Source organism: Gymnoscopelus braueri (assembly GCF_963280865.1).
Source record: "Gymnoscopelus braueri genome assembly, chromosome: 14".
In the NCBI taxonomy this organism is placed as follows: domain Eukaryota; kingdom Metazoa; phylum Chordata; class Actinopteri; order Myctophiformes; family Myctophidae; genus Gymnoscopelus; species Gymnoscopelus braueri.
This window is the reverse complement of record NC_137619.1, coordinates 50,320,688-50,392,776: the sequence shown is the minus strand read 5'-3', so window position 1 is coordinate 50,392,776 and position 72,089 is coordinate 50,320,688. Positions and strand designations below refer to the sequence as shown.

The window sequence follows — 72,089 nt, the reverse complement described above, 5'->3', positions numbered from 1 at the left end:
AGTCATATCCTGCATCTTAATTTTTTGTTTTTTCTCTCCTGATGGTGAGTTGAGGAATCTGGACGCAGGATTTGACAGTCTTTTGGGTTGATTCTGTAGCGAACAGACCTGTGGGTTGTTGTGTATGGTCTGTGTGTTGGTGCCTGCCTGGCGTGGAGTTTTTTTTGTGACTTTTTTCCCCTCTTTTTTGGGGGAGTCTGGGGATGGAGGTACCAGTGGTTACAGCAATCCATATATATATTTTTTTGCTTTGTCACTCGTGTGAAAACAAAGTACTTTTATTTTCATGGCTTTGTCACTCTTGTGAAAAGTTATTTCATTTCTTTTTTTTGCTTTGTCACTCATGTGAAGAGTAGGCTACTTTTATTTTCATGGCTTTGTCACTTTCGTGAAAAGTTATTTCATTTTTTTCATTGCTTTGTGAGACGGAATTCATTTTTGCTTGGACACTCTGTATGTTTTTAGAACTCAGTTACTTGTGTAAGGAGTTGATGGAACAGGCTTACTCACTGGGTGTGTTGGGCTGTTCTGTATAGGATTGTGTTTTCTGTCTGTTTGTCTGTTTGTGTTTGTCTGTTTCTGTGATTGTTACCGGCTTGTGATGTGTTCTGTGTTTGTCTGTGTTAATTAAGGTAGTATATTATAAGGTAGTATAATAATAATAATAATAGTTGGTAAAGTTGCATATGGAGGGGGGTTTTAGTATAGTCTATCTTTTTTCCAAGGACAAAGGCTCTCCCCTGAGTGACACCTAGGGGGTGGTGTATTTGTACTTACAGGGGGGGGGGTGTTCTGGACATTGTTTACAGTGTTTTCTCTCCTATATTCTTTATTTCAAAACATATTTGTTTCATGTTTCGAAGGGGGGATGGTAATGTAAACTATGTTATAGCAACAACATATCAAGTGTGTTTAAACAATTATTTAACTCATTTACACGTTGACAAAGAGACAGCCGTATAGTCTAAAAATCAGCAAAGATACTCTGTTTGGACTTTCCAGTTCTGGTTGTGTCACTGTCAGAGATAAATTAGTGATTTAATTCAGGTTAATTTCTATTGGCCCTTCTTTTCGGGCTACAAACTAAATTTGGAACGTAGTATGATATATATATATATATATATATATATATATATATATATATATAAATGTGTTCTCGCTCTTTGGAAATTACTAAGAGTGGTTTAAAAAAATTAAGTAATTAAGGAAATGTAATTTATCCTTTTAATAATTAGGTTGTTCGATGATATTTTGGAAATCTTCTAGACAGCTAAAGTATTCTTTGAATTGATGTTAGGCTCACGTTTGTAAGAGCTGGATTTTTTTTAATGACCTGCCGTCACTGAGTATCTGCTTTTTAAAAATTATTATTTTGTTGTTTGTATTATAAGCACTTTCATTTGTGTGCTTGAAGTTTAAATTCAAGGTTCCTTTCTTTTAGACTAGAAATATAGTTTGTTTGAGCCATATTCTATGACAAAACAAACAGTCACTGGTGATTGTGTGTGTGTGCGTGTGTGTGAGAGAGACTCTGGGTGAATATGTTAATTAGGGGGTGAGAAGGGTCAAGAAATTCCACAGAAAAGGGCGTTGGGAGTTGTCAAAGCCACAAGGAAGACAGCTGCATCCTTCTACTTTCACTTCTGTCAAATGGCCTGATATGAACCCCCCCCCCCCCCCCCCCCCCCCACACACACACACACACACACACACACACACACACACACACACACACACACACACACACACACACACACACACACACACACACACACACACACACACACACACACACCAATGGTCACACTGGTGTGTGGCCACAACCCTACGCCCTGGCTGGCTGACAGACAGGCAGGCAGGCAGGCAGACAGACAGACAGACAGACAGACAGACAGACAGACAGACAGACTGGCCCACCAGTGGTGGAAAAAGTACTCAATTTGTTTACTTAAGTAAAAGTATCAATACTGCATGTAGAAACACTCTGTTACAAGAAAAAGTCAGGTATTCAAAATTGACTTGAGTTAAATAAAGTACAAAAGTAAATACACTTAAAGTACCAAAAGTAAAAGTAATTGTTTTTCACAAGTTATCATACAACTTGTCTAGAATGTCTAAAATGTATTCAAACATTTGAAAATAGCAGATCTGCATCGCGACACGTTGTGAGATCTGCCATTTTCAAATAGCCAAAGTTAAAATAGGGCAGAAGTGGTTAATGACACAGGCAGGCAGGCAGGCAGGCAGGCAGGCAGGCAGGCAGGCAGACAGACAGACAGACAGGCTGGCCCTTTTCAAAAGTCAAAGTCAAAAGCCAACCAACCCCCCAACACACACAAATACACTGCTGTATCAGAACACTGATGTGTTTTGTTTGTTTTTGTTTTTTTCTACTGCCATTTTTATAAGCACAGAATCGTAAATCATATTTTGGGGTGAGCGTTCGTCCCAACAGCCAATTAAAGTGACTACTGGCCAATCACAGCGCGTATTTTCCAGGACTAGGACAGGTCACGTGACAGCACATGCCTTAATGTTGAATCACCAAAAGAAAAGGCTGATAAGACCCAAATAGACCCAACTAGAGGGCCCAACTGGCCCAAATGTTTGGGATGTTTTGTGCTGATTTGGAGATCATTCTATGGGCTGATAACGTGAAGATCGGCCGACAGAACGCACTCCACTCACTCCTGTTTCAACTTCTCTGTCTGTGACAGAGACTGAGACTGGAGGTGACACTCACGGCTAGTCTCAGTGCCACAGTGACATGAGCATTAATGTGCATTGGGTCCAGTAAGGGTCTAGAGCAGGGGTTTTCAACAGGTGGTCCGTGGACCACTTGTGGTCCCTGAAGGTATTGCATGTGGTCCCTGACCATGTTGCAATATGTTTTTGTCTTCTTGTTCCATGGAACAGTGCATACTATCGACCTGGTGGTCAAGAAATTCCAAAGAAAAGGGAGTTAGAATCTCAAAAAGGGGAAGTGGACTGGATTGCCTGATGGAGTCATCATTATTAGGAAATGTGGCCATATAATTGCATGTGTCTGATTAGTCCATGGACCACTGGTTGAGAAACAGTGGGATGTATCATGGGATGCATGCATACAGTAGCAAGTGTTAGCAAAGCACTTAGCTCATATCCTCACCCAACACAGTGGTCCCCAGGTCGATTCTTAGTCAGGGTGGTGGTCCCTGGTTCACAATCAGTTGAAAACCCCCATGGTCTAGAGCATACCTGCCAACACTCCTGATTTTAGCAGGAGACTCCTGGATTTTTACCCAGACAGACAGACAGACAGACAGACAGACAGACAGACAGACAGAAATCATATAATGTTTTATAGCCCGCTAGCCAGTCAGCCAGCCAGCAAGCGATATGCAAGAGAAAAAAATCTCTGAGTTTAAAGTTGCAAATTTTCAAGATAATTTTCCTATGCTAATAAAACCTGATAAAAGTATCAAATTCCCTGTTAAAATGCACCAGAATACAGAAAATCTACTGTGTTAAAAGGTTTCTGCATGGGTGAGGACCATAGAGTTAAAAAATAATAGAGAGGGCACCGGATATCGCCTCCCATCCACTTGCATTGAGTTGCTCACCCAGCGCATGGGCCGAAATCACCCCTTCTTCCGGGTTGGAAACTTATTGGAAAATGTGATGGGTGCAGCCTATTTGGGGCTCCTGTGACGCACAGAAGCCCCATGGGCTCGTTCATATACATTGGCCACAGCTGCAATACCTCAAATGGCCAGCATGTCCATTTGGCTTCAATGAAACCACTGGGTTCTGGGGGCTTGGTGAGGACCCACAAACATTTTAACTATTTTGTTTTGCTTTGCTTTTTACACTTTTAAAGCGCTATAGAAATTGCATCACAGTTTTTGACCCGTGCCACCGTCTACAACACATATCTATTGCAGTGTTTATACAAACCTTATGTAATCTCACACATTTGCAAGTTTTTCCTCTATATCATCCCAGCAGGCTGGCTGGCTGACTGACTGACTGCTGACTATGAGATTCAATTCAAAGAGGCCTCACAGGTAGTTTGTGGTACTATCTGTGTAGGCCCTATAAAGAGAAGGTGCATTCGCCATCTGTTTTGAATAAGAGGTGTCATGTTTTGCAATTAATTAAACTTACATAAACTATTTATGTTATTAAGGCTTTGTGAGTTCCATTTAAAATAAAGTTTGACCATGACAGAGGCGCGCCGACTCAGCAGACCTTGAGGCCGAGGAGTCGCGCCCGAGCGCCTCCAGGCGCGAGTGCCCGCGGCGACCGGCCGATGGTCTGCTAGTCGACTCAGCGCCGTCCGAGTTATGTACCGATAAGCACAGAATCGTAAATAATATTGGTGGGGACTGTGTTTGCCCCACTGATTGTGTAATTAAACTTACATAGACTATTTCTGTTTTAAAGGTTTGTGATTTCTGTTTGACTGTGCAGGGCAGAGGCGTCAATTCTCTGAGTCATGGTAACCGCAGACCCTCGGATTTAAAATTATTTCCACTCTTTCTTAATTCCAGTTAAAGATGTGTTTACATTATATTTTATAACTAAGGGATAGGTGCTAAAAGGTTGCAAGCTTGGAATCCAGTTAGCATATCTACAGTTCTGCTGTTCACACCTCCATTTTGGAAGACAATGAGCTCCCTGTTGATGGTCCAATTGCTGATGGCTCTTGGTATCAATGTGTCTTCATTAATATTCTCACTAACTCAACAATGAGATCTCCCACTCAACTATGTGGTTTGATGTAGGTGATCAACTCCATTGTTTAGTTTAGTGAGAATTTATGAAGGGTTTCAGTTCTGTTGGGCAGTTTAAAAGTTTAAACCACCTGGATATTTTGTGCTAAGTCTTGTGATCCATTCTTTTTCATGGAATCTTCTCTGTCCAATTGTCCAGCGGTCATTGTATTCCAAGCCACATACCTTTATAGCCTCAATTCCATGTGTCATAAAGTGTTGAACAATTAACAAATGGGTGTCCTTTTCATTATTAATGGTATATTTATGTTGGCTTATTCTAATTGCTATGGAGTTGCTCGTCTCTCCTACATATTGTAATCCACATACTTGGCAAGTAATCAGATAAACACAATTTCTGGTGTTGTATGTGATGTTCTGTCTTAGGATAATTATATTTTTGTTTGTCCTGTTTTTAACAGTTTGTTTTGGGCTAAAGTAGTTAGGCCTTGTCCTAATTACCTGGTTCCATGGTTTCAATTTGCTGTGGACCAAGTGGTCTTTTAAGTTTTTGTTTCTCCTGTAGGCCGAGATTATGTTGAAGTTCTGTAAGAGGTCCCCTCCCCTATTTTCAAAATTTCTTTTGATGGCTCTGTTTGCCAGTAAACTTTGTCTAGAAAATGTGGTTACTAAAGCTAGTGTGGGTTTCTCATTCCTTATTTTCACTTCCTGGAACGTGTTGTATGCTTTCCTGAGAAATGTTCTTGTATATCCACGTTTCCTTAATGCTGTGAACAGAGTCTTGTAGGCTTTTTCAAAATCTGCTGCTTGTGTGCAGATTCTCTTGAAACGTAGGAGCTGTGACTTGACTATTCCTGCAAAACAATGGGTTGGGTGGAAGGAAGTTTTGTGGAGCAATGCATGTGTATCAGTCTCCTTAAAAAATACCCTTAAATCCAGTTTGCCGGTGGTATTGAAGTCTTTTCCTTTGAAGACTGTCACATCCAGGAAGTCAATATGTTCTTTGTTAGTGACATATTTCACTGTTATTGAGGCATGATGTGTGTTTAGGATTTGGATGAACTGCTCAAATTCCTCTGTGGAGTGCTCAAAAACTCCAAAAATGTCATCTAGAAACCTGAAATAATGTGTGGGTTTGAATCTGCACTTTTTGAGTGCGGTTTCTTCCCACAAAGCCAAATAAATGTTGGCATAAGATGGTGCAAATTTCTTTCCCATGGCTGTTCCACTGATCTGAAGGAAGGTTTTCCCATCAAATGTGAAATCGTTTTTGGTCAAATTTAATTCTAGCAGTTTCAATAGTTCTGCGTCTGGTCTTTGTCTGTCAGGGTACTTTATAAAGATATCTCTGATTGCCTTCAGCCCCGCCACTGTGTTTATATTGGTGTACAAACTGTCAACATCTATTGAAAACAAAATGGCCCCCTGAGGCACTGTGATGTTTTTTATTTTATCAATAAAGTCATATGTATCCTTAATGTAGCTTGGATGTTTTACAGATAGTGGGTTTAAGTAGAATTCAATAAATTCTGCTGTGGCATATGTTTCTGAGTTACAATCCGAAACAATTGGGCGACCAGGTGGAATTTCATAAGGAATAGTCCATGTACTAGGGTCCTTGTGGATTTTGGGTAAAAGGTAGAGAATTCTAGCTCTTGGGGAATTTTCGCCCCGTAGGTACTTCTCTTGTTTCTGATCTATAAATTTTTTCTTTCTTAATTCGGTGATGACACCCCCAACTTCTATTGCTGTTTGTTTAAAAATGGGTGCCTCCAACTCCACATAGTGATTTGAGTTATTCAACTGTCTTAAACCCTCAAAAACATATTGTTGTCTGTCCAAAATGACTATACGGCTCCCTTTGTCTGCAGGCTTAATCACAATGTCCTGGTTGTTAGCTAATGATCTTAGAGCTCTCACCTGATCTGTTGTGATGTTATTTTTTTCTCTCAGGTGTCCTGGTACATTTTGTACTGTGGCTCTGTCCATCTGGATCAATTGTTTTAGGTTGTCCGGTATTTTGTCCTCGTCTGGTTCCCAGTATGATGGAAGGTGGAAGCGCGGAATTTCCGTGTTGTTTCCAACTCCAAAATGTGTAGCTAATTTGAGTCTGCGATGGTATTTTGACACATCTATTCTCAAGCTTTGTGATTGTTGTTTGTAGATGTCCAGGGTGGGGACGAATGACAAACCTTTTTCCAAAAGTGTTTTCTGGTGTTCGTTTGGTCGGAAAAAATGAGACAGATTAATTATATCCGACTCCATAAGGCCCTGCCGGTTTGAGCTGTCGGGCCGTATTAGTTTAAAGAGTTGAGCCAGTGCTGTAGCATCAGTTTGGCTGTGTCTTCTTCTCAGTGGACGTTGTCTGATCCTGTTTTGAAGTGGGTTGCGGGCAATTTTGGGAGGTGGGGCTCTTTCTTTATTTCTTCATTTAGGCTTATCAGAATATTCTTCGGGTCAGTTCCTAGGCTTTCTGAGTAGTTGATTAGTGCTATGCGTCTGTCTGCGCAGGGGAATTGTTTTTTGGCTGTTGTGCGGAGTTTCTTCAAGGCTGTGTGGCTTGTTTTTCTAGTTCTTTGGTTCTTGTTGTTAATTCCCACCGAGATGATGAGGTGTGTGGCCGTCTCATTTTTCTCAGCCTTGCTCAGGACTGTTTCGGCCCATTCCAGGTTCATTCCAGAGTAGGATTCTATCTGGACTCTGTCATCTGTGATTGTCGGGATCCGAGACAGGTTGGAGTCTCCAATTATGATGATGTCTCGGTTTGGTACTAATCTCCATTTGTGTTTGTTTTCCTTATTTAAGCCTCTCCAGTGGCGTGGTTTTCTTGGTTCTGTCTCGTTGGTTTCTTCTCGTGCTGGGGTCTCCCTCTGTGTATTAGTGTCTTCGGTAGGTCCCTCTGGTATTGTCTGGTTCCCTTCACTGTTCTTCCTCTCCTGGGTTGTCCTCTGGGGTGTGTCTCTGGGTGGTGTAGTTTGCCCCCTGGTGGGATTATCCCTCTGTGGTTTGGGTGTGTTTCTTGGGTTCTGTTCTGTTCTGTTAGTGACCTTCTGTTTCCTTTGGTTTCCATTCGGTCCAATCTCTGCCCATGGCTCCTCGGGTGTTCTGCTGCTTGTTGTAGGCAGGTCTGGGAACTCTTCCTGTGTTAGTTCTACTGGGCCCTGTGTTGTTGCTGCTACGGTCCCCATTCCTCCAGTTGGGTCTTCTCTTGTTTCTACCGTGCCTGGGTTGCCTGTAGAGGGAAAGGAAGGAGGGGAGGACGGGGATGGGGGAGGACGGGGGACCTGTGGTGTGGGGTGTGTTGTGGTGTGTGCTTTTGTGCTATATAATTCTGTTACTGCTGTACGGGCTAAGCCCAGTGTCTTCTCTGTTAGGCGCCTTCCTAGATTTTTTCTTGCCCATTTAGTGGCAATGGAGAAGGCCCTGTCGTATTCCCGTGTTAAGCACTGGGATAGGTCCTTTTTTGTGTTTTCAATCAATGTGTTAAAGTGTTCTATTAATATTAACAAAGTGGTGTAAGACCAATTCTTTGCACTTCCTTGTAGTAGCAGTAAGGTTCTCTCTGTTGGTTTTGCTGGTTTTATAAAATCCATCAGTTCTTGTTCTTTTCTAGCAATACTCTCTGGGTATTTGTCTATGTTTACATTCTGTGAATGGTGTAGTGCAACAATCAAGTTGTTTATCCCTCTAATTGATTTGTGAAAATCATTGTTTCTCTCTCCATGTGGTGTGTGTATGTAGGTTTGTCTGTGCCTACCTACCTGGCTTACCTGGTTTGGTTCCATATCCCTCCTGGGATTGTGGTTGTTCCTGGTTTCTCCATCTGGTCTGGCTCTTTCCCGCCAGGCCTGTCCTTGTCCATGGGTCCGTCGGTTCATTCTCAAATGCATAAACGTTTTCGTACTGTTTATTGTACTTCATCAGATGCGATTCTCCGGGTGAGAATGAATTCCTGTGTCTTCTTTCCTGTATTTATGTGTTTCTGTTGTGGGAGTGGCTTCTCTGTGGCCACTGTCCTCATTGGTTGGTGCTGTTGATGGCCCATCCTGCTGGGGCCCTTTGATGACTCATGTGCCTGTTTTAGGCCTGTTCATGTTCAGGCATGTTTCTCTGTTCCATATGTATGGTCTATTCTTTGTGTTGAATCTTTGTTTATATATATGTATAAACATGGTTAGGTTTTTAGGAAATGTTATAAACATTTTGCAAGCATGAATATACCTCCATGCTTGCAAATGTGCATAACTAAAGTTTGCTTTAGATGACTCCCCTCACAAAATCAGAGGTACTAGCTTGACTGACTGCTGACTATGAGATTCAATTCAAAGAGGCCTCACAGGTAGTTTGTGGTACTATCTGTGTAGGCCCTATAAAGAGAAGGTGCATTCGCCATCTGTTTTGAATAAGAGGTGTCATGTTTTGCAATTAATTAAACTTACATAAACTATTTATGTTATTAAGGCTTTGTGAGTTCCATTTAAAATAAAGTTTGACCATGACAGAGGCGCGCCGACTCAGCAGACCTTGAGGCCGAGGAGTCGCGCCCGAGCGCCTCCAGGCGCGAGTGCCCGCGGCGACCGGCCGATGGTCTGCTAGTCGACTCAGCGCCGTCCGAGTTATGTACCGATAAGCACAGAATCGTAAATAATATTGGTGGGGACTGTGTTTGCCCCACTGATTGTGTAATTAAACTTACATAGACTATTTCTGTTTTAAAGGTTTGTGATTTCTGTTTGACTGTGCAGGGCAGAGGCGTCAATTCTCTGAGTCATGGTAACCGCAGACCCTCGGATTTAAAATTATTTCCACTCTTTCTTAATTCCAGTTAAAGATGTGTTTACATTATATTTTATAACTAAGGGATAGGTGCTAAAAGGTTGCAAGCTTGGAATCCAGTTAGCATATCTACAGTTCTGCTGTTCACACCTCCATTTTGGAAGACAATGAGCTCCCTGTTGATGGCCCAATTGCTGATGGCTCTTGGTATCAATGTGTCTTCATTAATATTCTCACTAACTCAACAATGAGATCTCCCACTCAACTATGTGGTTTGATGTAGGTGATCAACTCCATTGTTTAGTTTAGTGAGAATTTGTGAAGGGTTTCAGTTCTGTTGGGCAGTTTAAAAGTTTAAACCACCTGGATATTTTGTGCTAAGTCTTGTGATCCATTCTTTTTCATGGAATCTTCTCTGTCCAATTGTCCAGCGGTCATTGTATTCCAAGCCACATACCTTTATAGCCTCAATTCCATGTGTCATAAAGTGTTGAACAATTAACAAATGGGTGTCCTTTTCATTATTAATGGTATATTTATGTTGGCTTATTCTAATTGCTATGGAGTTGCTCGTCTCTCCTACATATTGTAATCCACATACTTGGCAAGTAATCAGATAAACACAATTTCTGGTGTTGTATGTGATGTTCTGTCTTAGGATAATTATATTTTTGTTTGTCCTGTTTTTAACAGTTTGTTTTGGGCTAAAGTAGTTAGGCCTTGTCCTAATTACCTGGTTCCATGGTTTCAATTTGCTGTGGACCAAGTGGTCTTTTAAGTTTTTGTTTCTCCTGTAGGCCGAGATTATGTTGAAGTTCTGTAAGAGGTCCCCTCCCCTATTTTCAAAATTTCTTTTGATGGCTCTGTTTGCCAGTAAACTTTGGCTAGAAAATGTGGTTACTAAAGCTAGTGTGGGTTTCTCATTCCTTATTTTCACTTCCTGGAACGTGTTGTATGCTTTCCTGAGAAATGTTCTTGTATATCCACGTTTCCTTAATGCTGTGAACAGAGTCTTGTAGGCTTTTTCAAAATCTGCTGCTTGTGTGCAGATTCTCTTGAAACGTAGGAGCTGTGACTTGACTATTCCTGCAAAACAATGGGTTGGGTGGAAGGAAGTTTTGTGGAGCAATGCATGTGTATCAGTCTCCTTAAAAAATACCCTTAAATCCAGTTTGCCGGTGGTATTGAAGTCTTTTCCTTTGAAGACTGTCACATCCAGGAAGTCAATATGTTCTTTGTTAGTGACATATTTCACTGTTATTGAGGCATGATGTGTGTTTAGGATTTGGATGAACTGCTCAAATTCCTCTGTGGAGTGCTCAAAAACTCCAAAAATGTCATCTAGAAACCTGAAATAATGTGTGGGTTTGAATCTGCACTTTTTGAGTGCGGTTTCTTCCCACAAAGCCAAATAAATGTTGGCATAAGATGGTGCAAATTTCTTTCCCATGGCTGTTCCACTGATCTGAAGGAAGGTTTTCCCATCAAATGTGAAATCGTTTTTGGTCAAATTTAATTCTAGCAGTTTCAATAGTTCTGCGTCTGGTCTTTGTCTGTCAGGGTACTTTATAAAGATATCTCTGATTGCCTTCAGCCCCGCCACTGTGTTTATATTGGTGTACAAACTGTCAACATCTATTGAAAACAAAATGGCCCCCTGACCCAGATAGCAAAATATGGGTGAATCAACGTTGAAAAATAGTCGGCCATAACGGTTGACTCAACGTTCAATCTCAACGTTGAAACTGTACTGAAATCACAACGCCATTATTATTTGATTCAACGTTGGGTTTCAACCACTAACTAACACTATATCAACGTTGATTCAACCATCATCTAAATGGTATTCTGCATGCTGATTTTAGTTGATTTTATGTTGAATCAACGTTATGACTCAATATTGATTCAACCATCATCTAAATGGTAATCTGCATGCACATTTTAGTTGATTTAATGTTGAATCAACATTAGGAATCAACATTGATTCAACCATCATCTAAATGGTAATCTGCATGCACATTTTAGTTGATTTTATGTTGAATCAACATCAGGAATCGAACACTGATTTAATTTATTAATTGGATTATACTGAATCATATTAGGAATCAATATTGATCCTGATCATCCAACAACCTAATGGTAATCTGCATGTACATTTTAAATTATGTATGCTGATATACTGTAAGGCTACATCTTGTTCAAAATTACCTTACATTTCCCAAAATGTGAAAATATAAAAATAAAGACAGACAATATGATTTGAATCTTCACATTTATTGAACCAAGGCATTTAGACCTGCGTTGAACTGCTTTAACCATTGTTTTTATGCTTTAACAGATGAAATATAGAACATATACAAGATTGTAGATCTGCTATTTATGAAAGAAATCGTGAAAATGTCTGCAAGCATTTGGATATTTTGACCCGATTCTGTGAATGTCTTCTAAATGATAGATCTGCTATTTTTGAAAAATCGTAAACATTTGTTCAAATCTTTGAATATATATTTTTCAAAGGAAACTTTTGTAACTGAAATCTGTTTCTGGGGGTCCCTGGAAAGATATTTTTCTAGGTGGGGGTCTGCGTCCAAATACATGTGATTTTGGGGGTCCTTGACATGGAAAAATTTGAGAACCACAGATTTGGAAGAAGTATTTAGAAGACAGAATCGGGGACAAAATATTCATTTTCACGATTTTTTTTGAGTTGTTTTTTATAAAAAGAAAAGAAAAAAAGGTCCAAGTTCAAACGCAAAACGCTGTCCCGGTCTAGATGGGTTAAAGAAAAGAAAAAATGGTTGAAGTTCAAACGCAAAACGCTGTCCCGGTTGTAATGGGTTAATCCCTTCAGGGAGGGAGGGAACCTGCAGAGGTGCCACCTGCATCCAGATCCGGTCCCTGCTGCTCCAGAGCATTCCTCGGGATGCCTCCCTGACGGCCAGGCGCAAACTGCAGCCAAGACTTGACCGTCTTTTCATAGTTCAACTGGGTTAATTTTCGGTCCGATCGTTGAGCAGCAGCTGAAAGATAAGATAACAAGAAAGCACATGGGATTTAAACACTCAATTTTGTATACATATAAAACACAAAGACACTTAATCTGCAGCAGCCAGTGCGGGTTGGCTAAAAGACTGGACTGGAATTTGAAATGAGCATCTAAAGCATTGCATACACTTTCACCAGCACCTGACTCCAACCTAAACTTTTTTTAAATATTAATTTAGGAAATTGTGCTCAACTAGTCAACAGGAGATTCTGGTTAAATCAGTCTAAATGCACACATCCGAGTTGAAATCTGAGTTGAAATCTGATTTGAAACCACCTCCAGAGGTGGTTCGAAATCAGATTTAACTCGCACATACAGCACAATAGGCAGGTCGCACTCTGGAGCCCTGTGCCTGCCACAGTCTGTGTAGACAGAGTTTACAGCTGATCAACTGGTTATGAGGGGAGGGGAGGGGCCCTTGGCAGCCTCCTTGCTCTCTGCAAATTTTACTTGGAGGCTATTTATTCCGAATGTATCATATTTTTAAGTTTAATTGTTATAGCACGCCCGTCCCCCGAAATAAAAGCCCTAAAAACACAACACAGTAAGACAGACATGTGTATACATTGTCACAAGATACCCCAAGATATATATCTATACAGGCATGCAAACAGCCCGAGGTGAAAAAGGTGACAACATGTTGTTTTCTTTCGGGTCAGGTGTCACACAATTGCCCTATTTGAGTTCAAAAAGGTGACTGTAGCTGAAAAGTGACACTTTTGCATGTCTGTATACAGGTGGACTATAGGTGGTCTATGGGTGGTATACGGGTGGTATACAGGTGGTATACAGGTGGTCTATAGGTGGTCTCTAGGTGGTATACAGGTGGTCTATAGGTGGTCTATGGGTGGTATACGGGTGGCATACAGGTGGACTATAGGTGGTCTCTAGGTGGTCTCTAGGTGGTATACAGGTGGTCTATAGGTGGTCTACAGGTGGTCTCTAGGTGGTCTCTAGGTGGTCTCTAGGTGGTATACGGGTGGTCTATAGGTGGTATACAGGTGGTATACAGGTGGTATACAGGTGGTCTACAGGTGGTCTACAGGTGGACTATAGGTGGTCTATGGGTGGTCTATGGGTGGTCTATGGGTGGTGTATGGGTGGTATACAGGTGGTATACAGGTGGTCTCTAGGTGGTCTCTAGGTGGTCTCTGGGTGGTATACGGGTGGTCTATGGGTGGTATACGGGTGGTATACGGGTGGTCTATGGGTGGTCTATGGGTGGTCTCTAGGTGGTCTATGGGTGGTATATGGGTGGTATATGGGTGGTCTATGGGTGGTCTATGGGTGGTCTCTAGGTGGTATACGGGTGGTCTACGGGTGGTCTATGGGTGGTCTCTAGGTGGTCTATGGGTGGTATACAGGTGGTATACGGGTGGTATACAGGTGGACTCTAGGTGGTCTCTAGGTGGACTCTAGGTGGTATACAGGTGGTCTCTAGGTGGTATACGGGTGGACTATAGGTGGTCTCTAGGTGGTATACGGGTGGACTATAGGTGGTCTCTAGGTGGTCTCGAGGTGGTCTATGGGTGGTATACGGGTGGTCTATAGGTGGTATACAGGTGGACTATAGGCGGTATACGGGTGGTCTATAGTTGGTATACAGGTGGTCTATAGGTGGTATACAGGTGGTCTATAGGTGGTATACGGGTGGTCTATGGGTGGTCTATGGGTGGTATACAGGTGGACTATAGGTGGTCTCTAGGTGGTATACAGGTGGTCTCTAGGTGGTATACGGGTGGACTATAGGTGGTCTCTAGGTGGTATACGGGTGGACTATAGGTGGTCTCTAGGTGGTCTCGAGGTGGTCTATGGGTGGTATACGGGTGGTATACAGGTGGACTATAGGCGGTATACGGGTGGTCTATAGTTGGTATACAGGTGGTCTATAGGTGGTATACAGGTGGTATACAGGTGGTCTATAGGTGGTATACAGGTGGTCTCTAGGTGGTCTCCAGGTGGTATACAGGTGGTCTATAGGTGGTATACAGGTGGTCTCTAGGTGGTCTATGGGTGTTCTCTAGGTGGTATACAGGTGGTATACGGGTGGTATACAGGTGGTCTATAGGTGGACTCTAGGTGGTCTCTAGGTGGACTCTAGGTGGTCTCTAGGTGGTCTACAGGTGGTATACGGGTGGTATACGGGTGGTCTATGGGTGGTATACAGGTGGTCTCTAGGTGGTCTATGGGTGGTCTCTAGGTGGTATACAGGTGGTATACGGGTGGTATACAGGTGGTCTATAGGTGGACTCTAGGTGGTCTCTAGGTGGTCTCTAGGTGGTCTACAGGTGGTCTCTAGGTGGTATACGGGTGGTATACGGGTGGTATACGGGTGGTCTATAGGTGGTCTCTAGGTGGTCTATGGGTGGTCTATGGGTGGTATACAGGTGGTCTATAGGTGGTATACAGGTGGTCTATAGGTGGTCTATGGGTGGTATACAGGTGGACTATAGGTGGTCTCTAGGTGGTATACAGGTGGTCTCTAGGTGGTATACGGGTGGACTATAGGTGGTCTCTAGGTGGTATACAGGTGGTCTCTAGGTGGTATACGGGTGGACTATAGGTGGTCTCTAGGTGGTATACGGGTGGACTATAGGTGGTCTCTAGGTGGTCTCGAGGTGGTCTATGGGTGGTATACGGGTGGTCTATAGGTGGTATACAGGTGGACTATAGGCGGTATACGGGTGGTCTATAGTTGGTATACAGGTGGTCTATAGGTGGTATACAGGTGGTATACAGGTGGTATACAGGTGGTCTCTAGGTGGTATACAGGTGGTCTATAGGTGGTATACAGGTGGTCTCTAGGTGGTCTATGGGTGTTCTCTAGGTGGTATACAGGTGGTATACGGGTGGTATACAGGTGGTCTATAGGTGGACTCTAGGTGGTCTCTAGGTGGTCTCTAGGTGGTCTACAGGTGGTATACGGGTGGTATACGGGTGGTCTATGGGTGGTATACAGGTGGTCTCTAGGTGGTCTATGGGTGGTCTCTAGGTGGTATACAGGTGGTATACGGGTGGTATACAGGTGGACTCTAGGTGGTCTCTAGGTGGACTCTAGGTGGTCTCTAGGTGGTCTATGGGTGGTATACGGGTGGTCTATAGGTGGTATACAGGTGGACTATAGGTGGTATACAGGTGGTATACAGGTGGTCTATAGGTGGTCTATGGGTGGTATACAGGTGGTATACACAGGCATGCAAACAGCCCGAGGTGAAAAAGGTGACAACATGTTGTTTTCTTTCGGGTCAGGTGTCACACAATTGCCCTATTTGAGTTCAAAAAGGTGACTGTAGCTGAAACTTTTGCATGTCTGTCTATAAGTGGTTACCAACTCCACTGACTGGCCATCTATAACACTACTCTGAGGAACTAGTGGTGTGACAAATACTTACTGAACAGTGCCTCTTCGCCTCATCCAGTTTGTTCTTCCCCTCTGGGATGACACCATGCTTTCCGTATACGACGGCATTGCGGCACTCCTCATGGGTGAAGAACACCTCGAACAAGGCGTGGAATAGCCTCTTGCAGTCCTTCCTGGCACGCTGGTGTATGGCTGCCAGCTGCACAGATGAAATCATCTGTCCACAGCCTGTGAATAGAGAGCGAGCAATTAACAAACTGCATTTTAAGACATCAGCTACATTGACCCCTTTCTGCGCTCAGTGCACCATGAAAACAGACAACTGTGACCTTCTGAAAACTTCACTATCTAGTTGCAGCTCACAACACGGATCACTCGCTACCAAGAACGTCAGGTTCAGTGTGAAATGTATGGCAAACGTATACATCCATACCTGGATATAGCTCCTGCTGCCCGAGACTGGACACTCCAGACTCTAGGTCACCGACCAGGGTGATAAAGCCCTTCAGTGCGTCTAGTTTCTCAGAGCCTAGAACAAAGACAAAAAAATCTGAGTCTACTGAGTGTATTTGTAAAACAATAAGATTGAGTACTGTTCTACAAAGCTCTACAGTATATTCTGATAGCAGTCATTGATGAGTATTTGTTCAGTAGCAGGGCTCGATCTCCCCAGCTCTTCAGTAAACAGAAAACAGTTTTATTTTGGGATACCAATGTTTTCCAGTCATGTCAGAGAACTCACAAAAGAGGTACAGGATAAAGTAAAGTTTCAAGTGAGACAAAGAAATTAGCAGACAACTGAAAACTGCAACATTACAGGCAATAAAACGTACTGATACTGGAGAGCACAGTGGTTATCCTCCTCAACTGGAGCTGGAGCTTCTCCACCTCAGACCGACAAGAGTCGCAAGGCTGCCACCCTTGACCCTCTGGTATGCTCTGGTCAGATGGATTTGGTTGACCTAGAAAGATTGAAAGCACGTCAAAAACTGTAAAGAAAAGTTTTTTAAAAAAAAGCAAAACTCATCTATGAATCCTGAATTTGAAGGACAACAGTGCCAAGTCTGCTGACACTTAGCTGAGGAACCACACCTTCTACTGGAGCATCACTGGACGGAGATGGAGGTTGCAGTACACTGGGTGTTTCTTGGTTCCACTGATCCAAGTCCATATATGTAGCTGCATACGGCTGTGCAGAAAAGACAAAAGGCCCTTAATTGTACTTGGTCAAAAATCATCAAAACTATAGGCTACTATACAAGCTCATAGCGCAGCACCGAGTGCTGTGCTAAGAGCTTGTAGGTCTACATGGGTTAAATCTAAAGAAAACATACCTCATCAACAGGTCGGCAGGCCTGTGTAGAAGAGGCTGGAGGGTATGGCTGTAAATCGGGGTAGAAGGTATCACAAGGTTGCAGAGACATAGAAAAGTAACCTTAGTTTGTAGTCTGTCAAAGATCTTTAAAAAATAGCTATGCCTTTATGCAATGCATTGTGGATTTTAGATAGACCAATCAAAAGTAATGTGGAATGTAATACAAGTCACAAATAAATTCAATTTATATTCAATTATAACCTTAGCAATACAAAAATCTAAATGAGTGCAATAAATCAATGGTTATTATAACCGTAACAATCAAAATTAAAGTGTCTGCATTAAATTGATGGTTATTCAAAGCTAAACAATCAAAGTGCCTGCATTAATCCAGTGGTTATTCTAATCTTAACAATCACTAACTCCATCAGTTTTTGAGAGATTGTATTTTGGGTTTTAGGGATTTATGTCCAAGTGAGAGAAGAACTCTTTGAATAAAATCAAAGGTGTTCTTCATTGATTTGGGGTACTCCAAATTCAGTGCGTAAATCAGTCCAAACAGTAGGCAGATGGCATGTGGGAGACTTTGAAGGTCATCACTGTTGTACCTTCCAAGACGATGCATGATAGTGAAGAGTCCAAGTGCAGTGAGTGAGGAGAAGCCGGGCTGTCTTCAGGAACCACGGTCAGGATCCCAATGGAGAGGTGGGACATGTCTGGAAGGTCATCGGTGTCCTAACAACCACAACCACAATTACATGTCAAATGTCGCCTTTTTATATGGTAGAAAACACAATACACACCCACTAAGGGGAAGTAAAATTCTGGAATGACTATATTCAATAGAAAAAACAGACTGTAAATACTGTACACGCATAAATAATTAACAGATCAATTAATGATTTAAGTACATCTAGACAGCTGTAAACATTCTGTCTGCTTGAAAGTAGAGTTGTTATCCCAAGATCTATTATGACCAGATAGTGTATCACATTGTTAAACATAGCCATGTCCTGAACTAAACAGTTGTCATGTTGGCACCATTTTCAAATAGTATAGCAAACTTATTTACCAAGAGTATCAGTGAAGTGTTGATGTTGTTTGAAGAGAAACAGTCTAACATTGATGTGTTAGACTGCAGACTAGCAAGGCAAGGTGGAGGGAACAGTGGAAAGCAGCAGAACCATCTAGGCTTCACAACTACATCGAGGATCCCACAGATGTCCCTGGCCAGCACCTGCCCCGTAAGCAGTGGACAACCCTCAACCGCCTGAGGACAAGCGTGGGACGCTTCGGTGAAGCAATGCAACAGTGGGGCCTCTCGGACAGTGCCCACTGTGAACCTGGAGACCCCCTAAAGACTGTGGAACACATCATGACCAGCTGCCCGAAACACCGCCCACCACATGGCGACCTAGGCCTGATGAACCTGGATGACGAGACGCTGGACTGGCTTGCTGCAACGGAGCTGAGGATCTGATGACATACGCAAGAAGAAGAAGATTGATGTGTTAGACTTTAATTAATTAGTTATAGGAAATATTAGTAGATCCCCTCATAAAGACAAGTGAAGGTGTACAGATACCTGTGTCTATAGATAAATGACATTTGTTTTATCATTTAGTTTTTGAAAGCATAGTGGGAGAATGCCATTAAATGCAATCAGATACAAGTTTTAATTATCATGAATAGGGCAGTCTATGGAGGGATGACTTTGTATCTTAGAAACTTAACAGTGGAGGTACAGCTGATAAGGAGAAAGTGGAGCAGGATTAGTCACACATTCAGGAGAAACAAAACAGCAATAATTAAACATTAACATGGAACGCACCAGGCAAACGGAGCAGAGGAAGACCCAAAAACACCTGGAGAAGGAGCACAGATTTAACATAGGTTTAACATAGGTTACTGCATCCAAATAGCTCTAATGAGGTGAATGCCAGTGTAACACTTTTTTCTGCCCAGTGTGATGTGGTATTTCTTTACTGTTTGGTTAGGATTTATAATGGTAAATTATGTTTTTTAAATTGCGTGGTTCTGGCATGGCTTCCATGTTTAAAGCGATAGTGCTTAAAAGGGCAAGACCACTTTGGTAGAGGTTTGTGTTGTGTATTTACCTTGCCATGATGTAACTCCAAAGGAGGACAAGAAATCAAAAATAATTGCTCCATTGATTAGAAATTGATCATTCAAAATATGCTCCTCATTGACTTACATTGTACGCTGAAACAGCTCTCAAAGTCACTATTTTAGCACATAAACAAACACAATCAAAGCTAATTCAGACAATATAGAACATAACCAAACCCAGTACTGTTTATTTTTTGAATAAAAATGTCAACTTCCTGCTGATTTTACTATTTGAAGATCCGGATCCACAGATCCAGTCGGGGTTTTCTTCTTAATAAAAATAGTAAAATCAACAGGTTGTGAGCTTGTAGATTGGCGATTTTTTTAAGCAACGCTGTTGTACGACAAAAGTATAAAATAGGGCTAAAGTACTTAATCAGACTTATTGATTTACTAATTATAAACATCACTTGGATACAATTATATTTTAATCGTGTTTAAATATGTTTCTACCAACGACTAGTTTCAAAATTTGCGAGTCAGGCCTAGCCATGGATCACGAGCGTCATGGATAAACTGCAAACTAGTGTTTGCACTTTCTCCATTTATAGCCCGTACATCCACATAAACGTTCAGATTCCAAATATAAAGTGCTGACCTCATGGCCACGAATGTTACAAGTATGTACGGACCCTCAGATGTACACGTATCTTCCGTATTGTTCAATAAAAAGCATTTTAATCCGATCGGTGGCCATTTTCTTAGGTTTTTCGCCATATGCTAACTGTGACCCTATCGGTTGGGAAGTGTATTGCACTCTACATACGTTATAACTCTATGAGGAAATGGCCATCGATCGGATGAAAATGCTTTTTATTAAACAATACGGAAAATACGGGTACTTCTGAGATACCATATATAATTGTAACATCCGTGGCCATGGGTTAAGCACTTTATATTTGAAATATGAACGTTTATTTAGATGTAAGGACCGTAAAGTTGAAAGTGCAAACACCAGGTTGAAGTTTCGTCATGACTATCATATCATATATGACAGTCATGTTTCAGGGCTATACTCGGGCAAATACACGCCACGGTCATGAACTAACAAGTTGGACAACATTTTAATTCCATAAACTAATTCAATTTACCTGTTATAGTAGATTAGAAGCATGGAAACATCCATGTCTGTAAGGTTCGCTCCTCCTGAGCCGTTAGTTCGACTTCCTGCAGCTCCCCGGTCCGTCTGAGTGTGTGTTCAAAACGGATAAGCTCCGCCTCCGCCTAACCCCTTTGTAATGTTGACGCAATTTTGGGTCAGTGGTACTCAACCTGTGGATCGGGACCAGCCAGGGGTCCCCACATGATTTTTTTTTCTGGGGGGGGGGGGGGGGGTCCCCAGATGACAGTGAAGGGACAATTTAAGTAACCTTTTTAATAAATGAAAAAGTAAAAATATAGCAAATAAAAAGACCATTGCTGCATCAAGAGTAATCAACAAACTATACAAAAAAAAAATTGTCAAACATTGGCCAAATTCTCAAATAATATAAGAAAGAGGCAAACAGCCGATCTGCAAGTTGTGAGCTTGTAGATCGGCTGAAGTTGAAGGATAAAATTAATAATGATAATAATAACTGATATTAATGATGATGTTCACATCATGTAAAAACATTTAACATTTTTGTGCCTTTTGTTTTTTAACCTGTTGTTTTTTAACCTGATTTCCAAAAATGTAAAGTGTGCTATAAATAAAATGTATTATTATTATTTTTTTATTATTATTATTAATATTATTATTACTATTATTATGTATACTTTACATTACTGAGAATGTCTGCAGGTGGCACATCTCTGTGCAGTGTCTGAGCTCTGCCGTGTAAAGGGTGAAGAGAAGGGAGGCCAGCACAGTCCCCTGGGGGACTCTTGTGCTGCAGGTCACAGTGTCAGATGTAAAGTCCCTCAACCTGACGTATGGTGGTCTGTCAGTGAGGTAGTCCATGATCCAGGACACAAGGTGTGGGCCAACATGCATGCTGTTCAGTTTGTCTTTCAGAAGGGGAAGGAGGGGGGGGGGGGGCTGTATGGTGTTAAAGGCGCTTCGAAAATCCCTGTATAAGGTCGCAGGCACCCCAACTTTAAGCTGGTTCCCTAGGCCTAGTAGGCCTAGAGCCTAGGGAAGTTGAATCTTATTCTTATGCTTTCCTCTGGGAAACACGTCCATGTAAGACACTACAAGACCATTCAACCCTAAGACCACTCAAAATGGTCTTAGGGTTTTAGATTCTTAGGACCATAGTGAAAGTGGAGATCTTCGCCATAAAAGTGTCAAAGAAATTAGACACATATCCACGTGTTCGCATGGACAAGCTCTACAACATATCAAAAGATGGGCCCGTAATACATTATCAAGTTAAAGCACGTTGAAGTGAAGCGGTAACACTAGGCCAGGGGTTCTCAAACTTTTTCATACCACGACCCCATATAATAAGGGAAATCTTTTGGCGACCCCAGCAAACCGCCCCCAAAATATCTCGCTAGAACCACATCATTTCTTTATCCGACATAGCGGTGCAGCTGTTGGTAGTAGGCTACTGGTGGTCTCTGGTTGTCTGTAATTGTTGTCTGACGGTAACGTTACGACGCAGTCTAAGTTAAACTCCGTGCGAGGGCTACAGATGAAACCACATGGATCCGCGGTTCTTGTATTTTGTACCCTCTCGCTTACGGACTAAGTAAATCGTTTTGAAGAGCTCAGCTAAATCATCTGTGTCCTCCTGTGTTGTTGCTACGCTGTGTGCATTGTGTGCAGTGTCAGTGTCGTGTCGGGGTGTGTGTGTGTGGTGTCGGGGTGTGTGAGAGAGAGAGAGAGAGAGAGGTTTCACGTTGGTCGTGGACGCAGCCCCCCCAAATTATACATGCATGATGTGTATTGAAGCACAGCCTATCGGCCTCAGTTGATGCGCGAGACAGGACAAATACACAAACGACTGCCTGGTGTAAAATCCGAGTGAAGGACATCGTCTTTTTTTCCTTCCACTTTGGGTTGCGACCCATAGTTTGAGAATCGCTGCACTAGGCAATTAAGAGCCTAGGTTGTAAACCGTAGGTCTGTGTGGAAGGAAACTTATATTGGGCGAATCGGACACGCACTGATCGAGAATCTGATTTCGGATTCACTCCATGGGCTCCAGAAGGCTAACCCTAACCCAAGGGCAGCTAAGGTTAGGGTTAGCGAAGGTAGGGGGAGGAGGGGAGGGGAGGCGAAGGCATCCCCCCTCCCTCACCCGTCAAAAAAAGAATAAGGCAAATGTCATAGATTCAACATTGAATCAATGTTGGTATTTCAATAATTAAATGGGAGGAGGGGGGAGGGGGAGGAGGGGGTTGCCCCCCCTCCCCCCAACAAGAAAAAAAGAAAAGAAAACGGCAAACTGCATGGATAAAACGTTGAATCAATGTTGTCATTTCAATCATTAAATGGGGGGAGGGGGGGTGTGAGGAGGGGTGTGCCTCCCCCCCTCCCCCCATCAAGAAAAAAGAAAAGAAAAAGGCAAACAGCATAGATTCAATGCTGATTCAATGTTGGCATTTCAATCATTGAATTTGCACCATAGATTCAACGCTGATTCAATGTTGGCATTTCAATCATTGAATTTTGCACTGCAATACAACAGTGATTCAATGTTGAAAAACCATCAGTCTTCAATCGTAACCAAAAATCAACCCTAACGACTATAATTCAACGTTGAATAACCATATTTTGCTATCTGGGGAGGCACTGTGATGTTTTTTATTTTATCAATAAAGTCATATGTATCCTTAATGTAGCTTGGATGTTTTACAGATAGTGGGTTTAAGTAGAATTCAATAAATTCTGCTGTGGCATATGTTTCTGAGTTACAATCCGAAACAATTGGGCGACCAGGTGGAATTTCATAAGGAATAGTCCATGTACTAGGGTCCTTGTGGATTTTGGGTAAAAGGTAGAGAATTCTAGCTCTTGGGGAATTTTCGCCCCGTAGGTACTTCTCTTGTTTCTGATCTATAAATTTTTTCTTTCTTAATTCGGTGATGACACCCCCAACTTCTATTGCTGTTTGTTTAAAAATGGGTGCCTCCAACTCCACATAGTGATTTGAGTTATTCAACTGTCTTAAACCCTCAAAAACATATTGTTGTCTGTCCAAAATGACTATACGGCTCCCTTTGTCTGCAGGCTTAATCACAATGTCCTGGTTGTTAGCTAATGATCTTAGAGCTCTCACCTGATCTGTTGTGATGTTATTTTTTTCTCTCAGGTGTCCTGGTACATTTTGTACTGTGGCTCTGTCCATCTGGATCAATTGTTTTAGGTTGTCCGGTATTTTGTCCTCGTCTGGTTCCCAGTATGATGGAAGGTGGAAGCGCGGAATTTCCGTGTTGTTTCCAACTCCAAAATGTGTAGCTAATTTGAGTCTGCGATGGTATTTTGACACATCTATTCTCAAGCTTTGTGATTGTTGTTTGTAGATGTCCAGGGTGGGGACGAATGACAAACCTTTTTCCAAAAGTGTTTTCTGGTGTTCGTTTGGTCGGAAAAAATGAGACAGATTAATTATATCCGACTCCATAAGGCCCTGCCGGTTTGAGCTGTCGGGCCGTATTAGTTTAAAGAGTTGAGCCAGTGCTGTAGCATCAGTTTGGCTGTGTCTTCTTCCCAGTGGACGTTGTCTGATCCTGTTTTGAAGTGGGTTGCGGGCAATTTTGGGAGGTGGGGCTCTTTCTTTATTTCTTCATTTAGGCTTATCAGAATATTCTTCGGGTCAGTTCCTAGGCTTTCTGAGTAGTTGATTAGTGCTATGCGTCTGTCTGCGCAGGGGAATTGTTTTTTGGCTGTTGTGCGGAGTTTCTTCAAGGCTGTGTGGCTTGTTTTTCTAGTTCTTTGGTTCTTGTTGTTAATTCCCACCGAGATGATGAGGTGTGTGGCCGTCTCATTTTTCTCAGCCTTGCTCAGGACTGTTTCGGCCCATTCCAGGTTCATTCCAGAGTAGGATTCTATCTGGACTCTGTCATCTGTGATTGTCGGGATCCGAGACAGGTTGGAGTCTCCAATTATGATGATGTCTCGGTTTGGTACTAATCTCCATTTGTGTTTGTTTTCCTTATTTAAGCCTCTCCAGTGGCGTGGTTTTCTTGGTTCTGTCTCGTTGGTTTCTTCTCGTGCTGGGGTCTCCCTCTGTGTATTAGTGTCTTCGGTAGGTCCCTCTGGTATTGTCTGGTTCCCTTCACTGTTCTTCCTCTCCTGGGTTGTCCTCTGGGGTGTGTCTCTGGGTGGTGTAGTTTGCCCCCTGGTGGGATTATCCCTCTGTGGTTTGGGTGTGTTTCTTGGGTTCTGTTCTGTTCTGTTAGTGACCTTCTGTTTCCTTTGGTTTCCATTCGGTCCAATCTCTGCCCATGGCTCCTCGGGTGTTCTGCTGCTTGTTGTAGGCAGGTCTGGGAACTCTTCCTGTGTTAGTTCTACTGGGCCCTGTGTTGTTGCTGCTACGGTCCCCATTCCTCCAGTTGGGTCTTCTCTTGTTTCTACCGTGCCTGGGTTGCCTGTAGAGGGAAAGGAAGGAGGGGAGGACGGGGATGGGGGAGGACGGGGGACCTGTGGTGTGGGGTGTGTTGTGGTGTGTGCTTTTGTGCTATATAATTCTGTTACTGCTGTACGGGCTAAGCCCAGTGTCTTCTCTGTTAGGCGCCTTCCTAGATTTTTTCTTGCCCATTTAGTGGCAATGGAGAAGGCCCTGTCGTATTCCCGTGTTAAGCACTGGGATAGGTCCTTTTTTGTGTTTTCAATCAATGTGTTAAAGTGTTCTATTAATATTAACAAAGTGGTGTAAGACCAATTCTTTGCACTTCCTTGTAGTAGCAGTAAGGTTCTCTCTGTTGGTTTTGCTGGTTTTATAAAATCCATCAGTTCTTGTTCTTTTCTAGCAATACTCTCTGGGTATTTGTCTATGTTTACATTCTGTGAATGGTGTAGTGCAACAATCAAGTTGTTTATCCCTCTAATTGATTTGTGAAAATCATTGTTTCTCTCTCCATGTGGTGTGTGTATGTAGGTTTGTCTGTGCCTACCTACCTGGCTTACCTGGTTTGGTTCCATATCCCTCCTGGGATTGTGGTTGTTCCTGGTTTCTCCATCTGGTCTGGCTCTTTCCCGCCAGGCCTGTCCTTGTCCATGGGTCCGTCGGTTCATTCTCAAATGCATAAACGTTTTCGTACTGTTTATTGTACTTCATCAGATGCGATTCTCCGGGTGAGAATGACTTCCTGTGTCTTCTTTCCTGTATTTATGTGTTTCTGTTGTGGGAGTGGCTTCTCTGTGGCCACTGTCCTCATTGGTTGGTGCTGTTGATGGCCCATCCTGCTGGGGCCCTTTGATGACTCATGTGCCTGTTTTAGGCCTGTTCATGTTCAGGCATGTTTCTCTGTTCCATATGTATGGTCTATTCTTTGTGTTGAATCTTTGTTTATATATATGTATAAACATGGTTAGGTTTTTAGGAAATGTTATAAACATTTTGCAAGCATGAATATACCTCCATGCTTGCAAATGTGCATAACTAAAGTTTGCTTTAGATGACTCCCCTCACAAAATCAGAGGTACTAGCTTGACTGACTGCTGACTATGAGATTCAATTCAAAGAGGCCTCACAGGTAGTTTGTGGTACTATCTGTGTAGGCCCTATAAAGAGAAGGTGCATTCGCCATCTGTTTTGAATATGTCATGTTTTGCAATTAATTAAACTTACATAAACTATTTATGTTATTAAGGCTTTGTGAGTTCCATTTAAAATAAAGTTTGACCATGACAGAGGCGCGCCGACTCAGCAGACCTTGAGGCCGAGGAGTCGCGCCCGAGCGCCTCCAGGCGCGAGTGCCCGCGGCGACCGGCCGATGGTCTGCTAGTCGACTCAGCGCCGTCCGAGTTATGTACCGATAAGCACAGAATCGTAAATAATATTGGTGGGGACTGTGTTTGCCCCACTGATTGTGTAATTAAACTTACATAGACTATTTCTGTTTTAAAGGTTTGTGATTTCTGTTTGACTGTGCAGGGCAGAGGCGTCAATTCTCTGAGTCATGGTAACCGCAGACCCTCGGATTTAAAATTATTTCCACTCTTTCTTAATTCCAGTTAAAGATGTGTTTACATTATATTTTATAACTAAGGGATAGGTGCTAAAAGGTTGCAAGCTTGGAATCCAGTTAGCATATCTACAGTTCTGCTGTTCACACCTCCATTTTGGAAGACAATGAGCTCCCTGTTGATGGCCCAATTGCTGATGGCTCTTGGTATCAATGTGTCTTCATTAATATTCTCACTAACTCAACAATGAGATCTCCCACTCAACTATGTGGTTTGATGTAGGTGATCAACTCCATTGTTTAGTTTAGTGAGAATTTGTGAAGGGTTTCAGTTCTGTTGGGCAGTTTAAAAGTTTAAATTGCATCACAGTTTTTGACCCGTGCCACCGTCTACAACACATATCTATTGCAGTGTTTATACAAACCTTATGTAATCTCACACATTTGCAAGTTTTTCCTCTATATCATCCCAGCAGGCTGGCTGGCTGACTGACTGACTGACTGACTGACTGACTGACTGACTGCTGACTGTGAGGTTCAATTCATAGAGGTCTCACAGGTAGTTTGTGGTATTACCTGTGTAGGCCCTATAAAGAGAAGAATGCATTCGCATCTGTTTTGAGTAAGGGGTGTCATGTTTTGCAATTAATTAAACTTACATAGACAATTTCTGTTATTTAAGGCTTTGTGATTTCTATTTGACTGTGCAGGGCAGAGGCGTCTAATCTCTGAGTTAGGGTAACCGCATACCCTCGGATTAAAACTATTTCCACTATTTCTTATAGTTTACACTATATTTTATAACTAAGGGATAGATGCTAAAAGGTTACAGGCTTGGAACCCAGTTAGCATATCAACAGTTCTGATGTTCACACCTCCATTTTAGAAGACAATTAGCTCCCTGTTGATGGTCCAATTGCTGATGGCTCTTGGTATTGATGTGTCTTCATTAATATTCTCATTAACTCAACAATGAGATCTCCCACTCAACTCTGTGGTTGATGTAGGTGATCAACTCCATTGTTTAGGTTAGTGAGAATATGTGAAGAGTTTCAGTTCTGTTGGGCAGTTTAAAAGTTTAAACCCCCTGGATATTTTGTGCTAAGTCTTGCAATCCATTGTTTTTCATGGAATCTTCTCTGTCCAATTGTCCAGCGGTCATTGTATTCCAGACCGCATACTTTTATAGCATCAATTCCATGTGTCATAAAGTGTTGAACAATTAACAAATGGGTATCTTTTTCATTATTAATGGTATATCTATGTTGGCTTATTCTATTTGCTATGGAGTTGCTCGTCTCTCCTACATACTGTAATCCACACACTTGGCAAGTAATCAGATAAACACAATTTCTAGTGTTGTATGTGATGTTCTGTCTTAGGCTAATTATGTTTTTGTTTGTCCTGTTTTTAACAGTTTGTTTCGGGCTAAAGTAGTTAGGCCTTGCCCGTGCTACCTGGTTCCATGGTTTCAATTTGCTATGGACCAAGTAGTCTTTCAGGTTTTTGTTTTTCCTGTAGGCCGAAATTATGTTAAAGTCCTGTAAGAGGTCCCCTCCCCTGTTTTCAAAATTTCTTTTGATGGCTCTGTTTGCCAATAAACTTTGGCTAGAAAATGTGGTTACTAATGCTAGTGTGGGTTTCTCATTCCTTACCTTCACTTCCTGGAACGTGTTGTATGCTTTCCTGAGAAATGTTCTTGTATATCCACGTTTCCTTAATGCTGTGAACAGAGTCTTGTAGGCATTTTCAAAATCTGCTGCTTGTGTGCAGATTCTCTTGAAACGTAGGAGTTGTGACTTGACTATTCCTGCGAAACAATGGGTTGGATGGAAGGAAGTTTTGTGGAGCAATGCATGTGTATCAGTCTCCTTAAAAAATACCCTTAAATCCAGTTTGCCGGTGGTATTGAAATCTTTCCCTTTGAAGACTGTAACATCCAAGAAGTCAATTTGTTCTTTGTTTGTGACATATTTCACTGTTATTGAGGCATGATGTGTGTTTAAGACTTGTATGAACTGCTCAAATTCCTCTGTGGAGTGCTCAAATACTCCAAAAACATCATCTAGAAACCTAAAATAATGTGTGGGTTTGAATCTGCACTTTTTGAGTGCTGTTTCTTCCCACAAAGCCGAATAAATGTTTGCATAAGATGGTGCAAATTTCTTTCCCATGGCTGTTCCACTGATCTGAAGGAAGGTTCTCCCATCAAATGTGAAATCGTTTTTGGTCAAATTTAATTCTAGCAATCTGACTGACAGGCATGCATGCAGACAGACAGGGAGGCTGGCCCTCTACTAAAGTCAAAGACAAAGCAGACCCCCAAAACACACAAATACACCGCTGTATCAGAACACTGCCATGCCGTTTTTCAATTTGACTGTAATTTTTATAGGCCAACAGCAAGTCAATGTATTTAAAGGTGGTTCATTGTTACAGCGTTCTGTAAATGCACTGTTATCAATACATCAGTGCTTTGAAATAAACAGAATGATGTCTACGTGTCTATTACAGTGTTTATAAACACAAGTAATCTTGAGTTTGCTGATGATGTTAGTTACTGATAGTGATACATATTACATGCATTTGCTTATGCAAGCTTTGGTGTGAGTTGAAAAACTTTACAAAAACTGTTTTTTAAAACGTGTATTAATATTTAATGCTGGGTGAAGTTTATTATTATTATTACTATTATTAGTCCTATTATTATGTTGTTTATTTCGTATTTTATTGTATTGTTTTGTTTCACTCAGTTTTTTCTTTGCATATGGCAGGCTGACTGACTGGCTGGCAGGCTGGTTGGTAGAATGGCTGGCTGGCAGTGCCAGTTATAAAACGTTATATAATTACGCAATCTTGCAATATCGGTTGAGATTTCGGTTCCTTCCTATGACACATGTGATGTTGCTGACATATCAAAAACAGAGAGATATAAGACAGGACATCTTCAGGTACAATTCAGTGTGACTGAGTCGTTGGAGATGGACATGGAGAAGATACTGATGATTCTGATGTTGTTGGGGAGCTCAGGTAGGACTCTGTGTACAGTACTATTTTAATATATTGCTGATCATCCTCAAATAGCTCAGTGGTTTAGGGTTTAGCCAAAATACATCTCTGACTTGCTTTTGTATTATGACCCATGGAGAACTCTCAGGTTGTACCGGTCTACTAAATGTCATCTCTTAGCAGCTGATACTGGACTATGCTCAAATTGAATCCTCCTCCATTTGATCTAACACTCAATCAATCAATCAATCAATCAATCAATCAATCAATCAATCAATCAATCAATCAATCAATCAATCAATCAACCAATCAACCAATCAATCAATCATGCAAGCTTCATTTATATAGCACAATTCAGACAACAGAGTGCAGTTAAATGTGCTTCACAGGAAAAATATAAGTTTTAATAGAAAGAACTTAAAAAAGCAGAGATAGAGATGCATATAAATACATACAAATGCATTGAAAAAATAATAATAATGATACTAATAATAATAATAATAATAACTGTAATAATAATAATAATAATAATAATAATAATAATAATAATAATTTAAAAGAACAAGTAAAGCGGGAAGAGAAATGCAGCAATCTAAGTAAAAGCAATGCTAAAATAAGATGTGTCTTAACATTTGCAACCTTTGCTGTCTGTCGCTGCCAGGCAGGCAGAAAAAGCAACAAAAAAAAACTAATCTAGTTGTTTGAACAGAAGGAAGTAGAGAAGAGAGGAGGATGGTGAATTTATAGTGCAGTATTAAAGAGATAGTTCACCCCAAAAAATACTGTCGATTCTAATCTATCGATTAGTCACCCCATGGAGACTTGTAGATAAATTGTCACAGATCTACACTTCATGGAGTACATTTTTTGGTACCAAATTTTGTGCACATTTTTGCGTGCACGCTCAGGGCACACATGCACATGCACTGTGCGCGCGTGCACGTGTCCCCCTTGGTTCCCCAAAGCAGGATCTTAACCATTTAAAGTTTAATCAGCTATTTTTGTTAATCAGTATTTTTGTTAATCAGTATAGAGGGTTTACATTTTAAACCCCATTTGGTGTTTCCTCATCCCCTGCAGCCGCACAGGAATCATCCAGCAGCAGTAATACAACACAGTTCCCAGGCAGCCTGCCTCCAACAGAGGAAGCATGGCATGGCCGCGGCATGGAGGGCAGTGCTGATTTTACACGTAGGTCCATCTTACCAGTGGTGGAAAGAGTACTACTAGAAGTAAAAGTACTGAAAATTGGAAATACTCCAGTAAAGTAAAAGTACAGAAAAATTTTACTTAAGTACAGTACTTGAGTACAAGTACACTTACTTTCCACCACTGATCCTACACAGTAGAGAGGCTGTTACACTCAGTAGCCTTTAACCACCCAGAGCTACCCTTCTTCAGAGTCAGATACAGGCCTTAGTACAACCTTTAGTGTAACAAAGGATCTTCCAGGTAAATACTGTGGATCTTTTCTATTATGTCACTATCATAGTATTAGTATATGCTAAGTGGTTATACTGAAGTGATATTTATGAATTCCAATAATTTCAAGTATTCAGGGGCACCCCTAGATTTGGGTGCTACGGCACCCACTTTGAGAAACCGTGGCCTAGTGAAAGTAAATGAAATTCACTATAGGCATATCTGGTCGAACAGTTGAAGCAGTTCATTCATTTGGTTGTTTTAATAGGTGCAATTTTCACATCCTAAATGTATAGGCTAAAACATATGTATTGCACCTTGTTCTGCCTGTCATACACAAACATGATACATTATCTGTCAACTTTAGACCAAGTGTATAATATTGTGAAACGCATACTGTATCTCTCATGTACAGAAACATCCACATTGAGACCAACAACATCTGATGTTACACAAGGTGAGTTGGTCCATGTACTGTGGCTCCTAACTTTTTATGCAAAATGACACATTTTGTATTGTATTGAGACATTGTATTCTATTTTATAAAATATGGACGAGGAGAACTACGTACAACAGTGGCCTATCCTGTTACAAAAGCTCAAGGTTTAAGTTCAAGATTAAGAGCCCAGCTTTGATGGTTGAAGAGAGAGAGAAAGAATAGAGTGAATGGAATGACGGAGGGGTGTGTGTGTGTGTGTGTGTGTGTGTGTGTGTGTGTGTGTGTGTGTGTGTGTGTGTGTGCGTGTGTGTGTGTGTGTGTGTGTGTGTGTGTGTGTGTGTGTGTGTGTGTGTGTGTGTGTGTACGTGCGCGCAGGCGCGCTTTTGCTTTCTGTGTACTTTCAAGGTGTCAGGATCTTAACCATTTAAAGTTTAATCAGCTATTTGGGGGGGGGGGGGGGGGTTTAAAATGTACACCCTCTATACTTGACCAAAAATAGCCGATCTACTAGCTCACAACAATTTGCACGTTGCCATAAGCTCGTAGATCAGCTTTTTTAGGCGAACATTCCCCGTAGAATAGGGACGCTGCGGTTCAAGTGGTTAACAGATGGTGTTTCCTCTTCCCCTGCAGCCGCACAGGAATTATCCAGCAGCAGTAATACAACACAGTTCCCAGGCAGCCAGCCTCCAACAGAGGAAGCATGGCATGGCAGCCCTTCTTCCACCATGTCACATGATGAGGATAAGCCAAAGGACGTGGAGGGCAGTGTTGATTTTACACGTAGGTCCATCTTACCAGTGGTGGAAAGAGTACTAAAATGTTTTACTTAAGTACAAGTATCAATACTGCAAAGTAGAAATACATTTCTGTTACAAGTAAAAGTCTGCAATTCAAAATGTACTTGAGTAAAAGTACAAAAGTATTGGTATCAAAATGTACTTAAAGTACCAAAAGTAGAAAGTAGTCATTATGCAGAATGTCCCGTTTCAAGTTTTCAAGTATATAAAAATATCTTTTGAAAATAGCAGATCTACAAGCTCACAATGTGTCGCATTGCATGTTTTGTAATAATAATCAAAATCTCTAAAGTAACTAGTACTGTAACTAAAGTTTTCAAATAATTGTAGTGGAGTAAAAGTACAATATTTGACTCTGAGATGTAGTGGAGTAGAAGTAAAAGTAGTGAAAAATGGAAATACTCCAGTAAAGTAAAAGTACCTCAAAATGGTACTTTAATTAAAAAATGTAATGAATTCCAATCATTTAAAGTATTCAGCGGCATCCCTGGATTTGGGCGCCCACGTTGAGAAACCGTGGCCTAGTGAAAGTAAATTAAATTCACTATAGGCATATCTGGTCAAACAGTTGAAGCATTCATTCATTTGGTTGTTTTAATAGGTGCAATTTTAGCATCCTAAATGTATAGGCTAAAACATATGTATTGTAGCTTGTTCTGCCAGTCATATGTGTTGCATACACAAACATGATATATTATCTGTCAACTTTAGACCAAGTGTATAATATTGTGAAACACATACTGTATCTCTCATGTACAGAAACATCCACATTGAGTCCAACAACATCTGATGTTACACAAGGTGAGTTCATAAAACATGCAGGCTACAGCTGTTTTTTGATTGATTGAATACTTTATTAGCAGTTTGCAAAAAAGCACAGGAAAGTACAGTTCAATACAAGGTCTGCTAAGAGGATATAAACCCCAAGAAAGCCTATGGCTTGTTTCCACTCAATTCATAGAAACATTTAATGACAGACAAATATACACTACTATCCAAAACATTATGGGGTGGGGCAGGGTTCTGTTCACCTCCACCACCTGTTCCCTCCCCTCCAGATTTGATTTCATCCAGCTCACCGACATATCATCAAAACTATTGCTTTTAGCTTACCAATCAGTTTATTCAGTTTACTCATTTGGTTGTTTAATAGGTGCAATTTTTACATCCTACACAAATGTATGGCACCCTTGTTCTGCCAGTCATATTATCTGTCAACTTTAGACCAAGTGTATAATGTTGTGAAACACATATCTCTCATGTACAGGAACAACCACATTGAGACCAACAACATCTGATGTTACACAAGGTGAGTTCATAAAACATGCAGATTATAAATGCGGCCTCTAGTGGCAGTCATGTCACAATTTGGCGCTCTATTAGCTCAATGGTCAAAAAAATTCAATCAGCGCTAAACCAGGTTAAAATCCGGGGTAAAAGAGGAAAGTTACATAGTGCTTCTTTAACACACACACACACACACACACACACACACACACACACACACACACACACACACACACACACACACACACACACACACACACACACACACACACAGACACACAGACACACACACTGATAAAGTAGATAAAAGAGCTGATAAGGGTCGTAAATCCTGCTCTATGTTAATTAAAACTATTTGTAGTTAAACAGCTGAAAACCCAGTGTAAAAAGGATGAGACGAAATCAAAGACAGACACAGGCCGGTTCTCAAATTAAAAGGTTGACATTGTATTAAGAGAAAGAATCAATCCATGAGGCACCGTACAGCAAAAATATCTCTCTGCCTAAACAGTCAATGATCACAACAGTTATACACAAATGAAGTTGTTATCAGCTCTGACGATGACATCTGGCCATGAGGAGCCTTGCTCGTAGGTTGAGACTTTGGCGAGACCTTGGCTCTGACCGGCGTCGCTGGAGGTGTTGTGGCTTTGTCATAGATGGTCAAGTTAACTGCAATGAGCTGTTATTGTATTCCTCCAGAGATAATCAGTGACCTCGGCTGGGCCTGTGCGCTGTGCAACTCAAAACACATGCAGTCTCTAGAGGAAAGGAGAGAACTAATACTAGGATTAGTTCCAGACCACCTTGAACTTAATAAAATCATAGGATTGGTATAGGCAAACTTGAGTTATGGAGAGATGGCACACTAAAATAGGATACAATGGCATATATATCAATATTGTTGACAAAATATACCTAACACACACACACACACACACACACACACACACACACACACACACACACACACACACACACACACACACGGTGTATAAGTGTCATGTCAAATCTTTATTATGAGGACACTCCTGCATGGAGGTAAGCTTTCTTTTAGGCTGATCATTGTCATGTTTTAATGTTTTCCTTCTCATTCGGGTGATTTTTCAGTGAGGCTGGTCAGTGGTTCAAACTCCTGTTCAGGCAGAGTGGAGGTGTACTACCGTGATAGCTGGGGGACGGTGTGTGATGATGATTGGGGTCTGGATGATGCCCAGGTTGTGTGTAGACAGTTAGGCTGTGGAACAGCTCTGTCAGCGCTAGGGGTAGCCCACTTCGGACAGGGTGTTGGAGACATCTGGTTGGATGATGTCAGGTGTTCAGGCAGTGAGTCACAGCTTTCACAGTGCAGCCATGGGGGGATTGGAACCCACAACTGTGGACACGGTGAAGATGCTGGTGTTGTTTGTGCAGGTAAATATTATTAATTTTATTGCAATTAATAATTATGTTTGTACGTGTGTTGTCATCCTATCCTATATTCAAATTGACTAAAGGGAGGACGGGCCGGCGGCCGGCTGGCCGGCTGGCAGACCTCTGACGTCACGCTCATGTCACCATGACTCAGCAATAACCATAAGGACTTCCAAATGCAGCTACACCCAATGTTGAGCGCATAGGACTAGATAGTACAATTCCTTAGATTAATCAACACTTGGTATTGAGTGGGCTAGGGGTAAACGTTTCACCGGGGCCTTCAGGTGGGCACCCTTCTTCATTGGTGTTTCGTTGATAGGCCCACAACACCTCCGCAGAGCTCAACGGTGACACCTGGCGTCCCTGTTTTTTATCATCATCAGCAGCAGCAGCCAGTATTTAAGTTCTACTGGCTGCTGGAATCAGAGAGTCAATTTGTTTGGCTTCAGTTCAAATGTGGTCACTGCCTCTCCACCAGAGCTACATGCCTCTTGGCATAATATCATGAATGCATATTGTTCAGTCCATTGCCGATTTTCAGTGTCCACCTTTCTTTTAGTTTGAACATGTTATTTTCATTCACATTGGGAATCCAGGCTTCTACTGTTGCTAAAACTGCTTAAAAATAAATAGAAGTAGGCTACTGGTTTTAATCACTAGCACACTGGTCAAAAGCAAAAGTAAAAAGTGGGCTCTCTGAACTCTCAATTTTATGAGTTCATAAAACTGTGGCTCGTGGCTTTTAGTCTAAACACTGAGTGTTTATATATAGGCTATATATATATATATATATATATATATATATATATATATATATATATATATATATATATATATATATATATATATATATATGCATCTGTCAACTTTATGTATAATATATAAAGTGTATAATGTTGTGAAACCCATATCTCTCATGTACAGAAACAACCACATTGAGACCAACAACATCTGATGTTACTCAAGGTGAGTTCATAAAACATGCAGGTTACAGCTGTTTTTTGATTGATTGAATACTTTATTAGCAGTTTGCAAAAAAAGCACAGGAAAGTACAGTTCAATACAAGGTCTGCTAAGAGGATATAAAACCCAAGAAAGCCTATGGCTTGTTTCCACTCAATTCATAGAAACATTTAATGACAGACAAATATACACTACTATGCAAAACATTATGGGGTGGGGCAGGGTTCCGTTCACCTCCACCACCTGTTCCCTCCCCTCCAGATTTGATTGCATCCAGCTCACCGACATATCATCAAAACTATTGCTTTTAGTTTACCAATCAGTTTGTTCAGTTTACTCATTTGGTTGTTTTAATAGGTGCAATTTTTACATCCTACACAAATGTATGGGACCCTTGTTCTGCCAGTCATATTATCTGTCAACTTTAGACCAGGTGTATAATGTTGTGAAACCCATATCTCTCATGTACAGGAACAACCACATTGAGACCAAAAATGTTTACACAAGGTGAGTTCATAAAACATGCAGGTTACAGATGCGGCCTCTAGTGGCAGTGATGTCACAATTTGGCGCTCTATTAGCTCAATGGTCAAAAAAATTAAATCAGCGCTAAACGAGGTTAAAATCCGGGGTAAAAGAGGAAAGTTACATAGTGCTTCTTTAAGGGGGTTCAGCATTGACAAGCCAGAGGCCCACTGCCAGGAGGTGACTGAGGGGGCCGTTAAGCATTGTTGTGTGTGTGTGTGTGTGTGTGTGTGTGTGTGTGTGTGTGTGTGTGTGTGTGTGTGTGTGTGTGTGTGTGTGTATATACTATATATATATATATATATATATATATATATATATATATATATATATATATATATATATATATATACAGTATATATATATACTATCTACACACACACACACTGTTATAGTAAAATAGGAGCTTACCACCCTGTTATGTCTATTCACTTAACCAGCCAATAGCCTCTGAAAGGCAAAATAATGAAAACACAAGACTACTAGTCTACTACTACTGAATTTCAAAATCGAATAATAGTCTGCATTTATTTCAGAGCAGTGTTGAAGTCAGTATTAAACCTTTATGGAAAATGTATGTAATCAGAGCACCGAACATACAGTATATGTCTACAAGACACACAAAGGTAACCACTGAGAGATGACTGCTACATTTTTTAGATAAGAGATCAAGAGCTTAAAATATTTAAATGGAGAGTGTTTGATCCTCCTGGCTGTGTCTGACAACATGGTCATTTAAGACTTGGCTTTCATTAGCACAACCATAGCTAGGATGTTGTGTTAATAGCAAACATGACATGACATTCGTTAAAAGAAAAGAATAACTGTACTGAACCCATATCTCTCATGTACAGGAACAACCACACTGGGTGCTGGGCTCAGTAAAGCTCAAAACTATATAAATATTGATATAATAATAAAGAAAATAGCACAATTGTTGATTTCAACGGCACAAATTAGAGCACAATGAGCACTAAAGAATGAGACCATTTTTGGTTCAAAACTCAAAACCATATAAATATTGATATTAAAAAAATGATACCAGCACAAATTCTAAAATTTACGGCACAATGCAGCACAAATCCAGCACTAAAGAATGACACAATTTGTATCCATATTTTCATCATATGGGGTGCTAACTTCACTGAGGTGTGTAGGACTACACAGAGAAGCAGTCTCATGTAAAAATGAGTCTTTTCAACTCTTGAGTTTGCCCGGGAAGGGGAGATGTGTGTGTGTGTGTGTGTGTGTGTGTGTGTGTGTGTGTGTGTGTGTGTGTGTGTGTGTGTGTGTGTGTGTGTGTGTGTGTGTGTGTGTGTGTGTGTGTGTGTGTGTGTGGCTGCTGTAGCAGATCTTAATCCAGAATTGATCGATGTCACCATGTAGGCTACACTGTAAAAAACAAAACAAAACAAACTAACACTTAAAAAATAAAAAACTTTCAAAAGGGCACTTGCTTGTCCAAAGGTCAAAACGGCAGGTGCTCTAGCACCACCTAGAGTCTATCTGTGCATGTCCCTGTTCACATCCTACATAAATGTAGGCGAAAATAATATGTATTGCACCCTTGTTATGCCAGTCATATTTGTTTCATACAAAAACATGATTATTATCTGTCAACCTTAGACCAAGTATATAATGTTGTGGAACTCATATCTCTCATGTACAGGAACAACCACATTGAGACCAACAACATCTGATGTTACACAAGGTGAGTGCATACAACTGTGGCTTCTGGTTTAAACATACAGCTCTGAGTAAAAAAAAAAAAAAAAAAAAAAATATATATATATATATATATATATATATATATATATATATATATATATATATATATATATATATATATATATATATATATATTAAAAAAAATCTTTTTTTTTCTTTCTTCTCATTCGGGTGATTTTTCAGTGAGGCTGGTCGGTGGTTCAAACTCCTGTTCAGGCAGAGTGGAGGTGTACTACCGTGACAGCTGGGGGACGGTGTGTGATGATGATTGGGGTCTGGACGATGGCCAGGTTGTGTGTAGACAGTTAGGCTGTGGAACAACTCTGTCAGCACCAGGGGGAGCCCACTTCGGACACGGTGTTGGAGACATCTGGTTGGATGATGTCAGGTGTTCAGGCAGTGAGTCGCAGCTTTCACAGTGCAGCCATAGGGGGATTGGAACCCACAACTGTGGACACGGTGAAGATGCTGGTGTTGTTTGTGCAGGTAAACATTATTAATTTTATTACAATTAATAATTATGTTTGTACGTGTATTGTCATCCTATCCTATATTCAAATTGACTAAAGGGAGGACGGGCCGGCGGCCGTCTGGCCTGCTGGAATCAGAGAGTCAATTTGTTTGGCTTCAGTTCAAATGTGGTCACTGCCTCTCTACCAGAGCTACATGCCTCTTGGCATAATATCATGAATGCATATTGTTCAGTCCATTGCCGATTTTCAGTGTCCACCTTTCTTTTAGTTTGAACATGTTATTTTCATTCACATTGGGAATCCAGGCTTCTGCTGTTGCTAAAACTGCTTACAAAATAAATAGAAGTAGGCTACTGGTTTTAATCACTAGCACACTGGTCAAAAGCAAAAGTAAAAAGTGGGCTCTCTGCACTCTCAATTTTATGAGTTCATAAAACTGTGGCTCGTGGCTTTTAGTCTAAACACTGAGTGTTTATATGTTATAGGCCATATATATATATATATATATATATATATATATATATATATATATATATATATATATATATATATATGTATAGTACCCATAGAGGCGAGAGGCGTGTCTAGTACCATAGCTTGGGAGGACGAGACCGCCCGTTCAGAGTATGGGAAAGTATACCCATTGGCTTAAAGGACAGCCAATGATTGAAAACATGTCGCGAATATGTCGAACACATGGATGACTAGTAGGTCAGTCTCTTCTTACACCAGTTTGCAAGCTGGTAAAAATTAACACGGTGAAATGATGCCTTTGTGATTGGTAACCCATCAGCTTTATCAGTTGAACACACCAACACTCGTTGGATGACTTATGACAACTTTTTTTTTTTTTTCTTAAGGAAATATATCTATCTTTTTTTCATTCTTTTTTTTTCACGCAGAACCAGGAGATAACGTGATCACAAGATTTACTGCTCCATTCACTTCATGGTTAAAGTATTTGGGAAATCGCCTGTATCTCTGCTCCTGTGTTTTACTATGTATTTTTGGCGAGACATGCTATTTTTAACGGCGTATAACAAGCGAACGGGAGGTCGCGATGACATTTTTTCCCCCACGGAAGCACAGTGAAACCCTCTGTGATTAGCAACCATCAGGGGGACCATACTGGAGATAAATATTCTGTGACTACTTGAAGAAAATCGAAAAATCGCTGGCAGTTCCAGAAAATGGATCTAAATCAAGTGGGTGGTGACAAATTGTGTGGTGTTGACAAATACTATGTTCTTGTCCCTGCTCTGCAGTGTGCACCACAGTCACCAAGGCTGACATCGTCTTCTTAGTGGATGGCTCTGGGAGCATCGGCGACAACAACTTCCAGAAGGTTCGGCAGTTCCTCCACAGCTTCATTGAAGGCCTGGATATCGGATCAGAAAAAGTACGCGTTGGCCTGGCACAATACAGTGATGGGACTCATCAGGAGTTCCTACTGAAGGATCACACAGACAAAACATCTCTACTTCAGCAAGTGGACAGCCTCCCCTACAGACGTGGAGGCACCCTTACGGGCAAGGGCCTCACATTCCTCCAGACTCAGTACTTCACAAAGGAGGCTGGAAGCCGTGCTGACGAGCAGGTAGCCCAGATCGCTGTGGTGATCACTGATGGGGAATCATCAGATGACGTTGCGGTGCCGTCGCAGCTCCTGAGGAACCAGGGAGTCATCGTGTTTGCCATTGGAGTGGGATCCTATAAAGAGGATCAACTCAAGTCCATGGTCGAACAGCCCCACGAACAGTTTCTTTTCCAAATTGATAACTTCCAGGCTCTGCAGAGGGTGACAGAAGATCTGCTTCACACCGTGTGTAACTCGGTTTCTGCATTCGTCTCGGATTTGGCAGCTTGTAAGAAACAGGCCGACCTGGTCATGTTGATCGATCAGTCCAGCGGTATCGACCCCAACAATTACACAATCATGAAGACATTCATGACAGACCTGGTGGCCAGCTTCAACGTCAGCAAGGAGTTTGTCCGGGTTGGAGTCGCCCAGTTCAGCAGCTCTCCTCAGAAAGAGTTTTATCTCAACGAGTTCTACAATGAAACGGCGGTGAAGAACCAGATCCTCGCCATGAGCCAGCTCGGAGGTGATAGAAACATCGGACGCGCTCTAGAGTTCATTCAGGACTACTTCCAGGCATCCCGAGGCTGTCGCAAGTCACAAAGCATTTCCCAGAACCTGGTGCTGATCACGGACGGCCGTTCGCAGGACGCTGTGAAGGAGGCGGCCGAAAAGCTCCAAGCTCAGGGAATCGAGGTGTTCGCCATCGGCATCCATCAGCACCCAGATGACCTGGAACTCCTGAAGATCACTGGCAGCTCCGATCACTTTTTCACTGTGCAGGACTTTAGCTCTTTGGCCAAAATCAAGCAGAAGGTTGTTAAAACCATCTGTGATTCTATCCCAGACCGACCTGGCAAGTTATTATTATTATTATTGAAGACAAAATGAAACAATTGCAATTTCAGTACAGAGATAAGTGAGTTATGTCTCTTTTCAGAGACCACGGTTCACTGCACTGAGAGCACCATGACAGTGGTGGTGGTGAAGTCCGACCTCATCCAACTCAACGAGGACAAGTTGCGCCTGAAAGACTTCAACGATCCGGCCTGCAGCCTGACAACGCACTCCAACCACAGCCACCTGGTCGCTGTCATGTCACTCAACAGCTGTGGGACCACACTGGAGGTATCAAGTCACTCATACTTTTCTATGGAGTATTCTCCATAGAACAGACCTATAGAATTATTCTATGGAGTATTCTCCATAGAATAGAACTATAGAACTATTCTATGGAGTATTCTCCATAGATCAGGGGCAGAGACTACTAACTAATATAAAACATTTTATTACACGGCTTGGTTGAATGCTTGATTCTGATTGGTCAATCGCTGAATTCTGCGGTGTGTTATTTCTGGCTAATAACATAACAGCTCAATAACAGACCTCTGTCTAATCAAAGACTCAGAACACCTGCTGCACTGCTTGATTTTATGCTGTATCCAACATGACATTCATGTAAAGTTGTAAACGAACACACCATGTCATTTGCTAAACGTTGCTCTCAAGAATGTTTTTGAAAACATTTGAATAATGACCAGCTACCCGTCAATTATCCCTTGCATAAAGCATTGTATAATGACTTATTAGGTCAAGTATATATACTTCATGATTTGTTATAATCACTGTTATAATGTATTATACTGCGATTATAAGTCATTACAAGTGGCCATTGGTTACTTTAAGTAAAAAGAGACAATGTCAGTAAGCAGTTTAATCTCAAAACCTTCCTTGCAATTTGAGTACATGTATTTTACTCCTAGACCTCCCTTGTACAAACATTATGCCCCATTATCAGGTTTGTTTGTTTGTCACGCTGCCGGTGTGTAAAGACATTAAAACGTCTTGTACTAAACTAGAAGTTCTACCCGCTACGCGGGCAGAATTCTAGTACCCCCCCCCCAACCCCCCCACCCCTAACCTCCCCAAAGAAATGTCGTTTGGGGGTACAAAGTCATGGGATAAAAAAAAAAAAAAAAAAAAACTGTACTGTACTGTACTGTACTGTACGGTCTGTACTGTACTGTACGGTCTGTACTGTACTGTACTGTACGGTGTGTACTGTACTGTACTGTACTGTACTGTACTGTACTGTACTGTACTGTACTGTACGGTCTGTACTGTACTGTACGGTGTGTACTGTACTGTACTGTACTGTACGGTCTGTACTGTACTGTACTGTACTGTACTGTACTGTACTGTACTGTACTGTTCTGTACTGTACTGTACTGTACTGTACGGTCTGTACTGGGTGTGTACTGTACTGTACTGTACGGTCAGTACTGTACTGTACTGTAATGTACTGTACGGTCTGTACTGTACTGTACTGTACTGTACGGTCTGTACTGTACTGTACTGTACGGTCTGTACTGTACTGTACTGTACTGTACTGTACGGTCTGTACTGTACTGTGCTGTACTGTACTGTACGGTACGGTACGGTACTGTACTGTACAGTACAGTACTGTACTGTACAGGCAGTACTGTGCTGTACTGTACTGTACTGTACTGTACTGTACTGTACTGTACTGTACTGTACTGTACTGTACTGTACGGTCTGTACTGTACGGTCTGTACTGTACTGTACGGTCTGTACTGTACTGTATGGTCTGTACTGTACTGTACTGTACTGTACTGTACGGTCTGTACTGTACTGTACTGTACGGTATGTACTGTACTGTACTGTACGGTCTGTACTGGGTGTGTACTGTACTGTACTGTACGGTCAGTACTGTACTGTAATGTACTGTACGGTCTGTACTGTACTGTACTGTACTGTACGGTCTGTACTGTACTGTACGGTCTGTACTGTACTGTACGGGCTGTACTGTACTGTACTGTACTGTACTGTACTGTACTGTACAGTACTGTACTGTACTGTACTGTACTGTACTGTACGGTCTGTACTGTACTGTACGGTCTGTACTGTACTGTACTGTACTGTACAGTACAGTACGTTCTGTACTGTACTGTACTGTACTGTACTGTACGGTCTGTACTGTACTGTACTGTACGGTCTGTACTGTACTGTATGTACTGTACTGTACGGTCTGTACTGCACTGTACTGTACTGTACTGTACTGTACTGTACTGTACGGTCTGTACTGTACTGTATGGTCTGTACTGTACTGTACTGTACTGTACGGTCTGTACTGTACTGTACTGTACTGTACTGTGAGACGTGCGTGGTGTGACTGTCTCCCCGTTTTTTTTTGCAATACAAAGCCGTGACTATAGCACAACAGATCTGTGTGTGTGTGTGTGTGTGTGTGTGTGTGTGTGTGTGTGTGTGTGTGTGTGTGTGTGTGTGTGTGTGTGTGTGTGTGTGTCAACATACCACCTCCGTGACTAATGTGATGCAACGGGACTTTTGAGATAGCCATGCCCAAAATAGGGTGCCTTATTCGGATACATGCGTGTGACGGCCCGCCCCTGCCGGTTCTCTGAATTTTATTTTTTAAATAGGCTCTGTCATGATTAAGTGACCACACATATGAAGTGAAACAACTAAATTCTATCCAAACGATGTGTTATAAGTAAACTCCGTGCCTCAAAGAAGAAGTTATAGAGCTTTGTGAAGTGGAAAAGTCCGGAGAAAGCAGGCTACAGAAACAGTGGACCTAAGCAATGGCTGCCGTTCGTGTTTGAGCGACGACGCTGATAGGCTGGGAGAGTGAGGTTGGTTGGGTTGCCATGTCATGTCGAGGTGTTGTAAGCGTGAAGTGGGTGTAAATTGGTTAGAGAAAGTGCGTCGACGCATGCGCAGTGCGCAGCGCGCAGCTTTGTGTTTTTTCATGAAGCTGGTTGCTTGTTGCTCGCGCACGATCTGGCAACAGCGGTGCATACGCATGCGCAGTGGCGAGTTTTTGACAAACAACACATGTTCAGCGACACAATCGGATTGTAAGGTAGATTAACTCAAAAGAACACTTGTTGACATTTTAAACTTTGACTTTCAGGAGGACGAAGGGAACCTTATCTTCAGGAACGAGATCACGTCTTCAGAGTCAGCAGACGCCAGTCAAGTTATCAGCAGGACGTGTCCAGATTGCCAGATTGCATTTTCATGTGTTTACCCCAAACGGTCCAATCTCACCCTGGGATTCAAGCACAAAAGCCCCTGTGCATTTACTTGGAAAGGTTATGGTGTCTTCAGCCTTCCGTTTGAATTCTTTGAGAGTGAGCAGTTCAGGTAGGCCTGTAGCTATTGGTTATTTTCTTAGTGATTATTCTATTAATTGCATAATCGAGAAGTATGAAGAAGAAATATATTTAAAAAAAAATATTAACAAATCGATTAAATACTTAAAGTGCAATTACACTTTGGTAGAGGTTTGGGTGGTGTACTTACCTTGTCTGTAACTAGTCCAATTGATGACATATATTGCTCTGATGCACAGTTGATTAGAAATTAATCATCCAAAAATGGCGTCTTATACGATGCAACAGCTCAAAGTCACTATTTTAGCCCCATTACCGTACGAAAACAAAGCTGATTCTGACAATATATGACATGAGTGTTTTAAAGAAAAAAATGTAACTTCCTGTTGATTTTGCTATTTGAAGATCCGGATCCAGAAATCCAGTCCGGTACCTCTTCCAGAAAATGGCTAAATCAACATGAAGTTGATATGTTTATTTCGTACTGGCTTTTGTGATGTCATATATTGCCAGAATCAGCTTGGTTTGCATTCATTTATGTGCTAAAAGGGTGACTAAGTGACTTTGACAGCTTTTTCATCGTACAATGGAAGTCAATGAGACGCTATTATCGAATTATTAATGTCTAATAAACTACACAACAGAGCGATATATCTAACCAATTGGATTACATATTGGCATGGTAAACACAACCCAAACCTCTACCAAAGTGTAATTGCACGTTAAGCGTTATTTAATACTTATAGTGGACTCTTGCAAAAATAGCAAAGAATAGCAGATGTATGAGCTCACAACGCGCCGTGATTCAACGCATTGTGAGATTATATATCTGCTATTTTCACGCTTTTTTCTCTCCTTTTTCACTTTTTACCTATGATGGTCCAAAATATTAATCAAATTATTGGCCGAAAGGCATGGCGAGAGAGTATGTTTTGCACCCTGTCCGTCCGTCCGTGTGTCCGTGTGTCCGTCCGTGTGTCCATCTGTCTGTGAGCAGCTAATCTCCGGCACCGTTGGCCCAGTCGCTGAGAAACTGTGCACACACACTCCCTGACTCAATTTTTTTTATATTACTCCTACAGATTGTATCCAAACATCATGCAAATCAGTACACAGTATCTCTATAGTCATGTGATCAACACGTTTCTGTCCGATTTTCCATATTCCATCCTGATTGGCTACGGTTGCCTTGCAAAGTTTGCAGGATTGGTTCGTTTTGAACAAATGCCTCAAATCATGAACGAGGCTTGCGATTTCCGTGAAATTGCACACGCAGGCCAACAGGCCAATTTGCGTTTTTAACTATAACTGCACCGATCTGCGTGAAACTTTGCACGCACACTCCCTAGAGGCCAAGGAAAAACATCTGCCCTACATTTTTCACATCTGCTTTTTTTCAGCGCCACCGGGAGGCCGACTTATGTAAAACACACTGTTGGATATTATTCCTTCAGATTCTGTCCAAAAATCACGCAAATTGGTACACAGTATCTCCATAGTCATGTGATTCTGATGGATCTGTCCGATGTTTTGCACGCACATTCCCACTAGGCCGAGGAAGAAATGCCCCCCTTTTTACATTGGCCTGTTATAGCGCCACCAGGAGGCCACAATGACCTACCTGACCTGGCGGAGACTTGTGCTCCTAGGAGAACTTTTTGTAGTTAATGTATTATTTTATTAGATTAGCGATCCTTTTGTATAATCGATTAAATGTTAGATTAAAAAGTAAAAAGTTAGATTGCCTGTTGCCCCATCCACTGCTTTCAGGCACCAGAAGCATGCCAGCACGTATCCAGTGAAGGTGTTCCTCAACCAGATGATCTACATGCAGATCGAGGCCAACACTTCCATCCCTGGCACACAACTCTTTGTGGAGTCCTGCAAGGCAACACCCTACGACAACCAAAACTCTCACATTACCTACACCATCATTGAACATGGGTAGGGATCAGACCTAGTTAAAGCGGCACTACGTACCTTTTTGTTTTAGTTTTAGTTTGAATGAAAATGCAAAACTACAATAACCATGGTATGGATCAGTGCAGACGTATTCACTTCCTGAAACCAATAATACTTGTTCTCCTTCTATTAATTGTATTATTTCATCATTAGGTGTGTCAGAGACAACACAGTGAAAATCTACAATGGATCCAAGTCTCAGTTCAGATTTGGAATGAAAGCTTTTACGTTCATTGGAGCTCATGAGCAGGTAAAGTCATCATGAAACAGTGGGTGGACAAAGTACTTGAGTCAAAGTATAGATACTCCTGGTCACAATATTACTCAACTCAAATTTGTACTTGAGTTAAAGTACAGGAGAACTTTCTTTGAAAAATACTTAAAGGGCCAGACCACTTTGGTAGAGCTTTGGGTTGTGTAGTTATACCTTGCCATGATGTAACTCCAAAGGTGGACAAGAAAAAAAAATTGCTCCATTGATTAGAAATTGATAATTAAAAGATATGCTCCTCATTGACTTACATGGTACGCTGAAACAGCTCTTAAAGTCACTCTATGGAATCCAAATGACTGAAATCAGTGGTGGCGAATGATAACTTGAATCCATGTGGGCCTGTAGGTGTAAATAATGGGGCGGAACGCCCATTCAAAGTGGGGGGGTCGCGACCCCCCCACTTGCACAGATCCGTGATTTCATACCCCCCACTTTTGGTCAGACTGTTTTCTTTTTTTTCTCTCGCTTCAGAGCTGCCAACTCTCACCCTTTGAGAGTGAGAGTCACGCAATTTAACCTCTTCTCACGCCACACTTGCCATTTCTCATGCTTTTCCCCCCCTCTCACAGCAAAAAAAAAAAAAAAAGGAGCAACCGGGTGGAAAACGGAAGCCTCGTCCTAAAACACACTGCCACCCTTTTTTCGCGGACCGTGGCCAACGCATTAGACCGGAGGCAAGGGTGTTTTAGGACGACTTTTCCAGATTTGGGGAGGTGCGCTGCGCGATGGGATGGACACTTTGGTGGAGAAATTAAAAAAAGTATACAAGGTGAAACGCCGACCGACGCGTCTGTGTCAGCGCCTCAATATGCCGTGACTGATTCTGAAGCGGGTCAAACGGTAGGTAACTTAACCACCTCCTTTTTACAAACACATTATCTTTACAAATCATTTTATTTTGATGAAATGGTGGTGGGTCTGACTACATGAGACTTAAACGTTACACAGGCTGCTGGTGAGCAGCATACATGTTGCTGGTGGGTTTAACAACAAACTGTGACTAGCACTGCAGTGTTAGTCAAATCACTGGTTCCCAACCTGTGTGTCGGGACCCACAAGGCCCAGGGGGGTCCCCACGTAATTTTTTTGTTTGGGGGGGGGGTCCCCAGATGACAGTAAAGTGACCATATTTTTAAAGACCTTTTTAATACAAAAAAAGGAAGAAATGAAATATAAAATAGCATTACTGCATGAAAAGTAATCAACAAACAATACTATAGGAAATTGTAATTTGTGAAAATAGCTGATCTACAAGCTCACAACACATCATATCTCGGCATGTTGGGAGTTTGTAGATCGGCTATTTTTACTCTTATAGTGTGACACTCTTGTATGATGAAGTAGGGCAGTGGTTCTCATACTTTTTAATTTCATGGACCCCCAGTTTAATAAGCATTAGGCCACGGACCCCCATTTGATACCTCTTTGCTATCTCTGGGACCCCAATCTATACTAAGAAATCCTAACTCTGAGAGTGTACAAATGGAACACTCTCATAGTTAAAGTCATGTAACTCCTCAAGGACCCCTGGGGGTCCCCGGACCCCAGTTTGAGAACCGCTGAAGTAAGGCATTCATTTATGAAAAAACATAAAGTTGAAATATGGAAATACAAGGTTTCGGCCTGACAGCGAAGATATATATATGATTTAATCATTTGCATTTATCCATCAAAACATGTTTTTTTGTATTTATTCATTTCCTTCACTTGCTGACGTGCTGCTGCGCAACAGGGCAGATATCCGCCAGGCCAGGTGGCCCTACCCAGGCCCATGAAATTGATAGGCAGTCTACAGTAGCCAATTAGAATGAAATCTGCTAAAACTGACTCATACACTAATACAGAACCATATATAGGCAAAATGTTGTCTCTGACTCTGTCGGTTGGGAAAACTGTTTACCTTTTATTTTTAAAACAATTTCAAATGGTGAAAAAAGCCAATCTACAAGCTATAATTATTAAAAATTAGGGGGCACGGTGGCACAGTCGGTAGTGCTGTCGCCTCACAGCTAGAAGGTCCTGGGTTCGATTCCCGCAGGGGACGCTGTGGGCGCTGGGGGTGTGTTCTCTCCTCCGCGTCATCAGTGCCCATACCCTAGGTGGGGTTGGCGAAAGGGCCTTTCTGTGTGGAGTTTGCATGTTCTCCCCGTGTCTCCTAGGGTAGGTACCCTCACAAAAACATGCAGTAATCCTGGTCACTATACTGCCTCCCCCTGGCCAGCCGGGGCGCCTGATGGAGGGGAAGGGAACTGGTTGGAATAACGTGTTCCTTCCACGCGCTACGTCCAACCAGGGAAACTCTCCCCTGTCAGGTGACAAGAAGGTCAGTTGGCTCTCATGCATTGAAGGAGGCATGAGCTCGGCCCTGGCCTCCCAAGGTTGGCAGAGAGAAGGTAGTGCCCAGGATTACATAGACAATTGGCACTGGGTGTAAAAAATAGGGTTACAAAATCGTGGGATAAAAAAAAAATAATAATAAAAAAAAATTATTAAAAATTAAGAAATACTATATTTTAAATAGTGAAAAATACAGAACATAGGGGAAAATACTTAAAATCTCTAATCTGTGATTCTAATGTGATTAATGTGACCCCTACAGTCAGTGAAGTCCAGGGCTGAATGTGACAAATATTGAGACAAATAGGCTATAACCCAATACATAATTTTATGAAATAAATGGGTTATATTTTACAGATACAGTAGTTACACTATTCTTGTACTATATTAAATCATCCTTAACCTTCAAGTTAAATTCATTATTTCCGTGGACTTAAAAATCCTCGTTTTATTTGATGGCCTTCTTTTTGATTGGCCTTTATTACAGGCCCTACCAGCCTGTAGGAGGAGGTAGAGAGTCACATTATAATACCAGCCTGTAGGGGGAGGTAGAGAGTAACATATTATAATACCAGCCTGTAAGGGGAGGTAGAGAGTAAAATTATAATACCAGCCTGTAGGGGGAGGTAGAGAGTAACATTATAATACCAGCCTGTAGGGGGAGGTAGAGAGTAACATATTATAATACCAGCCTGTAGGGGGAGGTAGAGAGTAACATAGTATAATACCAGCCTGTAGGGGGAGGTAGAGAGTAACATATTATAATACCAGCCTGTAGGGGGAGGTAGAGAGTAACATATTATTATACCAGCCTGTAGGGGGAGGTAGAGAGTAACATATTATAATACCAGCCTGTAGGGGGAGGTAGAGAGTAACATAGTATAATACCAGTCTGTAGGGGGAGGTAGAGAGTAACATATTATAATACCAGCCTGTAGAGGGAGGTAGAGAGTAACATATTATAATACCAGCCTGTAGGGGGAGGTAGAGAGTAACATTATTATACCAGCCTGTAGGGGGAGGTAGAGAGTAACATATTATAATACCAGCCTGTAGGGGGAGGTAGAGAGTAACATATTATAATACCAGCCTGTAGGGGGAGGTAGAGAGTAACATAGTATAATACCAGTCTGTAGGGGGAGGTAGAGAGTAACATATTATAATACCAGCCTGTAGAGGGAGGTAGAGAGTAACATATTATAATACCAGCCTGTAGGGGGAGGCAGAGAGTAACATATTATAATACCAGCCTGTAGGGGGAGGTAGAGAGTAACATATTATAATACCAGCCTGTAGGGGGAGGTAGAGAGTAACATATCATAATACCAGCCTGTAGGGGGAGGTAGAGAGTAACATATTACTAAAAAAAGGGCCCCAAAAGGCCAAAAAAGGCCCCACATTTTTTCCGCCGCGCGCTTCGCGCGCGGCCACCAGGTACAACCCCCCCACCTTCTGAGAGGCTGTGACGCCCCTGTAAATAAAGTGTATTATTGTATTATTATATCAGGTGTACATCAGCTGCTCGGTCATACTGTGTCAGATGGGGGTGCCTGGATCCAGATGCTCTCAGGGTTGCATCTCAGGGAACCAGCGTGGAAAGAGACATGCTAACGCTAACGCCCAGTCCGACACGCACTCCATTTCCCAGGGTCCTTTGCAGCTGATCAGAGCCGATGACAGCCGAGGTAAAAACACATCTCCATATTATTTTCATTTAGAGGTAAACGGCAATACCCTGCAAAGATGCGTGTGCGTGTGTGTGTGTGTGTGTGTGTGTGTGTGTGTGTGTGTGTGTGTGTGTGTGTGTGTGTGTGTGTGTGTGTGTGTGTGAGTATTTTGGTAGAGGTTTGGGTTGTGTAGTTACCTTGTCATGATGTAACTCCAAAGGTGGACAAGAAATCAAAAATAATTGCTCCATTAATTAGAAATTAATAATTGAAAATATGCTCCTGATTGACTTACATTGTACGGTACAACAGCTCTTAAAGTCACTGTTTTAGTACATAAACGAACACAAACAAAGTTGATTCAGACAATATAGAACATCACCAAACCCAGTACTGTTTGTTTTTTAAATAGAAATGCTAACATTCTGTTGATTTTACTATTTTTATTAGGAAGAAAACGTGGACTGGATCCGCGGATCCAGATATTCAAATAGTAAAATCAACAGGAAGTTGACATTTTTATAAAAAATACAAAAACTATACCCAGTACTGGGTTTGGTGATGCTCTATATTGTCTAAATCAGCCTTGTTTGTGTTCGTTTGTGTGCTAAAAGAGTGACTTTGAGATCTGTTTTACCGTACAATGTAAGTCAATGAGGAGCATATTTTCAATGATCAATTTCTAATCAATGGATTTCTTGTCCACCTTTGGAGTTACATCATGGCAAGTTACTACACAACCCAAACCTCTACCAAAGTGGTCTAGCCCTTTAAGCCTATTTAATGTTCCATCGTACAGCGTTTTCACCGCCGATCTACAAGCTCCTACCGCGTCGCATCCACAATACGTTGTGAGCTTGTAGGTCTGTTATTTTTGATGCGAGACACCATCGTGAGACGAAGAAGTATGACTCAGGCTTTATCATTTCTATTGACTTTTTTTTTGCTTGAACTCCGTGCTTTAGGTTCTGGTGCCAGCACGACCCTGAGTCTGAGCATGAACCTGCTCTTCATGGCTGGCTGTGTGCTGATGTGTGGAGTGGTGTGTGGAGTGGTGGTCTACCGCTCCAGAAGGTCCAGAGTCCAGTCCCAACCTCCACCAACCTCTGACTGAAAATGCAGTTTTACATTACTAATACTCACTATTAGATTCATTAGATTCACTAATCCATAGATAATGTATGATTATGACTCATGTCACTATTAGATTAACTCTTTAACTGCCAGAGTTAAAACATGGTCTATAGCTGCCCTTCCCAGCGTTTTCTAGCGTTTTTTACTAACCTTTAAAAAAATCTGAGAATATTATTCTTCACAACGAGCAATGTTTTATTACATTATAAAACATTATAAAACATACATTAACCACTTTAGCCCTATTTTATACCTAGGCTATTTGAAAATAGCCGATCTACAAGCTCATAACGCGTCGCATCGCGACGCGCTGTGAGCTTGTAGATCGTCTATTCGCAAACATTTTAGTACTTTTACTTTTGGTACTTTAAGTATATTTTGATGCCAATCTATAGTGTGTTTCTATAGGTAAACACCACCACACTACTTACTGTAAGGTTAACACCTCCACACTACTGTAGTGTAGAAAAAGTCATATATATAACATTAAAAAATAGGCTCACAACGTGAGCTGTGTTGTTATCCATTTCCTCACTGTATTGCCTGATTCACTGCCTTTTTGCTATTATTTTAATGTTGTTTTATGCTTTTGCTTTTCTTTTTTTGCTTTATTGTTAAATTAGTTGTAACTGTAATTGTATTCTTGCTCTGTAAAGCACTTTGAGCTGCATTTCATGTCATGAAAGGTGCTATACAAATAAAGTATATTATTATTATTATTATTGTAGATCAGCTATTTTTTAACAGCTGAAACATAAAGTACAGTTCGTCTTAAAATGTATTTTTAATGCTATAGTCCAGGGGTCTTCAACAGGAAGTCCGTGACCCCTAGAGGGTCCTCAGAGTTACTACATGGTGGGCCGCCACATCTTTGTGTGATAGGAACTTGTTTTTTTACACTAACCACTTGAACCCTAGCATCCTTGTTCTGAGAACTTTAGCCAAAACATAGCAGATCTACAAGCTCACAACGTCTCGCCCGTGGCCTTGCAGATCACCTATTTCCGGCTGATAGGTTTGGTGTAGAGGGGGAAAAGAGCAGACTAAGTACAGAGTGAAAGATCAAGTTTACTAAATATTGAGGGTTTAAGTGGTAACATGTCTGAAAATCAGTGGTGGAAAAAGTTTTCAAATGTTTTACTTAAGTAAAAGTATCAATTTTGCAATATAGAAATACTCTGTTACAAGTGAAAGTCCGGAATTCAAAATGTACTTTAGTAATAGTACAAAAGTATTGGCATCAAAATGTACTTAAAGTACCAAAAGTTAAAGTACTCATTATGCAGAATGTCCCATTTCAAGTTTTCAAATGTATAAACATCTTTTTGAAAATAGTGAAATAGTGAATAGTGAAAATAGCTTGTAGATCTGCTATTTTCAAATGGCCGAAATGTAAATAGGGCTGAAGTGGTTACTGTATGTTTTGTAAAAATAATCATAATCTACGAAGTAACTAGTAACTAAAGTTTTCAAGTAAATGTAGTATATATTTGGATCCGAGATGTAGTGGAGTAGAAGTAAAAGTATTGAAAATTGGTAATACTCAAGTAAGTACAAATACCTCAACATTGTACTTAAGTACAGTACTTGAGTAAATGTACTTAGTTACTTTCCACCACTGCTGAAAATACACATTAACATGAATCCAACACTGATGACAGTGTCAAACACGTCTATGAGGCTATCAATGAATGTTATACAATATGTAGTGGTGGGGGGGTCCCTCCTTCATCTCTCTCTCAGCTAAGGGGGTCCCTGCTTCATCTCTCTCTCAGCTAAGGGGTCCCTGCTTCTTCCCGGAGAACCACTGTCTTAGCTACTGGTATTGAACATAATGTAGGCCAACACACATGTGTTTACACACCTGCAGTGTGTAGTTGTGTGTAGTGTACATGTAACAGACATACCTGTGGTTTCTACATTGCAGTATTTGGAGGTGAAAAAAGCTCACAGAAGCTCACAACAGTTGTGGTTTGTGTATCATTTGTTTTAAAGCAGACAACCCAGATATTCTAATAACACATAATATTTAATAATTCAACAAAATAACTGAACTGAACTTAAAGTGAGGAAGGCACTTGCATGGAGGGCCCTGAACGGCATGACCAGTGTATGGAACTCCAATCTCCCCCCTAAAATCAAACTCAGATTCTTCTATGCAACTGTAGAGTCTGTTTTCCTCTATGGCAGTGAATGCTGGACCCTGAAGCCAACCCTGCAGAAGTCTCTAGATGGGTGCTACACCAGAATGTTGCGTGCAATACTTAACATCAGCAAGAGTACACATGTTACCAACCAGATCCTGTATGAGGGAATACCAAGTGTGAGCAAGAAAATAGCAGCCAGGAGAATGAGACTAGCACATACATGGGCAACTGGCGGCCCGGGGGCCACATGCGGCCCCCACCTTCACTTAATGCGGCCCGCAGGTTAATATCAGAATACTGATATATTATTGAATTCAGCTGTTCCAATTCCAAACATGCAAACATGACCCTCTTCAATTACTTCAGTCTATATTAGTAGCTTTGTAACAATCGGCCTTTACCTTGAAAGGCTAATTCTTAACTAAAGGAAAATCAACGGGATCGACAGGTTTTTAACTTAAATTAATTTAATAATTAAGCCACAAAATAAACAATTGACAAATTAACTCGTAAATAAATAATACACTTCAGGCTTTTAAATGAACTTCTGTCCCTATACTCTTTCCCTAATAAACAAAATAAATAAACAAACAGATAAACAAAACAATACTTCTTTCACAAGCTCCTTCTGATCACAATCTCAATTCAAATACAAACAATAAACAAACTACTCGGACGTAACGGTGAACGCCACCGCACACATGCGCATATACGCACACACGCACACACGCACTTTTAGATCCAGTCCTATTTTAAAGCCTGCGTATGCGGGACTCGCGTATCTGCGCGCCTGGTGTAGCCGCTATCATTGATATCAATTGGATCTAAACAAACGCGCTCTACGCGCCACGCATACGCGCGCTTTGAAAAGTCTGGTGTAGATCGGCCGAGCTGAGTGATCAGTCAACACAATAACAACAGTCCAAACGGCCTCTTTTCTCACGCTCTCGAGTAAGTCTATTAGTCCTTATATCCAAATGAAATGATAATCTTCCGCACGTCGCGGTCCGAAGGTAACTTCAACGTTCGGGGTACCCCATAATTTGTAATCCTCAGGAACAGAAATATGGATTTATCTCACCCGCGGCTCCGTCAGAATCCTCTCGTGACCGGCGGTCCATTCATAAATCCAGCGCGATTGTAACCCCACGGCAGCAACGACTCGTTCCTCTTCCGTTGGGCTCGATGTTTCTTGCGTCTTGGCTGCAGCCTACTGTTTAGTTAAAACTGTACAACTTAAACTAGTAACACTGGCGCTCAGGAGATCTCCTCTCGATTCCACCCGTTGTTCCCCCCGGTACACAGGTTTGTTTGTTCCCCCCAGTACCACACCTTCTATTTGTAAAGTCGGGTGGCGCAAATCATTCAATCACCCACTGATCAGACCCATTACCCTCACGTGAATTGGAAATGTCCATATATATAGCTCATAGAGTCCAACATGTTACATATCACTCACACGTAAAACATGCAAAAGTAGATCAGATGTTACATATCACATGTATAAAATAACACCCATAGATCAAGCAGATAAATATAATAAATATAATGTGCATTTGTCACAGCTTAATGACTAGTATTAAAATTGTATTGTCTTTTTTATATCCAATGTATTTGTATTTAAGTTCATAAAGTTATTATAAGTATAACTAAATGCATTTGAAATTAAATAAAAATGTTACTTTTCAGGATTCCAATTAAAAAATAACCCAAAAAAATCTGGATTCAAATTCGAAAATAGCAAAAATAGAAGATCTACAAGCTCAAAACGTGTCGCGATGCGACGCGTTTTGAGCTTGTAGATCGGCTATTTTTGCTACTTTTGTGTGACATGGAATGGCCCGACAGTATATGCAATGTGGCCCTCTGGAGTGAGTGTGGAAATATATTGGCCCTCTCCATCATCAAAGTTGCCCGTCCCTGGACTAGCAGGACACTGCCAAAGACCTCAAGAACTGCCAGCCAGCAAATTGTTGCTGTGGGAACCAACGCACGGGCATCGGTCACGAGGACGTCCCACAATAACATACGTTGATGTAGGCTACTCGAGAATGATGGAGGAGCGCAAAGCAGGCAACATTTAATTGTATGTGACATGCTGTAGCAGTTGTACTGTAACCTTCCAAAAGACAAATAAAGAACTTCAATTGAACAAGCTCGATTTTGTTCCTTTTTATAGTATGCATATCATAGAATCATGCTCTTATGCTCTCGTGAATAGCATAACAAAAGGATACTAATGCCCCCCCATCAATTTACCTATGAAAGAAATAATGATTTCAATGGACAGCTAAATTGTCTTCAGATGATGGTCAATTGGCACGTCTATTCAGAATGAATAGAAGATGCAAATGCGTCTTCATCAGCTGAAGGAGTTTTTGATTAATTGATTGATTGAATACTTTATTGGTAGTTTGCATACAAAAATCAAGTGAAATTGGAAGTGATGATACAAATAAATGAGCAGACAAATTTGAAATTGGAACAATATAAAATGTACTATTTAGGCATTTAGCAGATGCTCTTAATTCAGAGTGATTTACAGTAAGCAAGGTAAACACGAGGTAATAAATACAAATAGTAATCTAGGATCATAGGTAAACCAAGAAAATTGAAGCTGATAAATGGGTACTCTCTCCTGATTTTCTGAAATTGGCAATCTACCTGCTAATGTATTTTCTGTACTGAGTAATAAGTATAATTAATCACTCAAATGTTTTACTTAAGTAAAAGTATCAATACAGCAATGTAGAAGTACTCTGTTACAAGTAAAAGTCAGAAATAAAAAATGTACTTGAGTAAAAGTACAAAATTATTGGTATCAAAATGTACTTAAAGCACCAAAAGTAAACGTAGTAAAATGTATAGATATAAAATAGGGATAAAGTGGTTAATGTATGTTTCATAATGTAATAATTTATATCTGCAAAGTAACTAGTAACTAAAGTTTTAAAATAATTGTATATCTGCAAAGTAACTAGTAACTAAAGTTTTAAAATAGTTGTAGTGGAGTAAAAGTACAATATTTGCCAAATTGTACAAAAGTACAGTACTTCCCTCTTAGTAGGATGAAATTACCTACCTGGGCTCCATCTTGGAGGCAAACCTCTCTGGTAACAAAAACGCAGAAAAAGTGATCAAAAATGTCAACCGAACAACACGCTATTTGTGGAGGATTGATCGCCTAGTCAGTAAGAATACTCTGAAGATTCTTGCAGGGGCCCTCATTCAAGGTCATTATGATTATGCATGCACTTCATGGTATCACAACACCTCCAAGGCCTTAAAAACAAGGCTCCAAACATCCCAAAACAAACTTGTAAGGCTACTTCTTGGCCTCAATCACAGAACCCATCTAACCCCTGCTCATTTTGCTAGGATTGGATGGCTTAGGGTTGAGGACAGAGTACAGCAACTTGCTATGGGCCTGGTCTTCAAGATACACCACAACATTGGGATCCCCCTGTATTTGTCAAAATACTTCCAAAATGTTAATGAAGTCCATGATCATAACACCAGAGGCAGCTCCACTGATCATGTTCAACCCAGATTTGGCTCAACTAAGGGTATGAACTCGTTCTCATGCTATTCAGCAAAAATGTGGAATGCCCTACCAAAAGGAGTAAAGGAGTGTAAAACCCTACTCACTTTCAAAACTGCCCTAAAGATACACCTTCAGGAGGCTGCAATTCGAAAATGGCCCCTGTCTAAGTCTTAACCTACCCCCCCCTACCCCCCCCCCGCTCCTTCATTTTCCTCTTTTGTATATATTTATATATTTTTTTTCTCTCGTCATACCAGTAACCTGAAAGCTGATTGTATGACATTCTGTATAGTAGTGTATATATCTGCCTGCCTCTTATATTTCATCATGATTTGTGTGCATGGGGTTCTCATCTTAAACAAGCGTTATGCTTAATGAGGGTTTCCAGTTTAGTAGACCTTGTATTGTGAATTTGTACTTCCATGTACTGTTACGTACTGTCATGTACTATTCTCATGTCTTTCTAAATAAACTACATCAATCAATCAATCAGTACTTAGTTACTTTACACCACTGGTTTTAACATTGATATGTTAGGATTAATAATGCACTTACAAGAAGTTGATAGTTTGATAAGGCATGCATTTTATAAACCATGTCGCCCATGGCGTCACATACAAAACATAACTTTAATACACGTATCCGTGCATACAATTAATACAGAAGTTAACAGCCCAGTTATTCAACAAGAGCTTTATTATATAGAGAGAATCATACAAACATTATGAAAAAAAAAAGAAAGAAAAAAAGAACGTAGAACGTACAATAGGCCTACTGTAATGAAATTTAGCATCAGGTTATATTTTATAAATAAAAATCTGCCTGATTAAACAGTTATATCATAGCGTAACATCATTATCACCCGTTCTTTTTATGACACGTCAATAGCTTCACATTCACGATAAGGCATTGGAAAATACATTAATATACACCCCCTGGTAAATAAATAAACGCCAGTTTTACCCAGTCACAGATTACATGTCCCAGATGGATTTATAGAGTAATCCTATGTATTTACTAAATCACCATGACCCATAACTACAAAATATAGTTGCATGTCATGTTAACTCGCAACTCTCGCTAGCCTAACTGGCTGGCTTGGCCAGTTGCCTGCTGCAGCTAGCTTATTAAACAATGTCCCAATATACAGTTGTACACATCCCATTTGGATTTACATTATTGATCCACTGCATTCAGCAACACACCATGACATCCGAGTAGGCTATGAAAACGTTTGTTTATCAGGTAATCCGTAGTTGTGACACAGCTCCAGGAGTTGTTCATTCGGATGGGTTCTTTGCGGTCGGGGATAACGCCACGGTGTGTCTGCTGTCTGGGTCCACTCTCTGATGTTCTGGTGCGGTGGTGTCTAATAGCATCCAATCCAAATTGGATCCAAGTCCTTATTGCTGAATGAGGCCCATTGTTCTCTATGCACTCTATAGGTTGTTTATTGAGTACAGTTCATGTTTACTCCACTTATTCTGATTTATCAGCCTAGCAAGTCGCTGGATAAGAGCATCTGCTGTATGCTTAGATTGTTAATTGTAATAAAATTGGACAATGGGCCTCATTCAGCAATAAGTTCCTAATGTTTCCTATTACATTTCTTCCTAGGTGAATTCCTAAGAGAAGTTAAGTCAGATTCATGAAATGTCATCATAGACGCCCAACCTATAGAGACACACGGGAAATACAAATGTCATGCCCACAATTGAGACAGTGCGCCCATGCGAGGTCCGTTAGAACGAATATGAGAATTAGCCTACTTGTTAAATGACCCTACATGAACTGGAGATGATATAGAGTTGAATAAAAATATGTTTCCAAATGTATAGAGTGTCTTTATTGTTAACGCAGCAGAGGGGAGACGGCAGACAGACAAGTGGTCGCATTTCAGTGACATCACTGTCTTTACGAGCACCGAGCGCCGACCTTGAAGAGGAGAATTCTCATCCCAATCAGGAATGACTTTGTTCATGTTTGAACATGTCATAGGCTTATATTAATTTTCTGGGTGGGTTTACCGTTGTTGTATTAACTTGCCTGAATGTAAGTTGAGGAAATAACCCAACTAAATGGAAGAGTGACATATCCCGACATTTTCAACTACTCAGTGAATTCTCCAGGTTAGTATTAATATACAAATAGTCTTGCAAGATGCTGTTTGGATAATTGTCCAAAAATAAATAGCCTATAAAAATTATACATGAGATCCGGGTATTGAAAACCTTAAGGGATGCGTCTGTGACGTATATACAATGCGACCACTTAAACTTTAGATTTCAGATGCTAGAACTTTTGACACACTGATGGAGTATATTATAGTATATTGTGGGTTGTATATTGAGATGGCAGGTATGTCACATTAAAAAGGACAAACAAAACAAATGGGACACTTTATTAGAACACAAAAAAAAACGCTACAGCCTCAGTAGTCAACCAGTGACCTGCAGTCACACCTGTGTGTGATTTCTGCTCACAGAAATCACAGGAAATGACACACAGAAATAAAGTTGAGAGAATGAAGTCAAGAATGTCTAAACTAAAGTCTAAAGATGGTGGAACACCAGACTCCAAACATAAAAATGGGGCTTGGGCTTCAACTCAACCGGGTCTGTTTGGGTTGGATTGTAATTTTCAGAACCAGCAGTGGTTCTCAAATATTTTCATGTCAAGGACCCCCAAATTGCATGCATTTGGCTGCTGACCCCCATCTGAAAATATTTCCTGCCAGGTCAATTCAATAACTTTGTTTATGTCCAGGTAGCTCAGTTAGAGCACTCACCTTAGGACCACAAGGTTCTGGGTTCGATCCCAAAGAACCTTGGTGTATGAGTAGCATGGCTTGGGTAACTGAGACGTGCATTAAGTACTGAGAGATGATGGTAGGTGTTGCACTCCACCTCAGCAATCCAGGGGTCTAGTGCATTGAATTGGGAATAAACACCCTCATTCTCAGCCAATACCGATGATAAGCCACTCTTACTAAGTCAGTGACGTTGAAAAAAGGAAATCACTATATCTGAGAAGGGTCATTTCTATGTTCCCAGAGTCCTACTGTACAGTATGTTCCACGGCTTTCTATTCTGTTAACACACATAGAGTAAACTTTTTAAAAGGTTGTTGGGTACTCTTTCTCCAAGGGCCCTGTGTTCAACTGCATGCTATGTTCCTGGAACATTCCCAAACATACAAACATCCTTTCTCACTTTCTGAAGTTAATATTATGTACAATTATGTTTGTAATTTGGTTAAAATGACATGTGCTTGCTAACATACATTATCTGGTGCGCTATATCATAGAGGGGTGGCTCTGACCTCGGACAGAGCCCAGGCAGAGTTGGTGGGGTAGGTGAGTGAGGTGTGGTTGTATAGGAGTGTGATAGAGGTGCATTGGTACCCCAGGAGCAGGGATGTGTGAGTGGGGGGTGGAGGTACTGTATGGAGCTTGGTAAGGTGTAGTAGGAGTCTATCCGATCTACAAGCTCACAATGTGTCGATGTAGTATAATATGGCTAATACGTTTAGGCATAAGGGGTAAGGCAAGATAGGGCCCAGAGCATGACACAACTGGTCCCTTATGTTTCAAGGCAGCCATCATTGTCATTACCAATTTGCTTAATGGCCCCAGGTTTAAGCTGTGTTAAACTTTGTCCATGACAAATATCTCTAAAACACTAAAATGTCCCGGTTTTCAACATTCACTACCAAATTGTCCTGTTAAAATAACACTCGTTTTGTGTGCTTACATAGATGTTTATCTTGTTTTAATCTATTCTGTTGAAAGGTGCAGTCACTACGTGCTAAAATAATTGTCCCCCATCCTGAAACACCAGGTATAAAAAAAGTCAAAGAAATTGTCATTGTAGTGAAAATAGCCGATCTGCAAGCTGCATGGGTCACATCAAGATGCATTGTGAACTTATAGATCACTGTAGAATTATCCAGGGTCTTCCAGCGCCTGAAGTTTATGGATATTATTGTGATTATTATTACTATTATGTGTGTATTTCCTGCTTATTTAGGATCTTATACCGGAGTGATAGGTCGAGTTATTATTCTAGGAGTTGATACATGCTTATATGAAGGTTAATACTGCTTATTTGGAGTTATAAACTGAAGTTGTAATCCAAAGTGTCACATGAGGGCATGTTGATTGATTAGGTCAGATGAGGAGCTGGGGGACACCTGAGTGTCACATGTTGATTAATTAGGTCAGATGAGGAGCTCGGGGACAACTGAGTGTCCCATGTTGATTGATTAGGTCAGATGAGTAGCTGGGGGACAGTGGCTACTGTTTAGAACAGTGCTAAAGCCTGTGTTTCCACACTTAAGACAATACACAAGTCACATGATTAATCAACAGAAGGTTACACCCACATGGGTAGACCAAACCGATATAAATGGAGTGGATGCTCACTATCAGGACGAAGTGTTCTACACATGCACCAGTGTTACTAGTTACCAGGGTGTTATTGCTGCGTTCGTCATTTTCCATTGCGAGCTCCGAGAGACTGACGGTAAGAATTGAGAGTGTGTTTACACAACGATAAATATATATATATTTCTGTTATGGTTTATAGTTTTGTGTGTATATTTCATGTCAGTAATTTGTTGTTGCGTTGTTGTATGTGTTTACTTTTTTAGTTTTATAACCTGACTACTTGACTACTGGCTTACTGGCCTGCTGGCCTACTGGCCTAAAAGTGTCAGAGTGTGTTTGTATTGTAATGTTAGTATAACAAAAACCATCAAAGACACAGGTATGAGTTGTGTCCGCGAACTTGGTTGCTCAAATACCCTTTACAAGGGGAGATCTAATTAGTTGCATTGCTTGTGTGACTGGCAAGATAATTGTACAATCACAATGTATTCATTTCTTTGTTATTCCATTGTAATTTTGCCGTTGATAAATTATTTTATATACTGATTTTATGTTGTTTTATCTCATATGATTATAGCCTATAGTATATAGCCTATATCTGTTGCCAGAATCATTATAATAATTGTATGCTTTTCCAAAACAAAACAAAAACAGACTTAATTGTAAGGATTCACATTTTATATTTTTCAGTTAATGTAGCCACTGCCACCTTCCCGTGACTCCATTTGGGGTCCTAACCCACAGTTTGAGAACCTCTGTTTTAAATGATATCACTGTTATCCTTAACCATCAAAACATAGGTGTAGACATCACCTATACTGTATTATCATATTTGGTTTAGGAGATATGATGCAAAATACATCATTTGGTTATGGTGGAAAGTAAAATGGCTGCCAAGGCCACTAGGGAGTGTTTTTTTGCGATGGCTCCATGTCCGAAAGTGTTCAGGGCCCTAAACCGTACAAGTGTACCAAGTTTCATACATTTATGAAAAAGTGACCGATCTTCGGACAAAACTACTGGACTACCTCACAACATCACTGAATTGACCATTACCTATTCACCTGAACAGTTTATGATGATGTACATGATATTATTGTAATCATTGACCATCAAAGCATAGGTGTACACATCACCTATTCTGCATTATCATGTTTGGTTCAGGAGTTATGACGCAAAATACATTATTTGGTAATGGCGGAAAGTAAAATGGCCACCATGGTCACCAAGGGTGTGTTTTTGCGATGGCTCCATGTCTGAAATTGTTCAGGGCCCCAAACTGTACAAGTCTACCGAGTTTCACGCTTTTATGAAAAAGTGAACGATTCACCTAAGATTTCGTACCAATCCACCGGACTACAAAGAATATCGTCCAAGAACTGTTACTGTTCAGTATTCAAATTCTAAAATGGCAAAAGTAGCCGATCGACAAGCTCAAAACACGTTGCTTCGAGCCGCGTTTCGAGCGTGCGGATCTGGACGCTTTTGTGTGACGATGTAGTATGATCAAGCTTTACGAAAAAACACAAATTGTTAAAGGGACTACACCATGAATGTTAACTTTTTGGTGTGTTTTTGGTCTCCCCTACCTCTTCTATCCCCAAAAATACCCCAGTTTGAACACTCAGGCTTTCACAGCAAATCTGGGGTTTTCTGTAAATTGGTCTCAAAACAGGCCAAACTGATTTGGTCCCTGACGTGACGTCACGTCAGGGTACAATCCCTCCCGTTTTTCAGTTCCAACCAAACTTTTTCCACACAGAACCAGGAGATAACATGCATACAAACTGGCTCAATAGCGCCCGTGCCAAACAGGACAATGTGGTATTGCAGGTGAAAGTGCTTTATAAGCCAGAGAGAAGTTAGTTGGAATGAGTATATCTGAGGCTTGATTTAGGCTCAAACCTTTTGAAAAACGTTTCAGGGACATAAACAATATGATATTAAATATTAATATTATTTTTATTTTATTTTATTTTTTAAATTCATGGTGTAGTCCCTTTAAAACATGGCGATGAGACAACAACGATACGTAAAAAGAAAAACAGCCTCAAGTGTATCTGGGTCATTCTGGTTTAAGATAAGACCTTTATTGATCCCGCTGGGGAAATTCAGTCTCCAAAGACAGTACAGCAGTTAAATACAGATCAAAGGGCAAGGGGAAACGTACTGTAGATACAGCATGATGGAGACACGCCACAGTCAAAGTAACACCATCAGTAAGGTGACAAAAAGAAAAGGGGGGAAACAAATAATAATATATAAATAAGATACAATATTGTCTGTCTGTATGTCCAGCGATGAAGCGGATCAGAGTGGAACACAGTGACAAGAGCATGGCCTTCAAGCTGAGGAAGCTGAACGGGGATGAGAAGACGCCGTTTGGCAGCAACAGTGAATCTGGAGGAAAACACCAAGAAGAGTGAGTACTAGTAGTGTTACTGATGTCATTATTGTTTGTTAGTTGACGCGGCCCATGACGGTACCTGTAAAGTATGGGTTTGCATTCACATTTCACACTCACATGACTGGATAACAGTGTAGGTATTCTGACAACGCAGGGGGATGTGATATATCCCCGAAATATACCGACACACATTCCCACAGGATGCCCACATTAGACATAGCAGTAAATTGTAGATGTTTAAAGCAAGTGGGAGTGGGGGTTTAACAGTGGTTGATAGAAACTTTCTTTCTTAGTTACTGTACTTTGCAGGATTCAAACAAACAAAAAAATAGCAAAAATAGCAGATCCACAAGCTCTAAATTTAGAGCTTGTGGATCTGCTACTTTTGATGCTTTTGTGTGACGCTGTAGTATGATCAAGTAGGGCGCTAATTTACGGAAAAAAACACAAAAAGTTAGAATATGGAGAAATTAGGTTTCTGCCCGAGAACAACGAAATGTAGCTTCCATCCTTCAGCGTCACGTTCTCACTGTGTGTGTGTGTGTGTGTGTGTGTGTGTGTGTGTGTGTGTGTGTGTGTGTGTGTGTGTGTGTGTGTGCAGCCTCAGCTTCATATCAGACTTTGACCTGATGTTGGCTTGTAAGAAGGCCCAGGGCGGCAGGAGGAGGAAGCACAAAAAAGAAAAAAAGCACAAAGATGAAACCTTCATCAGCGACGCCGACGACGTGGTCAGCGCCATGATCATCAAGACGAACGAGGCCGCAGAGGTCAGTCAGTCCTCTGACCTGCACTATAACATCCCCTGTTTACTAGGGCTGTCACCATTACAACAATTTAAGATGACGGATTAATTGTCATACAAATAATTGCGATCAACGATTTAATTGAACGTATGAAGACAAATTACATTTCTGTTTGCCTTTTAGGCTTCCTAATCACAAGTTGTCCAGGACAGATATGACAAATAACTTAAATATAAGTTAAAGAACTTATGAAAATTACTGATATTTAATAATTTTATACTTTAAAAAAAATTGCTGATTTGCAGAACTTTGCGGGAATAGCTGATCTATAAGCTTACAACGCATCACGTGTAAGCTTGTCTGTCTATCTATCTTGTCTATATTTCCGCTATTTTAATATTTGAAAATGCATGAAAATCTTTAAACATGGAAACGATTATGATTATAATTGGAAACGATTATGATTATAATTGCTATTTTAATGTAATAACTGTGATAGGCCTACCGTCCCATTGTTATTTAGTCACAAGCTTGTTAAGTCTTTTCATTGGTTCAATATTTATAAAGCCCACAAACACACAAACTATTTTCACTTTCACGTACATTTTGTTTTCTTCAAACATTGTAGATCTACAAGCTTATAACATTTCTCATTGTGACACATTGTGAGCTTGTAGATCTGCTATTTTTGCAAGGCACTCCTGCACAATGAAGCGGGGCATTAATTTATGAAAAAAAAACAAAAAAACATTCAAATGAGGAGATGCAAGGTTTTTGCCTGACAGTGACTTCAGGTATGTTGGGTGTACCGTTCTTATCTAACTGCTGGTTCGATTCCCAGGAGGACAGAAAGCTCAACGCTCAAAAGAAACCAGCGCTGAAGAAGTTGACCCTGCTGCCTGTCGTTGTCATGCACCTGAAGAGGTAAAGTATAATCTTTTAGATATTTTTTGGGGCTTTTTCTTGATAGGATAGTAGGCTGAAAGGAAATGGGGAGAGAGATGGGGGGGGGGACACAGCAAAGGTTGTCTGGATCGGGAGTCGAACTCGTGACACGCTGTCAAGCTGGATTTCCAGACCAGTTGTCAGACCCCGCAAACATCCTGTGATCAACGTTTGCCAGATCTCATACGAGTGTGTTGCTGACATAAATAAAAAGATCTCCTGATTATTTTAGTGTCGGAATTCTGAACATAATGTGGCTAGGGAGGAATGGTTCCAGTGTTCATCTCAGTGTGTTGGGCGAAAGAATCGATCATAATCTATGGTCACTCTTTGAGTAATCTCTCAAGAACAGATTCTGCTCTGCGTTTGAATCTGTCGGGGGGGTTCGTCATATCGCGTTACGCACGGGCCTACAAGTGGGCGTGCCTTCAGATCAGGAAGCAGGCAGCGCTTTACCCAATCAAATGTAGTGGGCGGGATTTACGTGTGTGCCGATCCTTCCCCACTAGAAACAAACCGAAACTCATTTAACAATAGCGTCCTCGGAGCAGACAAAACCACGGAAAGATATTCACATTTTAACTTGCTCTTTCATCATAGAAACAAGTGGGCTTATAACCAAAACGATCCATGTTCTCTGGGAGAAGTGGTGTTAGTGTTCCGTGTAGAAATATTGTTAGTGGGAATGAAATCATAGTCGCACCACCGGAAGTGAAAGGCTGAACGCAGACCAAAACCCCGGTTTCCTTGCGTACGTGTGCTACGTCGACTTCCTCCCAGAGCCAAGTGAGATAGAAAAAACAGCAGAGGGCGCTGTTTTTCCTTTTCTTGGAATTAAGAGTTTCGCAGCATACGGTAATTAATGGGTACAACAACCCAATTGATGCTTCATCCAAACATTGAAATGTTGCTGAGGTTTGCAATTAATTATGCAGCTGATGGGTCTCAATTTGTAACCTCTTTTCAACCTGGTGTCCTTAATCTGGGCACAAAAACGCTTTTGCTGGACTTTGCCCACGTTACCGTCAGTTGACCTCTCTGTGTGTGTGTGTGTGTCTCTCTCTCCTCTCTCTCTTCTCCTCTCTTCTCTCTCCTCTCTCTTTCTTTCTTCAGAGCGTTGAGACCAGATGATCTAGGCTTCTGTGACCGGGCCTGGGTTCCCATGCCGTCTAGCAAAGTCTACGTGGTCTCACCAGGCCAACAGCAGCAAGGCACCACCAGGCCGACAGCAGCAAGGCACCACCAGGCCGACAGCAGCAAGACACCTCCAGGCCGACAGCAGCAAGGCACCACCAGGCCAACAGCAGCAAGGCACCACCAGGCCGACAGCAGCAAGGCACCTCCAGGCCGACAGCAGCAAGGCACCACCAGGCCAACAGCAGCAAGGCACCACCAGGCCAACAGCAGCAAGGCACCACCAGGCCAACAGCAGCCAGGCACCACCAGGCCAGCAGCAGCCCGGCTACACCAGGCCAGCAGCAGCCAGGCACCACCAGGCCAGCAGGATCCAGGCACCACCAGGCCGACAGCAGCAAGGCACCACCAGGCCGACAGCAGCAAGGCACCTCCAGGCCGACAGCAGCAAGGCACCACCAGGCCAACAGCAGCAAGGCACCAACAGGCCAACAGCAGCAAGGCACCACCAGGCCAACAGCAGCCAAACACCACCAGGCCAACAGCAGCCAAACACCACCAGGCCAACAGCAGCAAGGCACCACCAGGCCAACAGCAGCCAGGCACCACCAGGCCAACAGCAGCAAGGCACCACCAGGCCAACAGCAGCAAGGCACCACAAGGCCAACAGCAGCAAGGCACCACCAGGCCAACAGCAGCAAGGCACCACCAGGCCAACAGCAGCAAGGCACCACCAGGCCAGCAGCAGCCAGGCACCACCAGGCCAACAGCAGCCAAACACCACCAGGCCAACAGCAGCAAGGCACCTCCAGGCTAGCCTGAGGCTACGAGCTCAATCCATGGTCTTGAAGGGCGGATCCACACACAGCCGCCCGGATTTGTGCGTGGCTTCCTATTGCTTCACCAATCTATGTCCCCGCCTCCCCTCCCCTCCCCCCCTCGGCCTGTGCACGGAGCACGCTGACGTCACCAAATTTAGAGCGACGCCCCTCTGCACTCTGATTGGTTAGGAGATAACAAGGTCCAAGACCATCGTTCCTGCATGGCTCCCCCAGGCTTTTTTTCTTTTGTAACAAAAAAAAAAGCCTGGGTTTCCGAGGCTACCTCCAGGCCAACAGCAGGAAGGCACCACCAGGCCGGCAGCAGCCCGGCTACACCAGGCCAGCAGCAGCCAGGCACCACCAGGCCAGCAGGATCCAGGCACCACCAGGCCAACAGCAGCCAGGCACCACCAGGCCAGCAGGATCCAGGCACCACCAGGCCAGCAGTCTGGTGGTTAAAGCGGATCAGAACGTTGTCAGACAGCGACAGTGAATCAGGAGGAGAAGACCAAGAAGAGTGAGTACTAGTAGTGTTACTGATGTCATTATTGTTTGTTGGTTGTTTTTACTGTGTTTTATCTGATATATTGCCCAATATTTTAGCTTTTTGACAACATCGGTATCTGCAATTAATTATGCAGCCGATGGGTCTCAATTTTTAACCTCTTTTCAACCTGGTGTCCTTAATCTGGGCATGTCATTTAGTTTTTTAACGTTTTCAAAACAAAAAAAAACAAAAAAAGCAGATATACAAGCTCACAATGTGTCACAATGTGACACAATGTGACCCCCTAATATGTATCAATGTGGGGGTCCTTTACATGAAAATATTTGAAAACCACTGATTTAACCAACAGGGTTTCATTGGCTGCACCCATGTGGCGAAAAAGGGTATTTTTTTTATTTTCCCTCCAAAACCAAATTGGTATCAGTATGATATTATTAGGAGTTATTGTGCGTGTGATAATAACTACTAACTACTGGCCAGGGTTAGGAGTGACTGTAATCGTGATGTCTGAATGTCTTGTTTCTATTGAACACTGACCCGAAAGGACCAACCGCTTTAACAACCCAGTTATGACTGAGTGTATACCTTGACCTTTTTACCTTTTTAATCTCTCTGTCTGTCTCTCTAGTTCTGGAGGTCAGACTCCTCGTAGAGACCTGGAGCAGTATAATACAGGACACTTGAGATTTAAATTAAAAACAAAACAAAAACCTTTTTACTGGACTTTGCCCACGTTGCCGTCAGTTGACCTCTCTGTGTGTGTCTCTCTCCTCTCTCTCTCTTCTATTCTCCTCTCTCCTCTCTTCTCTCTCTTTCTTTATTTCTTTCTTCAGAACGTTGAGACCAGGTGATCCAGGCCGGGCCCGGGCCCGGGTTCCCATGCCGTCTAACAAACACTACGTGGTCTTTTCCAAGCACCTTCGGGCTACACCAGGCCAGCAGCAGCCAGGCACCACCAGGCCAGCAGCAGCCAGGCTACACCAGGCCGACAGCAGCCTGGCACCACTAGGCCAACTATTGACCCAAGGACCGGGTTTGTGGACATCGCCATTCTCACAACAGGAACGAGTGCCACATCACGCAAGCGCAAGGAGGAAGTTGCCCAGGCCCTGAAGAAACTGATTCAGGCAAAGGGAAAGACACCAGCCTTAAATATTGCTGCTGTTCCTCTATCTGAACAGCAGCAGCTAGGCTTCACCAGGCCAGCAGCAGCAAGGAACCACCAGGCACCACCAGGCCAGCAGCAGCCAGGTACCATCAGGCTGTGTCCTCAGCAGTAGCCAGCAGACAGTGGGGCTCGTCTTTAGCCTATGATCCGTCTATATAAATACCATCGTGTGTTTGTTTGGTGTGACCTCTTGTTAACTGTGTTGGTGAGTTAGCCTACAGCAGCAGTGTGATTTGTTTTTCATCAAGCTGCAGCTGGAAACATGGCCATGAAAAGCCTTTAGAAGGACATGGACGAGTTAAAGGGCAAGACCACTTTGGTAGAGGTTTGGGTTGTGTAGTTACCTTGCCATGATGTAACTCCAAAGGTGGGCAAGAAATCAAAAATAATTGCTCCATTGATTAGAAATTGATAATTCAAAATATGCTCCTCATTGACTTACATTGTAGGGTAAAACAGCTCTCAAAGCCACTCTTTTAGCACATAAACGAACGCAAACAAAGTTGATTCAGACAATATAGAACATCACCAAAACCAGTACTGTTTGTTTTTTTAATAAAAATGTCAACTTCCTGTTGATTTTGCCATTTTTAATAAGTAGAAAACATGGACTGGATCCACGGATCCGGATCCAGATCTTCAAATAGTAAAATCAACAGGAAGTTGACATTTTTATTTAAAAAAAAAACAGTACTGGGTTTGGTGATGCTCTGTATTGTCTGAATCAGCTATGTTTGGGTTCATTTGTGAGCTAAAAGAGTGACTTTGAGAGCTGTTTTACCGTACAATGTAAGTCAATGAGGAGCATATTTTGAATGATCAATTTCTAATCAATGGAGCAATTATTTTTTATTTCTTGCCCACCTTTGGAGTTACATCATGGCAAGGTAACTACATAACCCAAACATCTACCAAAGTGGTCTTACCCTTTAAAGGAGTCATTGAACATGATGTCTTCTGAAATGGCAACTTTGACAAAGCAAAACTCCATCATAACAGGACTGCTGACTGAAATCAAGCAGTTGAAATTGAAGAATACTGAACAAGAGAAGAAAATCATACTATTGGAAAACAGAGTGTCAGATCTGGAGCAGTATACGAGAATCAACGATGTCATAATCTCCGGTCTTGTGATTAGGTACAGCATCCGAGGAGGGTACAGGTCATGAGGAGACCACGGAGGAGCAGGTAACTGCATACTTTCAGAGCAAGTACATAACTATTGACAATGGCAACATTGAGGCTTGCCACACACTGCCAGTTAGGGAGGGGAAAGGCAAGCCTACTACACCTGCCATTATCATTCGTTTTGTAAAAACACAAAGTTGTGTGTACGATTGATATGGGGCAACAACCGTGAGGTGACGAATTGAGCCCTCATGTACAAGAGCATTGTAGATGGAGGACATGGCGCACTGGATGTTGGCAACAAATTGTTAATTGCATTTTGTAAAAATGTGGCTAGGGGCATTCTGTGTGGAGCAACATGGGTGGGAGACCCCCAAAAGTGGGAGAAGCATAGGGGCAGAGGCAGATCGTCACTGCCATACTATACATTGACCTATGGGGATTTCGCGACTAAACACAGCACTTTGAATATTAACTGGGGAACCCAGTCAAATAAAATAATCTAGAATTTAATAAGTGATGCCTTGGAGGACTTGTTAATTTTAAAGATTGCTCACAGGAGCACAGTAAACGCCTGGTGAAGTGTTTGAACAGCGGGGGTTTATGAAATGTATGATTTAGATATTGCCATATAATGTTTATGAAATGTAAGTTTGTTATTATATATATTATATATATTTAAGTAATGTGTATTGCCAAGCCTTGACTTTAAAAAAATATTTATTGTAAGCTGTGGAAATTCAATAAAATACTTTAAAATCTTAAGCCTACTACACCTGCCATTCTCCTTCTCAAACTGGGAAGGAAACTGAAAGGGTATAATAGAAACATGCAGACATCTCTTGGAAGGCAAGGCAACTTAGGAAACAGGGCAATATTCAATCCACTTGGACTGTAAATTGCAAGGTTTTCATCAAACCAGTTGATGCACCAGAGAATTCTAGGGGACTGTGTATAAAGAGCATTGACCAACTTGATAGGTTTGACTGAGGCTAAAGATATATGTTTGCATCTCAGTGGGTAGTGTGACATCTTTTTTTAAATCTTTTTATACTGTAATGTGTGAATACACAGATTGAAAGTTTTTTGACTTTCAAGAACCCAAACTTCATGAGTTAGACAATGACATTGATCCACTATGATGCAGAGATCTACTTCTACCAGAACATTGAATTGTGAATATTATTCCGAAGACAAGTTTAATTCAAAAGTGAAAATGGCAGGGTTCTCAGTGATTCATTTCAGTAGTAGGATTCTCTACAGTAATTTCTCAAAAATTAAGAAGTAGCCTATACCTTCAAAAGTTTAAAAAAAAAGTTTAATGTAATAGAAATTTCTGAGACTTGAGGTTGAGAAGTGACAAAGAACTTCATGGGGGATTAGAGGGCTATGAAATGTTTTGGCAAAACAGGGTCAACAAAAGGGCAGGGGGTGTTGCCCTGTTTGTGGAGTCTGAAGTGTAAAGTTATTGAAAATATGACAACGGTTATTGACAATTTGATGGAATGTTTAACCATTGAAATCAATGTTGAAAGATCCAAAAATATACTAATTAGTTGCATTTACAGAACACCAGGGTC

At 41.4% G+C, this 72,089-nt stretch overlaps 4 protein-coding genes across 6 annotated transcripts; 3 read left to right on the top strand and 1 right to left on the bottom strand.

Annotated features, from left to right (window-relative positions):
* Positions 1–11,755: 11,755 nt before the first annotated feature.
* On the bottom strand, positions 11,756–20,633 carry LOC308099898 (uncharacterized protein). Of its 3 annotated transcripts, XM_080448752.1 has the most exons (10): positions 20,435–20,633; positions 19,045–19,078; positions 18,286–18,689; positions 17,822–17,948; positions 17,233–17,280; positions 16,991–17,087; positions 16,732–16,860; positions 16,332–16,427; positions 15,930–16,126; positions 11,756–12,511 (listed from the first exon to the last, which is right to left on the bottom strand). In XM_080448752.1, the coding sequence occupies exons 6-10, from the start codon at positions 17,067–17,069 to the stop codon at positions 12,482–12,484; spliced, it is 531 nt and encodes a 176-aa protein (XP_080304878.1). In that variant the 5' UTR covers positions 17,070–17,087; positions 17,233–17,280; positions 17,822–17,948; positions 18,286–18,689; positions 19,045–19,078; positions 20,435–20,633; the 3' UTR covers positions 11,756–12,481. The 3 variants fall into 3 exon arrangements, with proteins under 3 accessions (XP_080304878.1, XP_080304880.1, XP_080304879.1); XM_080448754.1 differs by having other exon boundaries at positions 18,286–19,078; XM_080448753.1 differs by lacking the exon at positions 19,045–19,078.
* An 8,749-nt stretch (positions 20,634–29,382) lies between these two features.
* Positions 29,383–44,099, top strand: LOC308100760 (collagen alpha-4(VI) chain-like). The gene is made up of 4 exons (XM_080449856.1): positions 29,383–29,432; positions 31,249–31,290; positions 39,730–41,171; positions 44,002–44,099. Exons 1-3 carry the CDS (start codon positions 29,384–29,386, stop codon positions 40,932–40,934), a joined length of 1,296 nt encoding a protein of 431 aa, XP_080305982.1. The 5' UTR covers position 29,383; the 3' UTR covers positions 40,935–41,171; positions 44,002–44,099.
* LOC308100006 (scavenger receptor cysteine-rich domain-containing group B protein-like) lies at positions 31,947–38,925 on the top strand (the record flags this gene model as incomplete). The annotated part of the gene is made up of 6 exons (XM_080448905.1): positions 31,947–32,055; positions 32,832–32,873; positions 36,210–36,245; positions 37,933–37,974; positions 38,175–38,477; positions 38,921–38,925. Exons 1-6 carry the CDS (start codon positions 32,001–32,003, stop codon positions 38,923–38,925), a joined length of 483 nt encoding a protein of 160 aa, XP_080305031.1. The 5' UTR covers positions 31,947–32,000.
* LOC308100686 (CUB and zona pellucida-like domain-containing protein 1) lies at positions 41,013–51,654 on the top strand (the record flags this gene model as incomplete). Its single annotated transcript, XM_080449754.1, has 6 exons — positions 41,013–41,171; positions 44,002–44,234; positions 45,974–46,147; positions 46,319–46,415; positions 50,284–50,461; positions 51,409–51,654. The coding sequence occupies 6 exons, from the start codon at positions 41,013–41,015 to the stop codon at positions 51,555–51,557; spliced, it is 990 nt and encodes a 329-aa protein (XP_080305880.1). The 3' UTR covers positions 51,558–51,654.
* Between the last annotated feature and the right edge of the window lie 20,435 nt (positions 51,655–72,089).

What these genes read in the sequence shown, in the direction of transcription:
- LOC308099898 (XM_080448754.1), bottom strand. Translation starts at nt 17,069, where the DNA reads ATGGACTTGGATCAGTGGAACCAAGAAACACCCAGTGTACTGCAACCT. An exon ending in CACTGTGCTCTCCAGTATCA is followed by an intron (nt 16,428 to 16,731) that starts GTACGTTTTATT and finishes TCTTTGTTCTAG; the next exon opens with GCTCTGAGAAACTAGACGCA. An exon ending in AGGCGAAGAGGCACTGTTCA is followed by an intron (nt 12,512 to 15,929) that starts GTAAGTATTTGT and finishes CTTATCTTTCAG; the next exon opens with CTGCTGCTCAACGATCGGAC.
- LOC308100760 (XM_080449856.1), top strand. Translation starts at nt 29,384, where the DNA reads ATGGACATGGAGAAGATACTGATGATTCTGATGTTGTTGGGGAGCTCA. An exon ending in GATGTTGTTGGGGAGCTCAG is followed by an intron (nt 29,433 to 31,248) that starts GTAGGACTCTGT and finishes TCTCATGTACAG; the next exon opens with AAACATCCACATTGAGACCA. An exon ending in AACATCTGATGTTACACAAG is followed by an intron (nt 31,291 to 39,729) that starts GTGAGTTGGTCC and finishes CCTGCTCTGCAG; the next exon opens with TGTGCACCACAGTCACCAAG.